The sequence below is a fragment of the Dromiciops gliroides genome, chromosome 5, assembly GCF_019393635.1.
Source record: "Dromiciops gliroides isolate mDroGli1 chromosome 5, mDroGli1.pri, whole genome shotgun sequence".
NCBI classification, from domain to species: Eukaryota; Metazoa; Chordata; class Mammalia; order Microbiotheria; family Microbiotheriidae; genus Dromiciops; species Dromiciops gliroides.
The window spans coordinates 288,525,295-288,597,094 of record NC_057865.1 but is presented as its reverse complement, the minus strand read 5'-3'; the positions used below and the strand labels follow the sequence as shown (position 1 = coordinate 288,597,094).

The following is a 71,800-nucleotide window of genomic DNA, read 5'->3' as shown; positions in this document are numbered from 1 at the left end:
GATCCCCGAGGCACTTCACTGGAGACCTGTCAAGGTGATATGGAATCATTAATGACTACTCTTGGGACACAGCTATTTAGATAATGATGATTCCATCAATGTATTGTCACCTAGTTTACATATCTCCATAATTTGTATAAGAATAGAATGAGATACTTTATAAAACTCTTTGCAGGAGCAGCTAGGTGGCACAGTAGATAAAGCACTGGCCCTGGATTCAGGAAGATCTGAGTTCAAATCCGGCCTCAGACACTTGACACTTACTAGCTGTGTGACCCTGGGAAAGTCACTTAACCCTCATTACCCTGCAAAAAAGGGAAAAAACTGTTTGCTAAAATAAAAACAAACTATATCTATAGCAGTTTCCTGATTTAATAGTTTAGAAACTGGCAAAAAAGGAGATAAAGTTCATCTGGTATGACTTTATCTTGCTGTAGTCATGTTGGTTCATTATAATCACCTCTTTCTTTTTCAGATGTTCACAGTCCACCTATTTAATGCTTAAGTCTAGAATTTTCCCAAGAATCCAGGTCAACTTCACTAACCCATAGTTGGAATTCTAATTTTTGGTCTTCCTCCTCCATGTAAACTCATCCTTACCCTTGACAGTACAAGCTCCCATTCTCTATGATCTTTCAAACATCACTGACAGTGATTCAGCCATCCCAATGAGCACATCTTTTCTCAATCCTCATCCTTCTTGAGTAATTGACAATGCCCGCCACTGTTGAACACTCTCTCCTTCCAGTCACTCTTTCCTCATTGGGTTTTTATAACATTAGTCTTTCCAGGTTCTCCTCCTGCTTGTCTGACCATCCCTCAGTCTTCTTTGTTGTCTCATCATCTATTTTGTACCCCATAACTGGGTATTCTACATGGTCCTGTCCTAGGCCTTCTCTCTTCACTCTTTCTCTTGATAACCTCATCAGTTTATAATGGGTTTAATTATCATATCTATTCAGATGACTAACATATTTGTATATCCAGTCCTAGGCAGTCTCTTTCCTGAGCTTTAGTTTCATATCACCAATCGCCTATTGGACATTTCAAAATGGATGTCAGAGAATGATCAAAAACTTATTAGATGGAAAACTGAATTTATTATCTCCCATCCCATCCCCCCCACTCCCCTCTTCCAAACTTCCCCATTTCTGCCAAAGAAGCATTATCCTTCCAGTTTCTTAGCTTTGCAACCTAGCCATTTTCTCCTCACTCTCACCCCATTTATCTAAACAACCTCCAAATCTTGCCAATTTTACCTCCACAACATCTTTCCCACTCAACTCCTTCTCTCCACTCACATAGCCACCACTTTAGTTCATGCCCTCATTGCTGATGCCCCAAATTATTGCAATATCCTCCTATTTGGTGTCCTGCCTCAATTTTCTTCCCATTCCACCCATCCTATTCACTGTAGCTAAAGTGATTTTCCTCTAAGTATAGATCTGACCATGTCACTCCCCTACTGGATCAACACCAGCAGGTCTCTATTACCTCTAGTACAAAACATAAATTCCTCTGTTTACCTTTTAAAGCCCTTCACAACCTGGCCCCAACCTCTATGTGCACTTTTGTTGGAAATGATTTTCCCCACCCCCACTCTTCAATCCAGCCAAATTGACTTTCTGTCTCTTCCTCACTCATGACACTCCATCTCCCATCTAGGTAATTTTTCTGAGCTATCCCTGATGCCTGCACAGCCCTCCCTCCCTCCACCTCATAGAATCCCTTTCTTCCTTCAAAATACATCTCAACCATCACCTTTCATCTACCTGAAACCTTCCCTGATCCCTGTGACTGCTAGTACTTTCCCCCAAACTAACTGGTATACTTTGTATTTATGTATACACCCATAAATGTGTGTATATGTTCATAACTTTAGTATATATCCATACACATAAAGTAGGTAAATACAAGATAGTTTGGGGGGGGGGAAGTACTAGAAGTCCCAGGGATCAGGAAAGATATGAGGTAGATAGAAGATGATGTTTGAACTGTGTATGTATTGCATTTATTCTCTTTATATTTATTCTATACCTGCTTACAACTATACTTGTCTCCCCTTTAGAATGTGAGCTCCTTCACAAGGAGACAAGTATAGTTGAATTATCTCCTTCTTTGTATTTATAGTCTCAGGACTTCGCACAAAACCTAGAATACACTAGGCACTTCATAAATGCTTGCTTGATTAATTGGTTGGTTTAACTTCTCAAGGTTGGACTTCATGTGGACCAGGAGTCTTGAATTCATCCAGGGCAACTAAGGGGATCATCTCCTTATCATAGGTACCCAATCTCTGTTAGCACTTTTTATACTGGACATCTAGGTAGTGCAGTGAATAGAGTATTAGTCCTAGAGTCAGGAAGATGAGTCTTCCTGAGTTTAAATCTGGCCTCAGACACTTACTTAACTGTGTGACCCTGGGTAGGTCATTTAACCCTGTTTACCTTAGTTTCCTCATCTGGAAAATGAGCTGGAGAAGGAAATGGCAAATCACTCCCAGTATCTTTGCCAAGCAAACCCCAAATGAGCTCATAAAGAGTCAGACACAACTCGACAACAATTTTTATTCAGTCCTTCCCAACACTAGTCATTCTCCTTGGAAGAGGACAAAATTAGCAAAATAAAAATTAAATTTCTATTTTTCTCTAATGATAGTTCTAGTCCCATCCACTCCAATCAGTTGTCATCCTCCTTTTTGGAATCAACTCTCTCCAAATAAAACTAAAACAAACAAAAAAAAATCCAAACCCAAACCTCCCTTTGTTGGCTTTAACTTTTTTTTCCCTGGCCAACCTCAGTCATTGTGAACTCTCAAATTCCTCTAACTGTTTTTACAGGGCTCTGTTATGTTCTTATATTCATCTTCTGTTGCCTGCCCTTGCTTTTATCTTCTGTACTTAGACTTAAAACATTTCAGGTGGTGAGTACCCTATGTATCTACATCAGTCTCGTTGGACAACACCTGATTTTCCTCATCGAAATTATTTCTCCTTGGGTCTTCAGGATTTCATTCTTGAAAGTTTTTCTAGTGAGGTAACAAACTCCAGATGCAGACTGAGAAATGGTAATTACCTATGGTAATGTGGTGACTTGCTTTCCTTGCTTATGCATATCTGATACGGAAGGTTTTGTTTTTCTTTCTTTCTGTTTGGTGGTGGAGGGAGAATTAAGGGAGAAAGGGTAGTAGATGACAGTGTTGTTAAAGGAAAAAAGGAAGGAGAGAGGGCACCAAAGCACTATAAAAACACACAGAAGGGAACCAGAGGAAGGTCATTAGGGAACAGATAATCAGAACCACTTTGAAATGATGTTGAATTTGTTGTATTTTTTGGAAACGGAAACAAGTTATATGAGAGACAGATGTGCAGTTGTGTCTTCACTCCTCTTTTTCCATTCTGCTTTCTACATGGAAATGCCCATCTCATTTGATGTTTGCTAAGTTTGAAATAAAAAAAAATTAAAAAGAAAGTTTCCCATCATTCCTGGCCTGACTTACTCTGTATATTTTTAGACCAAGATAGCCTATGTATCCTTTCTCTTTTAATTGTTTTTATTTAGTATTTTATTTTTCCCCAGTTAAAAGTCAAAAACAATTTTAATATCCATTAAAAAAAACTTTGAGTTTCAAATTCTTTCCCTTCTTTCCCTGCTTTTTTACATTTAGAATTTTATTGTATCCTTTCTCTTAATGGTTTGAAATTTGCTCTCCTCCTGTCTAGGGTGTATACCATCCTATGCTATCTTTCCTCTCCTCTATCACAATCTTTCAAGGGAGTGGTGACTTTCCTTTGAAGTTAGCATCATTTGGGGCAGCTAGGTGGTGCAGTGGATAGAGCACCAGCCTTGGAGTCAGGAGGACCTGAGTTTAAATTTGGCCTCAGACGCTTGACACTCACTAGCTGTGTGATCCTGGGCAAGTCACTTAGCCCCAATTGCTTCACCAAAAAGAAAAAGAAAAGAAAAGAAAAAAGAAAAAAAGAAAAAAAGAAGTTAGCATCATTTGCACCCCAGTAGAGTCAGATCCAGAATGGAATTTCCCATTAGTCCTTTCCGAAGACTCAAATGATCACTCAGGCAGATCACAAAGCAATTTGATGTTCTGTTTTGGGACAGGACTGCATTCTAGAAGTATGGAGAATCTAAAATCTCTCATCACTGTGATACCCTGCTTCTGTCCCTGGCTATTTCCCAAACTCCTCATCTAGTTTCTCTTTCTGTCCAGGTGATTTGTAGTGTACTATGATAATGAAACTGATTCTGTTTCTCCCTCTATTGATTTTTCTCCACATGTCCTTTGCCAGGGTTCTCTCCCCTGGTTCCTGGATGTACTTACATGAGTTGGCATGTTTTCCAAATTTGCAGATAAAGCAAAGCTGGGAGGAAGAATGAATACATCAGATGGCAGAATCGAGATCCAAAAATATCTTTACAGGATAGAACATTGAGTTGAATCTGATGAGATGAATGGGGATAAATATAAAATCTTATTCTTGGGGCCAAAAAATCAATGTCACAAGTTCAAGATGGGAGAGGCATGGTTAGACAGATGTATTTAAACAATTTTTTTTTAGTGAGGCAATTGGGGTTAAGTGACTTGCCCAGGGTCACACAGCTAGTAAGTGTTAAGTGTCTGAGGCTGGATTTGAACTCAGGTCCTGAATCCAGGGCCGGTGCTCTATCCACTGCGCCACCTAGCTGCTCCTTAAACAGATTAATTTTTACAGAACTTTAGTATTTTCTCATACCCATTATAAAATAAACATCTACTTATTCTATGTGTATATCAAACTGAAGAAGATAACCTGCCTATGGTAAGACTATCATTACATTACATCAATAATAAGATTAATGCTTTATAAACCTGAAAGTACCACATAAAAGAGAGTTATTGTGAATTGACGATGGTGCATTTGTTAAGAAACCGATCAGTTAACAAGGGCCACCTTTTCCTATTCCTCATTCTAACCTAAAGTAATAGAACATTAGAGTTGGGAGGGCCCTCAAGTGATCAACACCCCTCATTTGACAGGGAGGATGAACAGATCCAGAGAAGGGAAACGAATTTCCCAAGGTTCAATGAAGCGAATCTGGACCTTTATCCCAAGTCATTTGACTTTTTTTTTCTAGTGCTTTTATCATTCTATTACCAGCAAGCACCTGACAGTCACTTCTCCCAACCCTTGGTATCCTTTCAGATGTTTGATTTTGAGAACAGAAAAAGAAGGTGCAATTGAGAGAGTCCTTGGAGGGATCATTAATGTTTGCTTTCCTTCCTCTCCACTGATGCATAGAATCAGTTTCCATTCATTTGCTGCAGTGGGAAGGCATGAACTGCAAGTTGCAGGATCAGATCAGGTTGCAGCATATTTCTGTTAGACCACATGATGGCCCTGATTGGTGGTGGCTGCTCATTGATGACTCACACAGGGAGGGATGACCCTGGAACACTGTGGAATGGGCAGGCTAGCACCCCAGTCTGTGGCTCCCAAACAGAGAATGAACTAATGCTGTAGACTTCTCTCTGGGATAAGAGGAGAACTTCTTTCTGAGATTCTATGCCCTTGAGGGGCTACTCAGCCTCATCCAACCAGGTTACTCAATATGTAAAGATCCCACCTCTCCACCTTTACCTCTCCCTCTTTGAGTTGTTTCTCCCTTCTCTACTTTTTCTGTTCTTGTTGGTCTCAGTCCTCAAACCTTCACTTAGTCTCTTGGATTCAGGGCAGCATAGTTGAAAGAGCTGGGCCTGGAGTTAGGACTTGGGTTTCAGTCCTGTACTTAACTAGCCCTGTGTTCACTTCCCTTCTCTGGAACTCAGTTTCCTCATCTATAATATGGGTATAATAATCTTTGCACTCCCTGCCCCATAGGAATGTTACAAAGAAGGTGTTTAGCAAACCTTAAAGGCTAGATACAAAAATGAACTCTTTTCGTTAGCCTGCCTCTCCTTGCTCTTTTCTCTCTTTCCTATGAACTGTGGGTCTGCCTCTTGCTCCTTTTCTTTATCTCTGACTCCCTCTCTGTTTCTCAGTGTGTGTCACTATGATGATCTAGCCCTCTGCTTCCCAGGCTACTCCTTCCTAAAATGAATATGGGTCCTGCCCCCTCTCTCAGCTCCATCTCCCTCCATCACAATGGGTTTCTCAAAAGCCTTTCAAAATGGTTTATGCTCTCAAGGAGCAGCCTCAGAAGCTAGGGTGGAGAAGGGGAGGGGGTTTAGGGGAGGGGAAGGAGACAAAGGGAGGGGACAAAGGAAGGAAGGATGGGGAGAAGGAGAGGGGAAAGAAGGGGATGGAAGGGAAAGGGAAAAGAATGGCGAAAAGGGAGGGTAGGGAGGAAAGAATGGGGACAAGGCGAGGGGAAAGAAGGAGAGACTGGAGAAAGGGAGAAAGGATGGAAAGGAGAGAAAATGGAAGTAGGAAGAGGCGAAAGGGAGGGCACAAGGGAAGAAAGGATGAGAAGGAGGGTCGAGAAATAGGGCCTGAGCTCAAGGAGGGGCAGACAGAGGGGGAGAGGGAGCAAGGACGGGAATGGGGTTTAGAGAGGAGAGAGGGAAGGAGAGGGGAGGGGAGGGGAGGGGAGGGGAGGAGAGAGGAGGGGAGGGGAAGGCGGGCTGCGGCAGGGAGTGAGCGCTGCAGGTTTCCCGGGGCGGGCTGGCAGCAGCGGCTGCTCCCCCTGCCCTTTTTATGAAGATATATGGCTGTTTATTATGGAGATCAGTCCCCTGCGGTGCGCAGGAGTCCTTGATCGGGGGAGGGGTGGAGGGATGAAGTAAAGAGGCTCGTGAGCCTCCTCGGGTTGCTGGCCTGACTGCATGTGGGGCCTATGCTGCTGCTGCTGCTGCGTGTGTGTGTGTGTGTGTGTGTGTGTGTGTGTGTGTATGAGATGTGTGTGCGTGTGCGTGTGTGCGCGCCCGCTGTAGTGTGTGTGTGTCGGGGACGGTGCAGTGTTTGGGTGCAGGGGCGCACTGGCGCTCCGCCCGCCGCCGGCTCATCAGTCACGCCCGCGTTCTGAGTCTGGGCGCGTCTCCACTGCCGCGGAGCCCAGAGCTGGGAGGTAGCAGCTGGAAGAGTCAGACCGTCACCTCCTTCCCTCCGCGCCCCCTCCCCCCTCCACCTTCTTGGCCAAGAACCAGGAGCCCCGGGGAGAGAAGGGAACTGGGTGGGAGGCGGGGGCGGGGAGGGAGGCAGAGCAGGAGCCTAGGGGACGGAGAACAGCTGTTCCAGACAGGGACCTTGGGGTAGGGAGCTGCAGCCGGAAGGATTGGAGTTAGACTAAAGGGAGACTCTCAGGTGCAAGAGGGTGGGGGAGATGCTAGGATGGAATTCTATGGGGGTGCAAGGGGAGGATCATTCTCCACCATTCAGGATTTCAAGACAAAGCGTGGGCATCGGGGGGTGGGGGGTGGGGGGTGGGGGTGGGGGTGGGGAAAGAGCTCTGCCTGACCTGGGAGCTGGGAGACCTGACTTGGGCACTGATTTCTTATATATAGCCTTGGGCAAATGACTTCCTTTCTCCGGATCTCAGCGGGTTCGCTTGCATATTGGGAACGATAATCATGGGATCCTTGATTTTGCGCATGAAGGGACCTTGGAAGCCATCTCGTCCAACCTTCTCATTAACTAAGACTTTGGCCCAGGACACACAGGTAGTTCCAGAGACGAGACTGAAACTCAAGCATCCAGAGCCGAAAGGGACATTAGTGATGACGTAGCCAGAGCAGCCAAGCTGCCTGCAATTTATAAGGCGGGTCCCTTGAGTCTAAATCCAACACCCTCTCTTCCACTTACCTCACGAGGCTATGGTGAGACTCTAGTGAGATAATGGATGTGAAAGCCTCGTGTGACACAAATGTCAGCAGTCATCATCTTCTCCTGGTGAAGTGGAAAGAATGCTCTTGTTGGAGTCAGGGGACCTGGGCTCAAAACCTGACTCTGCCCACTTATGCGCTGGGTGATCTTGGGCCCTCATGGCACTCCCCAATTCCCAGCCTCAGGGTCTTCCTCAATAACAATAACAAGCTGACATTTGTGTGACACTGTGGATTACAAGGAACCTGACACATTTTATCCCATTTGATTTCCATAATGGTTTAACTTAGCTATAGATATAATTTGGGGGGGTAGCTTGGGAGGTAGGTACAGTGGATAGAGCACCCCACTGCCTGGAGTCAGGAAGACTCATCTTCCTGAGTTAAAATCTGGCCTCAGAAACTTACTAGCCACGTGACCTTGGGCAAGTTATTTTACTCTGCCTCAGTTTCCTTATCTGTAAAATGAGCTGGAGAACGAAATGGCAAACCACTCTATTATCTTGGCTAAGAAAACCCCAAATGGGGTCATGAAGAGTCAGACATGATAAAACAACAACAGGTATTATTTATCTCTATTTTACAGATAAGGAACCAGAGCCTTAGGGAAGTATGGCATGTCCCAAATCAGACCTTGAGTAAGTGATGGTGCCCAACATCAAACTTAGATCTTGTTACTCTAAATTCAGTGCAATTTCCACAGCACTACAGCTACCTAGGAAGAAAGGCCTCTGTTCTTTCAAGAGCAAGAACCAAGCTAAAAATCAAGGCCGTTTGACAACTCAGGATATAGCAGATCCCAAACCCCAGCTGATTCAAGGCCTAGTTTTGTTCCATGTCCTGAACTAGAAGGGACCTTTGGGATCACATTTTCTGAGGATCATGAGGTCACAGATTAGAGTGAGAAGAAACCTCAGAGGGTTCAACCATCTCATTTTAGAGAGGAGGATGTGGAATGGCTAAGGATCATCAGTTTAGGGAGGGACCTCAATGATCATTGAGTCCAACCCATAGCTGAAAAGGCATCCTCACTAGGATATGGTGGAGAAGTAATTATTCAGTTATGCTCGCTGAGGCCAAGCAAAGGTAAACTAATGTCTCTCCATGTGAAGGTTCTCCAACTATATTAAAGACAGCTAAGTCTTCTGTGCTTCAGGATAAAAATGGCCAGTTCTTGATCCTCCAAAGATATGCACTCAAAGCCCCCCACATCATCCTGGTTACTCACCCCGGCCCCCCCCCCGCCCCCGGGGGGACTCTTCAGTTAATTAACATCTTTTAAAAATTGTGGTTCCAAGAACTGAACACAATGCTCCAGATATGGCTTATTTAGGGCATATTTAGAGTACTGTCAGACCATCACCTTACTATTGCTGGAAGTTACGCCCCTCAAAGGCAGCCCAAGGCCCAATTAGTTCTCTCTCTGTCTCTCTATATCTCTCTGCTTCTGTCTGTCTCTGTCTCTGTCTCTCTCTGTGTCTCCTCTCTGTCTGTCTGTCTGTCTTTGTCTCTTTGCTTCTGTCTCTATCTCTCTGTCTGTCTGTCTGTCTGTCTCTTGCTGCCATACCAGATTGCTGAAATACTGAGCCTCCCATCTGTTAAAACCCCAAGATCTTTTGTTTTCCAGACAAACTATTGTCTAGTCATGTCTCCTCCCTCATTTTTACCTCTCTTTACCCTTCTAGTAAGGTTGACTTTTTGAATCCAAACTGAAGACTTTACATTTATCCGCATCGAGTTTCACTTTATTAGCTTTGTCCCAATGTTCTGCCTTGTTGAGATCTTTAAAAGTCCTGCCTGTCATTCATTCTGTGATAATCTCTCCCAGCTTTATGTCATCTTCATGTTTGATAAGAATGCTGTCTAGCCCTTTGTCCGAGCCAAAGATAAAAATATTGACAGTCCAGGGCTAAGCCCAGGTCCCTGGGGTGCTCTATTGGAAACCTCCTTTGAAGCAGACATCAAACCGTTGACAAGTACTCTGGGTCTAGCCAATTAACCAGGTCTGAATTCACTTGCGTATACATTCTTTTAGCCCAAATTTTTCTACTTTTTACAAAAAAAAATAGCACAGAGATGAAGGAATGGAAGCTAAGAAAGGGGAAGGAACATGCCAGCGGGCACATTTTGAATTAGTGCCTGAGCTGGGATTCAAACGTAGATCTCCTGACTCTTGAGTCCTATGTTCTAGGCCAAGTCAGTGACTAGGAATTTTTAATGAATTCAAGCAACAAGCAATTATTAAGTGCCTCCTATATAGCAGACATGGTGCTAGGTGCTGGGGATGTGGAGACAAAGATGAAACAGTCCCTGTCTTCAACTGAGGAGCTTACATTCCATGGGGGAGACAGCACACTCACACATAAACATCTGCATCTAGGCAAGCTAATTTGGAAGGTGGGTGCTATGGCTAGTATGGGAGGGTTTGGAGGTTCAGGAAAGGTGATGTTTGACCCGAGCTTTAAAAAGAACTAGGGATTCCAACAGGCAAAGGTCAGGAGGGTATCTTTGTTCTAGGAATGGAGAGCAAAGGGTAGGAGACTAGAGAGAGAGAGTTCTGTGTTGGAGGAACATCAAGGTCATGTTTGCTGGGTTGTAGAGTGTGAAAAGAGGAATAATATATAATGAGTGGAAAGGTTGGTTGGAATCAGGTTGTGAAGAGCTTTAAATGCCAAACAGAAGGGTCTGTATTTGATTGATCACTCTGCTTTACATCTTTTGCCCCACCTGATTTCGACTCTTCAGAAGAAGACACCCCTCCGGAAATAAGCTCATCACCTCTAAATTCACTGCCATGCGGCTAACTCATATCTCAATGTACCCCACCCCTCTCCTCGTCCCTCTGATTGGAGGGCTGGAGGGCAGAGGAGCAAACTCCTCCCAATGCCTTCCTTTATAGAGTGTAGCAACTGGCCTTCTCACTTCACTCTGCACTTCCTGCCCTGCTTGATTTCAATTCTCAAGAACAGGTAGCCCCTGGTGTCAGGTTCCCTGCCCCACCACCCTTTCTTGCCTGCTTTTGTATGCTGTCTCCCCCTTTAGGTTGTAAGCTTGGTGAGGGCAGGGACTGCCTTTCTTGTTCTTTTTTGTATCTCCAGAGCTTAGCAGAGTCCTTGACACATGGTAGGAACTTATTAAACATTTATTGGATTAGATTGGATTGAAAACAGAGGAGTCTGTATTTGATCCTAGAAATAATAGAGTACCTTTGGAGTTTATGGGGGAGGGGATGAGGCAAGACATGGTAAGATGTGTGCTTCAGGAAAATTTAGAAATTCAGATACTAGGACAAATACAGTTAAGGTGGGATAGTGGGGCAGAGTAGGGTTATCTAAAGTGTGACCATTCCTGTGCATGGCAGAGGCAGACTTGTGGCAGAAATCTTGGGAACTGGGGAGGTAGAAAAACTGGAAAGCCAAAAATTTTGAAGAGGGCACATGTTCAGGTGATGTAAAAGATTGAATCAGGTACTGAACTGATGAGAGATAGAGATGGAGAGAGAGACAGAGACAGACACCCATATAGACAAAAACAGATGGACACACGGAGACAGAAACAGACACAGATAGACACAAAACACAGACACATGCACACAGAGACAGAAATAGAGACACACACAGAAACAGAGAGACAGAGAGACACATACCCAGAGATATGTAGCAAAAAGATTTGGCTAGGATGTCCAAAATTCTACCCATTGCTTTCAAAACTGTCCAGCTTATCTGGGCTTCTTCTGAACATTTCTTTTGTTCTCTATGCATTAAAAAAGCTTACAATTGGCTAATCCTTTCTGGAGAAATGACTTATTCTGGGAGTGAGGGTGGGGAGGCATATGGACTTGCCTATGTCCTTTAGTAAGGGGTTAAAACACCTTTGCCTTCCACCACAGGGTCAAAACACCTCCTCCAGTGGATCATGTTGATTGCATTTACTTCAAAACTTCAGAGGTTTGTGGATTCGATTGACAAGGGGGTTTTCCCCACTGACACAGACAGCAGTGCATTCTCTATACATCCGGTTCCACCTCCCTACTCCTGTCCTTATGAGGAAGTCTGAATGAGTCATTGGACTCCAAAAAAACTCAAAAAATGAACCTCTGGACACTTAGCTTGTTTCAAGAAGAGCAAACCTTCATGCATGGTCTTCAGTACATAGGGAAGAACTAAGCAGTGGTCCTGAGATGGATCATTCCAGTTGAGGAAACATCTCATGAGTTCCAGAGGTCCTGGATCCCTCAGCTGGGGCCAACGTCAATTTAAGTGCTTCTCTCTGGCACCATTATAAGGCTTCTTGGAGGCAACAGCCACTAGCAGGATAATGAGCCCACACCATTCCCTGGCTTTTGAGGGAGCTTCATGGACAGACCAGAGCCAAGGTGAAGGTCAAATTGGCTGTGCAGCAGCCCAACAAAATATTTCTTCTTTTGATGTTTTAAGTATCAACTTCTTGGAAGGGGATAGTCAGTGTTATGGGTCACTGCTTCATGTTTTAATCTCTGTTGATGAATCTTTTGTGTTTTAATAATTTCTTTTGTGAGGAGGAAATAAATAGTTGCCCTATTACCTGATCTACATTGCACAATGGGTAGAGTGGAAAAAACACCAATGGATTTGGAGTAAGAGGACCTGGCTTCCAATTCTATCTGTGCCATACATTTGTGACTAAGGTCAAATCACTTTGCTTTTCTAGGCTTCAATTTCCTTGACTGTAACTATAGGGAGTGTGGACCTCCAGCTGTAAATCTACAATTTTATGATACTATTTGATACTACAATTTTATGATACATTTAGGGTGACCCTATACATGAACCAAGCCTAAGTTTATTTATATATATATATTTGATTTCTCCCCAAGTACATGTAAAAACAATTTTAACATCCACTTTCAAAACTTTGTGTTCCAGGGCAGTTAGGTGGTGCAGTGGATAGAGCACTGGCCCTGGATTCAGGAGGACCTGAGTTCAAATCCGACCTCAGACACTTAACACTTACTAGCTGTGTGACCCTGGGCAAGTCACTTAACCCCAATTGCCTCACTAAAAAACAAAAAACAAACAAAAAAACTTGACTTTGTGTTCCAAATTCTCTTCCTCCCTCCCTCCCCACCTCCTGCCTAAGAATGCAAGCAACTCAATATACATGCGTAGTCATGCAAAACATTTCCATATTAGTCAGGTTGTGAAAGAAAACAGACAAAAACAACTTAAGAAAAAGAAACTAAAAAAATATGCTTAAATCTGTATTCAGACACAATCAATTCTTTCTCTGGAAATGGATCGCATTTCTCAAAAATCCTTCAGAATTGTCTTGGATCATTGTATTGCTGATAATAGGCAAGCCATTCACAGCTGATCATTTTGCAATATTGCTGTTACTTTATATCTCACTTTACATCAGCTCATATAAGTCTTTCCAGGGTTTTCTGAGAGCATCTTGCTCATTATTTCTTATAGCACAATAGTGTTCCATCATAATCTCATCCCACAATTTGTTCAGCCATTCCCCAATTGATGAACATCTCAATTTTGAATTCGTTGCACCAGAAAAGGGCTGCCATAAATATTTTTTGTACATATAAGTCCTTTAACTTTTTGTTTTTTATATATTTTTTTGGATATTGACCAAATAGTGGTATTACTAGGTCACAGAGTATGCATGGTTTTATAGCCCTTTGGCCATTTCCAAATTGCTCTACAGAATTTTTGAATCAGTTTCTAACTTCATCAACAGTGCATTAATGTCTCATTTTGCCAATATCCCCTGCAACATTTGTCATTTTCTTCTGCTGTCCTATTATCCAATAGTACCCCAGAATTGTTTTGACTTGCATCTTTCTAATCAGTAATGAGTTAGAGCATTTTTTTTCATATGGCTATAGCTAGCTTTGATTATTTCATTTGAAAACTGTTCATATCTTTTGATAATTTATCAGTTGGGGAATGGCTCTTATTTTAACAACTTTGACTCAGTTCTTTATGTGTTTGAGAAATGAGGCCTTTATCAGACAAACTTGCTTTGAAATTTTTTCACAGTTACTATTGCTAACTTAATTTCCTTCCATCCTACTCCCTCCCCATGTCATTTATTCTATTCTCTATCTCCTTTCACTCTTTCCTTTCTCAAAGGTGTTTTGCTTTTGACTGCCCCCTCCCCCAATATGCTCTCCCTTCTATCATCTCCCCTCCCTTATTTCCTTCCCCTCCTACTTTCCTGAAGGGCAAGAGAATAACTATACCCAATTGAGTATGTATGTTATTCCCTCTTTGAGTCAATCCTTTTTCTTTTTTGACTTTTATTTAGAATTTTATTTTTCCCAAATTACATGTTCTTTGAGTCAATTCTAATGAGAGCAAGGTTCACTCACTCCCCAGCTCCTCCTCCATCTTTCCCTCTACTATATAAGCTTTTTCTTGCTTCTTTTAAAAGAGATACTTTACCCCATTCCACCTCTCCCTTTCCCTTTCTCCCAGTGCATTCCTCTATCATCCCTTAATTTTATTTTTTTAAAGATATCATCCCTTCATATTCAACTCACACCTGTGCCCTCTGTCTAAATATACTCCATCCAACTGCCCTAACAATGAGAAAGTTCTTATGAGTTACAAGTATCATCTTCCCATGTAGGAATGTACAGTTTGACCTTTTAATATCCCCTATGATTTATTTTTCCTGTTTACCTTTTTATGCTTCTGTAGAATCTTGTATTTGAAAGTAAAATTTTTTTGTTCAGCTCAGGTCTTTTCATCAAGAATGCCTGAAAGTCCTCTCTTTCATTGAATTCTCATTTTTCCCCTGAAGGACTTTACTCAGTTTTGCTGGTTAGGTGATTCTTGATTGTAATCCCAGTTCCTTTGTCCTCCAGAATATCATATTCCAAGTCCTTCAATCCTTTAATGTAGAAGCTGCTAAATCTTGTGTTATTCTGATTGTGGTGATGCAATACTTAAATTCTTTCTGCCTGCTTGCAATATTTTCTCCTTGACCCGGGAGCTCTGTAATTTGGCTATAATATCCTGGAAGTTTTCATTTTGAGAACTCTTTCAAGAGGTGATTGGTGGATCCCTTCAATTTCTATTTTACCTTCTGGTTCTAGAATATCAGGGCATCTTTCCCTGACAATTTCTTGGAAAATGATGTCTAGGCTCTTTTTTTTGAGCATGACTTTCAGGTAGTCCAATAATTTTCAAATGATCTCTCCTAGATCTATTTTCCAAGTCAGTTGTTTTTCCAATGAGATATTTCACATTGCCTTCTATTTTTTTATTCTTTTGGTTTTGTTTTATTGTTTCTCGATTTCTCATAAAGTCATTAGCTTCCATTTGCTCAATCCTAATTTTTAAGGAGTTATTTTCTTCATTTTGTACCTCCTTTTCCATTTGGCCAATTTAGTTGTTCAAGACATTATTTTCCTCTTTTGGCTTTTTGTACCTCTTTTACCATTTGGACCAGTCTGTTTTTAAGGTTTTATTTTCTTCAGTATTTTTTTGTGTTTACTTCACCAAGCTGTTGAATTTTTTGCATGTTTTTCTTGCATCACTCTCATTTCTCTTTCCATTTTTCCCTCTACCTCTCTTACTTTATTTTCAAAGTCCTTTTTGAGCCCTTCTATGGTCTGAGACCAATTCATATTTTTCTTGTAAGCTTTGGATGTAGGAGCTTTGACTTTGGTATCTTTTTCTGTGGATTGTGTTGCTCCAGGAATTGTCCTATGGCATTATTTGGATGTTTTTTGGGGCAATCAAGTCATGAGTTTGAGAGTTCACTGCCTTTGCTCCACCATCTTGGCTCCACAGGATCTTGGTATCTTTTTTCTGAGGGTGTATTTTGATCTTCCTTGTCACCAAAGAAACTTTCCAGGGTCAGAATTTTTTTTCTGTTTGTTCATTTTCCAAATCTATTTCTTGACCTTTAACTCTTTGTTAAAGTGGAGCACTGATTCCAGGGTGAAGGGCTTACTCTCCCAAACTTCAGGGGCTTTGTGCAGCTGTTTTCAGAGATACTTCTAGGAATTCATAACTTTTTAGTTCTTCCAAGGTGGGATGATTTAAGAAGAGGTATGTTTACTACTCTCCTGGTCTGTGCTCTTGTCTGCAGGCAACCATAGGCCTGATTTTCTGCCCTGGAACTATTAACAGAATCCTGCTCCACTGTGACTACCAGCTCTTATGTGCTTGTGCTTCTCCCCGACCTGGAACCACCACGCAAGACTGTGACCTGGATCTGAGTATGGCCAAAGCAACAGAGTCCTGCCCCAGTCCTAGCAAAAAGACCCCTGTAATCTCCTTCTGGCCAATTGTTCGACCCCCTTACCATCTGTGGGCTGAGTTCCAGAAGCAGCTGCTGCTTCTGCTGCTGATTCAGAGGCTCCCAGGGCCTGCTTCTGGTTTGCTGTGGCTGGTTCTGGGTCTATGCTTGGGCCTGCCAACTTTCTAAGTTGTCTTTGACTGGAAAATTATTTTACCCTGTCTTTTTGTGAGTTCTGATGCTCCAGGAATTGCCCTATGGCATTATTTGAAGGTATTTGGAGGGGTCTTAGAGAGAGCTCAGTCAAGTCACTGCCTTTCCTCCGACATCTTGGCTCCACCTCATTCTCCCCCGCCCCCAACCTAAGTTTTGTTTAAGTGATTTTCCTCATGCTTAGGGAGCAAAGAGCCAGGGACAATGAGAAAGAACTTGACTAGTTTCTAACAGGACTAAACCCAATCCCTGCATGATCCCAAAGATAAGGGACCCTCATAGTTGGAGAAGGCAGTCACAGCACCATGGGCCAGAATGTTTTTTTGATAAGTAATATGGTATCCTTAGCAGGATGAATTGGATCTAGAGAGAATGGAAACAGGAAACCTTTTAGACAACTATTTAAATAATCCTGGGCAAGGGGGAAGGGTTCCTCTCTAAATTGACTCTCCCGGGGCAGCTAGGTGGCGCAGTGGATAGAGTACCAGCCCTGGAGTCAGGAGTACCTGGGTTCAAATCCGGCCTCAGACACTTAACACTTACTAGCTGTGTGACCCTGGGCAAGTCACTTAAACCCCAATTGCCTCACTTAAAAAAAAAAAAAGCAAGTAAATAAATAAATAAATTTACTTTCCCAATGGGAATGTCAGTCCATTTACATGGTGGGATGGATAGTCATGGAATCAGAGTCAATATTTGAGTTTGAATCCTGGTTTTGAGATTTATAAGCAGTATGACTGTAGGCAAGTCACTTTGCCTCTCTGGGCCTCAGTTTCTCTATTTGTAAAGTGAAGGGGTCAAAATCAATGATCTCTAAAGTTCCTTCTGCTCCATAAGAATTTTCTGTAAGGTAACTCTTGGTCATTGGGGAGAAGGGAACCTTGGCCTCTCGATCCTCTCCTAGTTGGGATTATACTCAATTTCTTAGAAACAAGTGGGAAGCTAAGGAGGCCCCCAGCCATGGGCCTTTCTTCCATTTCTAGGAGAGAAAATTTCAGGCTCAACTTGAAAAGCTTAGAGCAAAGTGGTCTATCCATTTTCCCCATGTAGATTTACTCAGTGATCCCTGAGCCAAATCAGATGCATTTATCCCCCTAATAAATCAATTTCTCCAAGCCCTCCCTCATTCCTTTGATTTTTCCCTACAGTGAATCATCAGTCTTAAGAACAGTGGGTATAGAGGTTCCCTGTAACCCCAGGCTTGAGTCATGCAGGACTCAAGCCAGAGAAGGTCAGAAGTCCAGCCACCTCTGTTCTTCCACTTCTCTTGGCTGAGGTCTCTTAACTTCCTCCACTCCACCTCTCTCTACCCCTACTCCCAAAGGGCCATGTTTCAAAGTATCTATAGATGGTCTTCAGGGCCATTTCCTTTTCTTCTTTGTGGAAAAAGCACCATAGGACAAGTTAGGACACCTGAGTTCAAACCCTACTTCTGACAACTTCCCAAGTTAGGCAAATCACTAAACTTACTGGGCCACGTTTCTTCATCTGTAAAATGGAGATGATTTTTGGAGAGGGATTAAATCTATGACTTCACTGGTTTAGGGAACTCCACAGGAAAAAGCTCCTACAAAAGTAGGTGCACCTTATAATCTTGGACTAACATAGAGTTCAGAGGGGTTAGTGACTTGCCCAGGGTCACACAGTCAACAGTATTAGAAATGAAAATTAGACCAAAGTCTTCTTTTTTATTTTGCGGGGCAATGGGGGTTAAGTGACTTGCCCAGGGTCACACAGCTAGTAAGTGTCAAGTGTCTGAGGCCAGATTTGAACTCAGGTACTCCTGAATCCAGGGCCGGTGCTTAATCCACTGCGCCACCTAGCTGCCCCGACCAAAGTCTTCTTGATACCAAGGTGAGTTGGTTATTCCCTATGCCAAGTTGCCCCTTATAATATAGTACTATGAGGCTTCTAAAGCCCTCTAATACATTATCTAATTTGATCTTTACAACAACCTTGTGAGGTAGATGTGTGCTGCTCCCATCTTTTAATGTTCTTAGGCTGTCAGGGAAGAATTTATCTTCTGTTTCCAGCCACATTTAGTGACAAGTACATTTCTACCTTCTTCCCATGTCCCTTCTTCTCGTGACCCTGAAAAGGGTGATGCTTACTCAAAGGAATAAATCTCTAATGGTGGATTTTCAGACCATAGCACTGTCAGTGGGCTTTTCCATCCCTAGTGACATGATATGAAGTCCATCAATGTAGAAGGAGGTACACTAAGCATTTATTAAGAACTTCTCACATACAGGAGTGCATCACCCATTATTGTTAATTGATTTCCCCAAAAGGTAATCACAAATGAAAAAAATACATCATCAGTTACTGTGACTGGAACAAAGTTTATTCTCACTCAGTAAGAGGCAGAGTGGTGCAGTAGGATCCTTTGATTGGAAATTCTAGGATCCAACTGGTCCTGTGGAGGGCCAGTCCTCTATGGTCTAACCTTTAGCATCTATACCTGAAGCAGAAATCATCTGTCCAACATCCTTTAGAAGGGGTTGTCCACCTTTCACTTTAAGACCTCGATGGGGAGGGGGAGGCAGCACACCCCACTTTGCTATAGCCCTGGTTCCAGGAAATTTTTCTCGATATTGATTTAAACTAGGACTCCCTGCAATTCCCCACCCCCTTCTAATTCTTTCCTCCAGGCAGGCAGAATGAGTCTAATCCCTTTTCCACATGACAGATTGTAGTGGACCATCTGATTTGCTTCTCTGGGAATTGGATGAATTATTTTATAGCTAGGTTGGTGCTGGATTTGGTTATAATGTATTAATGACCAGATTGCAAAACAACGATGACCAGGGTCCACAGGGAGATGCAGCCCAGTCCTAGAAAGCCAGAGAGTCCAGAGAAATAGAACATGGTAGCCAAGCCTGGAGCAAAAAACAAATTGAAAATGGGGCTGGGACACTGAGTATCTGTGGTTTTAATACTTAGGAGAATTGTTGTACTCTAGAATGAGAATTTCCCTTAGAAGAAAGTGTCAGATCACAGGATGAGAGATCTAGAGAAAGAAGGGACATCAGAGGCTATCTAGTTTAACCCCTTCATTTTACAGAGGGGAAAACTGCATGTCAGAGACAGAGAGTGACATGCCATTGGTCACACAGCTAGTGTCAGGTAGGATTTGAAGCCAGGTCTCTGGGAAGCTATGGACAGCACTGTCCACTACACCCAACTGTCTGCTACACTCAAACATAGAATGTTTGAGCTGGAAGGAGACAGGGAATGAACAGAGAATGTCAGAGGTGGGTTCTAAATGCACTGTTAGAGTTTATTGAAAACCTTAAAAATAATCAAGTCCAGCCTCTTGATTGTAGGGATGGAAGATTCAGCCTCAAGAAGCTAAGTGACTTTTCTGAAAAGCTAGTAAGTGTTGGAATGGTGCCTCTCAGTTCCCTGCTGTTCAGGCCCAGTGCTTCTTCCATTATACCAAATGGCACCCCCTCCAACATCGTTTACAAGGTACTGCAATCCCAGGGGATCCCTGGGGAGATAACAAGAGTCTGGCCAGCAATGTCAATGAGTAAGCCCATCTCTGGGCCCCTAAAGATCATTTCACCTTTGGATCATTCTGTTGAAAGAATTTGATGGTGGGATTGCTGAACTTCTATTAGGAATCTCTGGTAAATCCTAGAGAACAGAAGGGAGGTGATGCTATCAATGAAAGGCCACTGAGTCTAATTTCTATCACTAGCAAATTTCTTGAATAGATAAGGAAATCAATAGATGGTCTGTGAGTACTTTGAAAAAGCAAATGGTGATCACCAGGTATCAACATGAAGTCATTATGAATAAGTCATTAATTAGAAAGCATTTGTTAAATGCCTTTCAGGGAAGCTGGGTGGCACAGTGGATAGAGCACTCTACTGCCTGAAGTCAGAAAGACTCATCTTCCTAAGTTCAAATCTTACTAGCTGCATGACCCTAGGTAAGTTGCTTCACCCTGTTTGCCTCAGTTTCCTCAATTGGAAAATGAGCTGGAGAAGGAAATGGCAAAGCACTCTGTGATCTTTGCCAAGAAAATCCCAAATGGGGTTATGAAGGGTCAGGCATGACTGAAATGACTAAACAACAACGGCAATTGCCTATTATGTTCCAGGAGCAGGAGATATAAGGATGAAAAAGAAAAAGAAGCACCTTAATGGCAGGACAGTTATGTCATAGAATCTTAGATTTACAGCTGGAAGGGACATTAGAAGCCATTTAGTCAAACACTGATCTCAAAGAGCTTACATTCTATCAGGGGAGACAGCATATATACATATGAGTATATTCAAAATAAATACACACAGAATAAACATACAATAAATACAAGGTAGTTTGGGAGGGAGAGTACTAGCAGTTGGGGGCCTTAGCCAAGGCTCAAGCTCTTTCCACTGTACCACCTAAGCTGCCCGGTTTCGAATCAGAACTGAGGGTGAATCCTGCTGCTGGTACTATGAGTTGTGGGACCTTGGACAAGTTTACTTAACCTCTCTGCGTCTTAGTTTCCTCATCTATAAAATGAAGGGCTGGGTTATAGGATTTCTAGAAGAATCTCTCCCACTTCCAAATGTTATGAAAATATGATCTGAAGTGGAAGTGTGCAAGCTCTCCTTGGACCTGTCCATGGTCCTGTTCTGTTCAATGTCTTTATCAAAGACTCGGATGCAGACTTAGTTATCAAATTTGCGGCTGACACAAAGCAGAGATGAGTTGACATGTTGGATGATGGGATCAGGATGCAGAAAGGTCTGGACAAGTTATAAAGACAGGCCAAGTCTAACAAGATCTAATTCAACAGGGAGAAACAAAGAGTCCTGCATCTTGTGGAGTTTGTGTGACTCCACAAAAATCACCATGGGAGAGGGGAGTGGAGGTGGACTGGACATCCCTTCATGTGCCAAAGACCTGAAGGGTTTAATGGACTTCAGGCTCATTGCTAATGTGATATTGGGTTAAATGAAGAGAATATGGAGGGTCCACTCCTGTCATCTTCTGCCCAGGTTAGACCGCCTCTAGATGAATGTGATATATTCTGGGAGCTGTATTGTAGCTAGAGATTTGACAGAATGGAAAGAGTTCAGAGGAAGCAACCAAGATGATGAAGGGAAGGGAAACCATGCTCTATGAGGACCATTTGAAGGAACCAGGGGCATTTGCAATAAAAAAAGAGAAAGAGGAGAGGCATAGAGCTCTCCTTAAGTACCAGAAGGGTTGCTACATAGAAGGGTAAGAAGGGACTAAACATTTATATAGCACATACTGTATGCCAGGCACTTTACAAATGCTATCTCAATTGATCTTCACAACGACCTTGTGAGGTAGATGCTGTTATTAACCTCATTTACAATTGAGAAAACTGAGGCAAAATAGAAGTTAGGGGATTTACTCAGTCACATGGATAGGAAGAGTCTGAAGCTGGATTTGAACCTGGGTATTCCTGACTTCAGGTCCAGTGCTCTACCCATTGTACCACCTAGCTGCCTTATTTAGCTGGTCCTTAGGAACAATGGGCAGGTGTTAGAATGAGGCAGATTTTGGCTGGATGAGCATTGTGAAACTCTGCTTTGGGTGTCAAATTGGCCTGGGTTCAAAGTGCCTCTGTCACATTTTATGTAACCTTGGGAGGGCTAATGAAAAAGAAATCCCTCCTAATGTTAGTGCTGTCCCAGAAACAGATAAGATAGTGAGCTCCCTGGCACTAATGGTATTCAAGTGAATTCTGGATCTATTCCCCAAACCCCATGTTACAGAGGCTATTCCTCTAGGTGAGTGGCTGGGGTGGATGACCTCCAACAGCCCATCCACACCAAGATTTGTAGCATTGTAAGTGTCTAGAGGTGTCGGAGACCATCACAGGTCATCTGGTACAACTCCTTCATTTTATACTGAAGGAAATTTAGGGCCAGGGAAGGGAAGAAACTTGTCCAATGTCCCACAAGCACCAAGTAGCAGGGCCAGGATTTGAACTTGGGTCTTCTGATCTTATATCTAGGTCTTTTCACTGTACTACCCTGCCTTTCTGGCATCTGTGCTGTGTTTATTTTTCTTAGGCATTTCATTGACTACTCTTCATGTGGGCAAGTTCTGTCTCCCCCATTACACTTAGACCTTCCAGAGCAGAGATCTAGTTAGTGAGAGTCCCCCTCTGGTGCCTAGGATTCACTAAACAGTCCTAAGTGCTTGGACAACTCTGATCCTTATATTTGCTTGTGGTTGGAGCCCCCTGCAGGCCATAGAGTGGAATATAGGGAAACAGGCATGGGTTGAGGGAGAGACTGCCTAAGAGAGGGAAGGTGATGGAGGGAGGTCAGAGGGAGCCAGGAAAGGAGTAAGACAGACAGAGGGAGGCACAAGATCAGGGAGGATTCAGGAGAGGTCCTGGGGGGTGGAGCTCCCTGGCTCCTGCTCCCTCTTAGTCTCAGCTGGGGCATTGGGGTCAGATTTCACTTTTCCAGGATTCCCAGATGGCAGTGACTCGAGCTTAATCCTGTAAACAAAGTCGGCCCTGGGTCCTTGGAGGACCACCCCCTCCAAACTCCCCCTTCCTCTCTGGGCACCAATTTCTTTGTTAATAAAATATACCAAACAGGATGTGTTTGCTGGTCCAGAACCTAGGCTTGTCACAGGGAAAGAGAGGGCAGACCTGGAAAGGCAGTGGGACATGGCAAAGGCAGGGTGTCAGGCCTTCACTGTCTGTCCTGGAGCAAGTCCCCTCTGGCTCAGAGTACAGACCACCCTCTGCAGCTCTCTGGAGGGCTAATGCTCAGAGCTGGAGATGTCACAGACACAGGAGCCGAACCCTGTAGTGGCCATGGTATAGCAGGTCAGAGGTTGACTTTGTCCCCAACAGGGAAGGGAACAAATACACAACAATACAGGCAGGTTTGGGAGTCAGGAAGTTCTGGGTGCAAATTTAGCTTCTGACATACACCTGCTCAGTGATTCTGGGCAAGTCACTTAAACCTCTTAGTGCCCCAGGCAATGTGAATAAGTCTCTGGGGGAGGGAGTTTTCTCACCTGAAACTCATTCCATAGATGGAATCACTAATCTAGTTAATCTGCTCTCACTCCTTCCTTGTCCCCAATAAATAAAACAGTTATGTGAGGTCATTTCCAACTTGGGGAGTCCATGGAAGGTCTCCTAGAGGAGGTGACATTTGGTTTGGGTTTAAGGTAATTTCTAGAAAATGAAACAAAGCTATAACAAAGTTATGGTGATTGGGGCGTTGTCCTAGGGTTTCAAATTTAGAGGGTGTTGATGACAATTTCTACAGTGTATTCCTTATGTGATCCATTTTGATTCCCACAAAATCCTCTACCCCATGAAATCTTCGACAACAGTCCAGTGTCTCTACTTCCTCTCTACAGGGTAGTGTACTGGCATTGCTAAGGTATCTTTCCTGCTGCTTTCCCATGGAGCAAAAATTCTAAACTGAAAAAAAAAAAGGGCAGCTAGATGGTGCAGGGATAGAGTACCAGTCCTAGATTCAGGAGTACCTGAGTTCAAATCCGGCCTCAGACACTTAACACTTACTAGCTGTGTGACCCTGGGCAAGTCACTTAACCCCAATTGCCTCACCAAAAAAAAAAAAATTCCAAGCTGAAGTTCTGGAATTCAAAAGGAAAAGAGTGGAAGAGAGGGTACCCTAGGACTAGGTGACAGCCTGAGCAAAAGTATGGTGGCAGTAATAAATTATAGTATGCATAGTAAGTTTTTTTTAATCACAGTGTGACCTTACTTGAGTCATTGCATCAAATGGATATCAATTTAATCATCTGTAAAATGGAAGAGATAATACTTTCCCTGCCCATTTCTTAATGGATCAAAGGAGATAATGTATGTAAAACAATTGACAAATAATATGTATTCTTAAAAAATAATATGTATTATTTCTTATAATAATTACTGTTATAAATAAATGGCAATGATAATCTCTTCCTCTCCCTATGGCTTCAAGTTTCCAAGTTTCCCTGCCATCTTTCCATCTTTCCCTTGCTTGCCTCACCCAGCCCAGCCGGCCTGTTAAGGAAGTTCCCTAACAAAAGGGAGTCCCAGTCTGTCTTCCTTCTTTCTTTCTTTCTTTCTTTCTTTCTTTCTTTCTTTCTTTCTTTCTTTCTTTCTTTCTTTCTTTCTTTCTTTCTTTCTTTCTTTCTTTCTTTCTTTTCCAGAGCAATGAGGGTTAAGTGACTTGCCCAGGGTCACACAGCTAGTAAATGTCAAGTGTCTGAGGCCAGATTTGAACTCAGGTCCTCCTGAATCTAGGGCAGGTGCTTTATCAACTTTGCTATCTAGCTGTGCCCCCCCACCCCCACCCCAGTCTCCTTTCCCACCCAGGAGCTGGCTTCATAGGGCCCCTAGGAGGGGAGTAAACATTCTTTTGATTAGCTTTTGGGGGATTTTTATTCTCTCAAACTTCCCTTCCTCATGCTTAGAAAGACTTCTCTGGACCCTGTTCCTCTGTGGAATTCCTCTTCATTCTTTTTTGCCATATCTCTAGGAAGCCTTTTTTGTCACCTTCCCATCTCCACCCCTCCCCTCCCCCAGGCCTCACCTTGGACCTAACATAGCATCTCATGAGGACACTTATATGATCATAGATTTAAAGCTGAAAGGGACCAGAGGCCATCTAGTCCAACTGCCTCATTTTACGCAGGGAAAAACTGAGGCTTGGAGTGGTTAGATGATTTGTTGACGGTCACAGTGGTAGTTAAGCAGCAGTTTTTTATGTACCTATATAGGTGTCTGGCATGTGCCCATATTGTCTTTCCCCTTAGAACATGGATTATTTGAGGGGAGAGAGGGTTTTTTATTTTGTCGTTGTCTCCTCCAGTGCCTGGCTTGAAGCCAATGTGACTAAATACTTGCTCTGATTTATTCAGTCTTCCCCAGTAGTATGGGATTTGGGGGAGAGCTCTGAGAAGTCACTGCCTGTCCTCCACCATCTTGGCTCCACCCAGGAAGTCCTTCTGCAATAGTATGAAAACACCTTGAGGGGAAGGAGAGTTCCATTTTGGTCTTTGCACCCATAGCCCCTTGTGTAGTGCCTGGCACATAGTAGGTGCTTACTAAATGCTTGTTGATTGATTTGAACCTGGGCACTTTGACTAAATCCATTGCTTCTCCAACTGTATCATGCATGCTGCCTTTTAAACTTCTTAATTTATTGATGGAATACTATATATTATGGATCCTTCTGCATGCATTTCCCTCTTGGCCCCACCCCACACTAGACTCTGGACTTCATGGGGGTAGGGCCATGTCTTATCTAAGTTCCACATTTCTCCCCAATAATTAGCCCACAGCTCTATATTTTAGCCCTTTAATCAATGTTAGTTGAACCACATTGTTAGTTTAGTTGACATTTCTTTAGTGATTTACAGTTTCCAAAGGGCTTTCCTTATCTGCCTCTGGGAGGCAGAGGGTGGAGTGTTATTATTCCTTTAAAAATATCCCCAATCTGCAAACATTGGGAGGTGGCATAGTTTGTCTTTGGTTATTGCTGGTGGCTGACACTTGGCTGTCCAATTCGATTGTTAGCTTCTGGAGGATGGGGTGCCCTGTCCTTCTTCCTTTTCTTGAATCTCAGACACACAGGGTGGGACACAAGAGTCTCTGTGACTACTTCTTGACCTTGACTGCAAGGCCCCTCACAATGCAGGGGAGCCAGCTAACTTGTATCCTCAGTCTTTCTGTGGCCCCTTTAGCTGGGGATGGGAAATCAGTATGGAGGTGCAGATACTGATGGGACTGTGAGGTCAAGCCCTGACTAAGTGAGGAGGTTGTGGTCATAGGCTCAGAGAGGACCTTAGATTATAGACCTTAATTTAGAAGGAACCTCAGAGGTTACTTGGTCATCTCCCTTGTACAGATGAGGACACTTCTACTCATAGAGATCGATTAACTTGTCCAACGTTAGAGAGTATATATCAGAAGTGGAGTTGGAGCCCTTCCAAGGGGACTCCCCACCCAATGGGGTGTCTTTCCCTGGTTGCTCTGCCCCAGTTGCTATAGCTTTTGGGCTCAGAGCCCTATGGCCATTCCTGAGGGTCCCCAAGAGCCCTGTCTGGGGCTTCCCAGCCCCCAGCTTGCCTAGTCCTACTCCCCTTTCTGCAGTCAACCCCCCAAAGAGAGGATGGACTAGACAATGGGGATTGGGGTCCAGAGTCTTTCCAACCTCTTCAGGCCAATGCGGATAAGTGCTGCTAGGCCAAGATTCTATTATGGCCTCCTTGGCCAATCTCAAAGAAGTTTCAAGGCCAAGGAAGGGAAGACCAGCTTCTACCACACGGTGGCTTCTTTCCTTGATCCCCCACTCATCTCTCCATTTCTACTTCTACTCCTTTCAGCTCCAGTGGAGCCTTTGGGAAAGTGGGATGGGGGAGGCTGAGGTAGGAGAGGATGAGGCAGGCGGTTGTCTCCAGGGCCTGCTGGTATCACAGGTCACCTCAGCCCTCAAAGGACAAAGTGGCAACCCAATGGTTGCTCATTGTTTGCTGGTGATCTTCTTTTTTCTAGCAGAGAGCAGATCATAGAATGGCACACGGGTGATGCTGGCCCTGGGGAGTGAAAAGAAGGAAAGTAAAGAGCAGTCAGGGTAGGGAGTGGCTTTATCAGAGGGATCCAAGATCAGCAAAGTCAGAGTATCCCATGTCTAGGGCTGGTGCCATCTGCCCAATACCCTCCTTTTATAAAGGAATAAAATGAGGCATAGAGAGTTTGTCCAAGGCCATAAGTGGAAAGTCGGGCTTCAAACCCAGGTCTTATCATTCCAAATTCAATGCTCTCTCTGTTGTACCAATGCTGTTGTTCAGTTTCAGTTGTGTCTGACTCTCTGTGACCCCATTTGGGGTTTTCTTGGCAAAGGTACTGGAGTGGTTTGTCATTTCCTTCTCCAGCTCATTTTCTAGATGAGGAAACTGAGGCAAACAGGGTTAAGTGACTTGCCCAGGTTCACACAGCTAGGACGTATCTGCTGTCAGATCTGTATTCAGGAAGATGGGTCTTCCTGACTTCAGGACCAGGGCTCTATCCACTGTACCACCTAGCTGCCCATTGTACCACACTGCCTCCCTAATTTTGTATTTAAGAAAGGGGAGAAGTTATTGCTGGTAAGATGCTGTTGCACTTGATGGTAGGAGGATGGCCCGAATGGTCCCATCTGATCTTCTCCTAACTTTGAAGAGGCTCTGTGAGCACTGGGAGAATGGAGAGAGGTCAGGCTCTGAAGAACCAAGTAGAGAGAAACCTGCTCTAGGACCATTCCTCCCATAACTTCAGCCCTTCCATCATCTGACCATACCTTATGGCTTTAATCCACTCATCCCTCTCCTCAGGGCTCGAGGCAGAGATCTTGTAGGATTGGTGCTTCCCTTCTACGACCTTCCCATCTCCATCTGTCTTGCATGCTTTGATCTTCTGGCCTTTGCAGTTGGGGTTATAGAGCTCCAGGCAAAACTGAAAGGAAAAGGGGAAAGGGTGAGGCCAAGAGGAACCATGTGGGGAGCTGTCCATCACTGGAGAGAATCAAGAGGAAGCTGGATGGCCAATTGACGTGGATGGGACTAGACTCCAATGGATTCAATTCATCAAGCATTGATTAACATTGCAGCTCTGGAGCTAGAAGGACCCACAGAGGCCATCTGCTACAACTCTCTCATTTTACAAAGAAGGAAACAGGGACCTGAAGTGGCTGCCCAAGGTCACACAGATACTTAAATATCAGAAAGCCAAGATTTGTTCCCCAGATCCTCTGATTCCCACAAACAGTGATTTTTCTACTTTACCATGATGCCTACTCTTTACCAAACTCTGGGAGCATAAAGATAGAAATGAAATAATTCCTGCCCTCAAACAATTTACATTTACTGGGGTGGGGAGAAAGGTTCAGGGGGACACTGTATACAGGGACAAGTATGAATATATGTTTATGTATAGAATGAATATATTCTGTAATATATATGGGAATATGTAATATATTTAATATGTATATACTGTGAATATATGAATATATGTATATGTGTGTATTGTGTATTATACAAGGTGGGCCAAAACTCATGAAAGGGTTCCAATACTTAATCACGCCTTTGTTTTTTATTTTTCATTTACAATGCTATAGCATCTTATACAGTGTATATATAGGAAATGAATTTACATTACGTGAGGGAAATCAAGTCTTGTAAATGGTGATAAAGAAAAATAAACATTTCCCAAAGTTATAAAAACATCGTGACTTTTGGCCCACCCTGTATATATGTATATGCATATATTGTGGATTATTCTATATAATGTGTATATATTATATATAGTGAATTTATAGGAATATATAGAGTGATTATATACAAATATATGTATATAGTGAATATATTATATGTAATATGTATATGTATATGTTGTGGACATATTAATATATGTATATATTACGACTATATGTAGTGAACATTTATTATATATTATATTATATATCATATGTATATAGTGAATATATGAATATATTGTAAAGACAAATTATATCTATGTTCATTTGTCTATGTATATATTGTCCTCTGAACCTCTACACCACCAGTATATGTGTGTATTCAAAAGCATACAAAGGGGTCAGCTAGGTGGCACAGTGGATAAAGCACTGGCCCTGGATTCAGGAGGACCTGAGTTCAAATCTAGCCTCAAACACTTGATACTTACTAGCTGTATGACCCTGGGAAAGTCATTTAACCCTCATTGCCCCACCATAAAGACAAAAACATAAAGACCAACCAACCAAACAACCCCCCCCCAAAAGTATACAAAGGTAGATCCAACGTAGATAGGGAAAGCAGTAATGACTAGGGGCTGTGGGTCAAGACAGGCCTCATATAAGAGGTGTTAACTGAGCTGGTATTAACTAATCTGTCCTTAAAGGAAGCCAAGGATCCTCAGTGTCTCAGGTACTGAAGGTAGGTTATACAAAGGCATGGAAAATGGAGATGAAAGGCAATAGTCTAGTTTGACTAGAACTGTTCAGGTTGTGTCATGCCCCCACCCCCTGCACTGGGGGCTATCATCCTGACCACAAGAATATCAAATCAGGCCGCAGAGAATGGCTTGTGAATGGTGTTTTATCTGAGTTCAATGTCATAGACCCTTTGGACAGTCAGGTTGGTGACACCTCCAGACCCCTCCCAGAATCATGTCCTTTAAATGCATAAAAGACAATACAGAAGACCATAAAAGAAACCAACTCTATGGAAATGCAGTTATCTTTTTTTTTTTTAAAGTTCATAAACCTCAGGTTAAGATCCTTTGGGCTAGATGACCTTTAATTTCAAGATCTTAAAGCAAGATTCTAGGAGGAAGTGGAGGCTTTAATTTTAAAGAACTTTTCTAAGATCTTTGGCAGTCAAGCTGGCTGGGGTGGATAGGAGGGACAGGAAAGCTTTGTTATTAATGGGTTAGCAATGTTTGTAGGCATATGAGAGTGAGAAAGAGAGAGGCAAAAAGATAGAGATGAGATGAAATGAGATAAATAGGAAGGAGGGGGTAGCAAGGTCTTGGAGAGGGCTGGAGGAAAGGTTTTGAAGATCAAATTTTAAAAAATAAAAATAAAATGAGAAAGTGAGCTTGGGAAAAATTTTGGATAACTAGAGAGGGATTTATTAAATTGTTCTCCTAAATAATCTCTGAGGCTCCTCTTTCAGCAACCCCAAACCTACCGGCTTCTTGGGGTCATCCACCTTTTGGACACAGAGATTCTCCAATGGGATGATGCCTCGGGGCTCCTTATCCTGGAAAAGAAGGCAAGAATATTCTTGCTCATGCTGTTTGTATCAACAATACCTGAGAGGGAAGGAAAGGTAGAGTAGACAAGAACCTTATCCTTGTCTGAGGTCAATGGTGAAACCCGTTTGCAAGGATAGAAGAAGAAATCTGAGTAAGGAGTTAGGAGATGCTGTTTTCCCCCAGTTTTCCTCCCTTTTTCCTTAGACAAGCTTCTTAATGCCATTGAGTCTTGGATGAGAGGCATAGTGGAGGAGTGCCTAGGATGCTGACCCTGAAATCAGTGAGACAGAGGTTCAAATCCCACCCTTGACATTTACTAGCTGTGTGATCTTGGGCAAATCATTTCTCCTCTGGTCCTCAGTTTAGTTATCTATAAAATGGGGATAATAGTAGCTAGCACTTACCTAGCAGGATTGTTGTGAGGATTAAATGTAGTTAAGGTACTTTGAAAGCCTAATATTTCAGTTAATTTGCATCCTCCCCAGCCACTCAACTGAGGTACTTCCTGGGTTCAACTGTGAGTCACTGTAAAGACTGATGCAAACGGTAGTCCCCCATGTCTTTGCCTATCTTCCCCCATCTTCTTGTGGCCCTCCAGTGTCTCCTCCCTTCTATCAGACAGCTCCTCCTCCATTTCCTTTGTCATATTCTCAGCTCTGCCACGCCTGCTATCTGTGGGTGTGCCCTTCAAGGTTCTGCTCCAACCTTCATTTTCTTTTCACTTCATACTTTGTTATTCAGTGATTTCATCAGTTCCTCCCGTGGATTAAATGATTATCATCTAATATAGATGATTCCCTAATCTCAGTATTCAGCCCTATCTGGCTCACCTCTGAACCCCTAATTACTTCTCTCCCCATTTCAATCCATCCTCCACTCAGCTGCCAAGGTGATTTTGACAAAAGAATTGAGTCTGACTCGATTTCCACTCCCTGCTCCCTCCCCAATGAACCCCTCTAGGATCCAGAATAATGTCTTTGATTTGACATTTAAAGCCTTTCTTCCCCTGACCCCTCCCTGCCTTTATTTCCCTCTATGGACTCTGTGCTCTAGCTATTTTTAGACCTCCTTGCAAGTTTTGGATTCCACTCCTCCATCTCCCATCTCTAGCTGTCTTCCGTATTTGGAATGATATGCCTCCTCCCCTCTGCCTCTGACTGGCACCATGATAAAATTGCTAGGAGCCAGGGTGAGCTGGGGGAGGAGCCCAGGGCTTGGTCTGGACTTGACCGTTAGGGAAGGGCTTACCGTGGTGAACTCAAAGTAGTAGAGGCAATTATCTGTCAGGATGAACCAACGGCGCTTCCAAGTCTTTACTCTTCCACCTGCAGAGGAAACAAAAGGCAGATGGTGGGGGGCGGGGATGGCAGTCCTGACACTGCCTGCTAGACCTGGGGAGGGGGGCACAAGGAAATAGCTTTTGAGAACCTTCACCCCCACCCAAAAAAAAGCCAAGACCAGGGTATTTGGAAGTTGTCTCTGGACTCTAGCCCCTGACCAGCTGAAGGTGATGGCTTCCCATGCCCTGCCAGCACTTCCTGAGAGCCCTTATCCACTCTATTCCAACACTGAGGGAGGAGAGACCTCTGACCAATTCTTTTCTTTTCTTTTTTTGTTTGGCGGGGCAATGAGGGTTAAGTGATTTGCCCAGGGTCACACAGCTAGAAAGTGTCAAGTGTCAAGTGTCAAGGGTCACACAGCTAGAAAGTGTCAAGGCTGGATTTGAACTCAGGTCTTCCTGAATCCAGGACCGGTGCTTTAATCCACTGTGCCACCTAACTGCCCCCCTGACCAATTCTTGCTACACACAACTCTTTCCCAGTCTGATAGAAGGGCCTGGAGAAGAGAGAGGAGAGAGCCTCAGAGCAGGAAGAGAAGCTGGAACTCCATGGGAAGAGAAGGGCAAATTTCAACAGAACACCAGGCATCAGCCTTAGCCTGTAGCAGCAGCAGCTAAAAGGAGCCTGTGCCCACCTCCAGTCTGAGATGGGAGTCTTCTGCACATCGGTCATCTCTCCATCTCTCTCCTTTCTCTTCCTTCTTGCTCATCCCCTTCCTTTTTTCTCAAAGAGCTCCTCTCTTCCTTTTTCTTTCCTTTCCCTTCTCTTTCTTCCTTCATCTCTTCTTTCTATCACTTCTTCCTTTCTTTCCTATCTGCCTACTCCCCCTCTCTTCCTCCCTTCTCAATTTCTCCTCTTCCTAGGTTTCTTCTCCTCAGCTTCCTTTCTCTAATTCTCCCTTCTCCTTCTTCCCTTCCCCCTTTTCACTCTTTATTCTCCCCCTGGTTTCTGCTTTCACTTCTCTCTCTCTGTCTGTCTCTCTCTCTCCCTTCCTCCCTTTACTCCTTTTTTCACTTCTCTCCCTCCCCTTCTCTTCCTTTTTCCTCTTTTTCCTTCTGCCTCCTCATCTTTATGTTTTTCCTTTTTATTCCTCCTCTTTCCATTTTCATTCTTTCCCTCATCTTTTTTCCTTTCTTCTCTTTCCTATTCTCCTTTTTCTCTACTTTGTTTTCTTTCCTCTTCTGCCCTTCCTTTGCCTCTCTCTCTTTTCCTTCCTTTTTCTTCTCTCTTTTCCCTCTTTCCTTTTCTTCTCTACTCCTCCCTCTGTTTCCTCTTCCCCTACTCTATTTCATTCCTCTTTTCTTTTCTCCTCTCTTTACTCTCCATCTTTTTTCTTCCTATCCCTCACTCTTTCTTCCTTCCCTCCCTCTTTCTTTATTCTTCCCTCCCTTCTCACTCCCCCTCTCTTTCTCCCACCTCTTCTCCTCTTTCTTCCTCTCACCTTCCTTCTTCTTTCTTTCCTTTCCCTCCCATTTCTTTTTCCTATATCACCCCACCACCACCTACAGAAGCAGCAGAAACAAAACCACATCACACCCTACACAAATACACAGACTGATACACACTGTGTGCTCAGCTGCACCATTGTGGATTAGTTTGAAGTTGGGCCCAGCTTTTCCTCTTTCCTCCAACCCCTCTTCACTCTTCTTTCCCAGACCCCAGGGCTCTTCTGCTCCGGCCTTCCTTCCTTCCCCACTTCCCTTCCCCCCTTCCTCTGAACCCAGAGTGTTGCCCAGGGGCTGCTTAGGAATGAGCATGAGGAGCCCACATTGAACTTCATATAGCTGCAGTCACCTCTCTGGTCACTGAGGCCAAGCAGGACAGCCTCTTCCCAGACCATGATGTGACAGCATTAATCTGCTACAAAGAGCACTTTTGATTTAATAAACAAGACCTCAAGTCAGCTTCTAAAGACAAATGTCAGTGGAAGAGAGACACCTTCCCCACACACCCAGGGAAACTCAGGTGTAGACCCTAGTACATCATAAAGCTGCTGCTAGGGCTGGGGACTGAAGTCAGGGTAGAAAAGGCTGGGGAAGAGCTCATCAGGGGGGCAGTGCTTTCTAAATTTCAGTGCCCTGGATCAAAACTCTAATAAACTTCTCCGTAGGTATGGCTCTGGCTATAGGGTCATAAGGAAACCTTACTTCTTAATCCAACCTTGGTCCTTAGGAAAGCCCTTTCAACCAGACATTCACACCTGGGTAAGAATTTAATAGGGCAGCTAGGTGGCACAATGGATAGAGCCCTGGACCTAGAGTCAGGAAGACCTGATTTCAAGTTTGGCCTCAGACACTAGCTGTGTGACACTGAGCAAGTCACTTAAACCTGTTTGCCTCAGTTCCTTATTGGTAAAATGAACTGGAGAAGAAAATGGCAAACCAGTCCAGTATCTTTGCCAAGAAACCCCCGATGGGGTCATGAAGAATTGAACACAACTGAAAAATTACTCAACAACAGGAAGAATCTAATATCCCACCCCATCTATACCTTATCTATATCCCCCTCCTTCAGGAGGCCTTGGCTGAATCCTGGGGGCAACAGTGACCTTCTTCAGACCACACAGAACATTCTGCTCCATCGTCCAATGTATTCATTAGGTGCTAATAGAGATATTTGCTTTGGCATTTTATCCCCTTCTTGGTCTCTAAACTCTAAGACCATCCATAGGGCCATAGGTTTATGGACGTTAGAGATCATTTAGTCTAATCTCTCGTTTTAGAGATAGGGAAGATTTTAGAAATCAGAGAAGTGACTTGTCCAGGGTCATACAGAGAGCAACAGGCAGAATAGGAACCTGGCTCCTATGATTCAGAGTAAGTGTTCTTTCTGATTTTAGCCTATCTCATCTAGGGGCTATGTCATGTTTCAATCTTGTACTTTCCCCAGGGTAGAACACAAGATTCTGTACACAGCAGACGAATTGAGAGCGGTTGGAAAATTCCTCCTGACTGTTCCTAGACCAGAAAAAATGTCTAGTCTCCTAGCTCTAGAGCTAGAAGGGACTTTGGGGGTCATCTAGGTCAACCCCTTCATTTTACAGGAGAGGAAACTGAGGCTCAGAGAAGGTGAATTGCCTAAGGTCACACAGAGGTGTCAAAAGCGGAATTTGAACTCGGGTCCTCAGACACCAGAGCCTCTTTCCTTTTTTCTTTTTTTAATTAAATTTTTTTTTCAGAGCCTCTTTTCATTGTACCACATTGCCTTCGAACCATGCTGAGGGGGATCTGCTTGCAGGTGTTTTAGGGTGGCGGAGGGAGGACATTGCTCTCACCCAGTTTGAGGAGCCAGCCTTCCCGGTCTGGATTGAAGAAGGTGTGAGTGAGGTCGTTCCCATCGTCCTCTGGGATGGAGAAGGGCTCACTCTTAATGCTGTCAAAGAGATTCTGCTCAGGGGAGAGAAGAGAGGGGTTGGGAGTATGACACAGTCAGTGTTTGGGCTCTCTGACTGGAGAAAACCCTAGAAATAGGACATGGGCTGCCCTGGGGGGGTATTCAGGGACTCCTGGGGGAATTTTGGTTCGCCTACACTTTTACATGGAGATAGAATCATGAAATGTCAGAGCTGGGAGGGACCTGAGAGATCATACATTTCACATCATTTCACACATGAAGAAACTGAGGCCCACAGACATGAACCTCGCCGAAGTGTTTAGTGGGAGATTTGAGTCTAGAGCCCATCTCCCACTCTCTACCCCTCTGCTTCCAAGCCCTCACCTGCCAGGGCTTGTGTGAGCTGCACTTTGTACACAGTAGAGCAAGAGATGAACGGTGTTATTACGCTGATCCCCTGGAGAGATAGATGAAGGTTTGCTGGCTGAGGTGGGTTTCAGGGCAGATGGGGCTCAGTGGAGGCTTAGGAAGGAGGGGGCTCTCAAAGACTGCTGGCTCCCTCATCTCAGCCCTGAGGGGGAGGCGCAGTGAAATCCGGCTAGTGTTTATAGGGCTTCAGTCCTGCTGTCACCCCCGCAGGCCAAGCAGCTCCGAGCTGCCCTCCCAGAAAGAAGCCGCTGACAATCCCACGTGGCCAGCTGCCTGTTTGTCCAGGGCTCTGCCTCGGGGAAGCAGTCTCAGCACCTCTAATGCTAGACAAATATTTGGAAGCTACCTGGGGCACGCAGGCTTTGAGGGTTTTTCCCAGAAAGCCACGGGAACACGCAGATGCTTCTGTGGTCAGTTTATCAGCCTTTCCCTCCTACTTTGGGGAACAAAACCTCATCAGGCTGAGCCCGATTTCCTGCATCCTTCAAGCATGCCCCCACGGGGAAACCCTCCTGCCTCACTGTTCCCCTTCCCCACCCACCCACCCACCCACCTGAGTTCTGTTCTGTGAGTCTGTCATTCAGAACCTAGATGGGTCTGTGCTGGAGGGGTTGGGGTGGGGCTAGGCAGTACCAAGGAGTGAAATGAGCCCTGGCTTGGCAGAACTGGCCCTGGGCACCAGCCTGGGCACAGAGCAAACTGTCTGGAGAATGTTGGGCTAGTTGGTCCCCTCTTTGACACTTGATTCCTAAGCTATACAATGAAGGGGCTGGACTCTCCTAACTGACATTCCCTGTTCTAAGGCCCCTCCCAGGTCTGACATTCCCTGTTCTAAGATCCCTCCCAGTCCTGACATTCCCTGTTCTGAGGCCCCTCCCAGGTCTCACATTCCCCGTTCTAAGATCTCTCCCAGTTCTGGCGTTCCCTGTTCCATCCTAGCTCTAGTATTCTATTTTCTAAGCTCCTTTCTAAACACTAGGTTGAAAATTCAATGATTCTGTGATGAGAAACAGACCTGAATGGAGATAGGCATTTGTGTGTCAGAAATCTCCTGGTTGCTCCCCCTCATCCCCACCTCCTTTTTTATCTAAGATAAAAGATAGCAGCCTGAAATATGTTCTTTAAGAACTACATGCAAATCCTTCTTGTGCCTTCCCTGCAAGTGGTAGAAAGGCCACGAGGAGGAGATGGGGAGGGTGCAGAGTCATAACCAGTTTCCTGACACCAACTTGCTTTCAGTTCCCCATGAAAATGGAAGTGGGTGGGGTGTCAGCAAAGGGAGGAGGCAAAAGAGTCCGTAGAATGGAAATTCACCAGTGAAGAAGTCAAGGAAGGTGGGAAGGAACTGGGTGTCCAGGGTTACTCCTGGTGGTCCTGGAATCTGGAGGACTGGGTTCTAGGCTTGGAGCTGCCACCAACTGGCCCTTTAACCTTGACATAGTCCCTTCCCTTTTAAAATGGATTAAATTAAAATGAAGGGAAATCATCTAGCTGGTCTCCAGAAGCCCTCCCACCTCTAACCTTTCCTGTTCTAAAGCCCCTCCCAGCCCTGACATTCCCCGTTTCAAGGCTCCTGTCAGATCTGGATCCTCTGTTCAGGGTCTGACATTCCTTGGTCTAAGCTCAAAATGCCAGCATTTTCTGAGCAGGTCCCTGTTGGAGGTTCTTTGCTAACACAAAGGGAGAGAGACATCATGACAATGGGGACGCTCTCCATTTCCCTTTTTTTTTTTTACTAATAATTGCCTATGTCCTACTGGATCCTCACAACAATCCCAAGACTCAGGCAAGGTGGAGAAACCACTGCCCAGAGAAGGCCAAGAACAGGCAGCTAATATCATATGGGGGCAGAGGTCGGGCAGGCATCCAGATTTTCTGATTCCAAGGCCTGGCACCTTCCACTGCTTTGCCTGGAGGGATCCTGAAAATCAGAAAATCATTTAATCCTTCACGGGGCATTGTGCACTAAGGAGAACAGGGACAAGAAGAACAATACTTGCTGCAATTACTCATGATATATATATATATATATTTTTGGTGGGGCAATGAGGGTTCAGTGACTTGCCCAGCATCACACAGCTAGTAAATGTCAAGTGTCTGAGCCCGAATTTGAACTCAGGTCCTCCTGAGTCCAGGGCCAGTGCTTTATCCATTGCGCCACCTAGCTGCCCCTAGATACTCATGATAATTAAGTCTAATGAAAGCCCCTTTTCTCAGCTCCCCAGGCCCTCGATTCTTATGTAGTCGTGTACAGCTCTTACTACTCTCACAGAATTATAGAATCTGTGACTTGGAGGGACCTTGAAAGCCATCCAGTCCCACCCTGTTCTGAAACATCAGTCCTCTTCCCACTCAAGTAGAAATCCAGCCTCTGCTCTGAGACTACTAAGGATGGAGAGCTCACTACCTCCCTCCCAAGGCAGCTCCTTCCCCTTTTGGAGGTTTTCTGTAAGGAGGTTTTCCATGCGAATAAGCCCAAGTCCATGACTCTGCAACATCTCCGCCTCCTCTCATTTCTGGCTGCGCAGAATAGGGCCAATTCCTCTTCTACTGGACAGGACAGGCTTTTAGATTATTGGAGACACTTATCATGCCCCTTCCTAAATTTTCTGTTCTCCAGGCTAAACACTCCCAATTACTCTAAGTGAATTTCATAGCGTCCCTTCTTCATTTTGGACATCATTTTATATACCAGGGGATCTGAATCTTTTTTGAGCTAAGAACCCCTTTGGCAGTCTGGTGAATTGTTTATTATTCTTCTCAGAATCATGTTTTTAAAGGCACAAAATGAAACACCCAGGATTACAAGGGAAGTCATTTCTGTTGAAACAGACTTATCAAAGTATTGTTTTTCAAAAGAAGGTCACAGATCCAGTGACTGAAGCCGGGGTTCCCTGGTACTTAGTGGTGGGGAGGGCTTGGGGTGAGGATAGGGTCGAAAAAGGTAGGAACAAGTGTGCTTATGGCCCTGAGCATAGTTAAGTGGAGGGGGCAGCTAGGTGGTGCAGTGGATAAAGCACCGGCTCTGGATTCAGGAGGACCTGAGTTCAAATCTGGCCTCAGACACTTGACACTAGCTGTGTGACCCTGGACAAGTCACTTAACCCTCATTGTCCTGCCCCCCCCCCAAAAAAAAAGATAGTTAAGTGGAAAAGGTGGTGCTAAATTTGAAGTCACAGGACCTGAGTTTGAATGCCACTTAATGCCTGTGTGACCTTAGATAAAAGTAATTTGATTTTCCCTAGTCTCAATTTCCTTATCTGTAAAAGGAGGAGGCTAGACTGGCTCTAAGATGATAAACTTCATCATTTTTATTTGAATATATATTCTTTCCCCTCATATATGTTAAAACAATTTAAAAACCTTTTTTTAAAAGTTTTGAGTTCCAAAGTCCCTGCCCCCTCCCTGAGACAGTAAACAATCAGATCTAGGTTATACATGTGTGGTGATAAGCCCCACACACATTGGGTTATTTGAATGGAGATTTACCCATAGAGCAGGTCCTTTTTTGGGGACCCTGGGAAAATGGACTTAAGCTAGGCTAAATGCTCTCTGGAGCCCTGGAATCTCTGTCCCAGGGACTTCACAGCCCACTGAGTCCAACCCACACCTGAACAAGAATCCTATCTCTGATATCCCTGAGAAATGATTCTCCAGCCTTTGCTAGAGGCACCTCATTCTACTGTTGCATTCCTCTGAATTAAGAACCTATTTCTTTCACTAAATTGAAATCTTCCTCCTGGAAACAAAACTCCGTCCATTTTCCTCTTCATTTAGCCCTTGCTGCCAAGCTGAAATTGGTGGGAGATGAGAAGGGGTCTAAGGGATGTAATCCTGACCCAGGCTTAAAGAATCTATAGAGATGTTGTAGCCCTTCCCAGATCTGTCCCCTACTGTCCCCCAGTGTCCCTTCGCCTCCCAGATACAGAAGCCCCCCCCAGGAGGTTGGAGTTGTATCAAAATTGAATTAAGGGGGGCAGCTAGGTGGTGAGGTTGATAGAGCATTGGCCCTGAATTCAGGAGGACCTGAGTTCAAATCTGGCCTTAGACACTTGACACTCACTAGCTGTGTGACCCTGGGCAAGTCACTTAACCCCAATTGCCTCACTAAAAAAAAAATGAATTAAATGAAAACTCTACATCCCCCCTCACACACACACACACACACACACACACACACACATTTCCCCCCTAGGACATAAGAGATACAGACCAAGATTTAATCAAGCAAAGAACTTAGATAGTCCTGGATGGAAAGAAGGCAAAACCCCACCTTTGGGGCTGCCCAGAGAGAAATCAGAAACATAAAATTAGAAAAAGCAGCAAGAAGAGGCTAGAACAATAAAAGCGGAGTCTGGTCCAGGGCAGTGCAGTCAACCCTGGTCCTAAAGTCAGGAGACGTAGGCTATTACTTCAGCTGAGCTGCCGTCTACTGTGTGGGCTTGATCCATTCCCATCCCTTCTCTGGGCTTTTGTTTGCTCATCTGTACAGTGGGGAGAGTGGGAGTTGCATTAGGTCCCTGCAGGGTCTTTGCAAGCATGAGGTGAGCTCACAGATGTCAGGCCCTTTGTAGACCTTCCAATGCTATACTAGCATCTGGGATTATTGCTGAATGTCAGCAAAATGGGTTGAAATCAGAGGCCAGGGATTCGGGCTCCAGCCCTGGCTCGGGGACCAGTTGGCTGTGTGACTTTGGACGAGTTATTTGGTTCTCTGAACCACCACGGGGGATTCCCTGGTGTGGAGGGAGGAACCCCAGCACTGGAGTCAGATGTCCTGAGCTCTGCCATTTCCTATCTGTGTGACTTTGGCCAAGTCACTTTCCTTCTGTGGCCTCACTTTTCTCACCTACAAAATGGTGGGAAGGGGGTAGGTAAAGAGGACAGATCATTGAAAAATTCCTTCCTGATACTGATGGAAAGTAGTGCAAGCTTCTCTATGGAGGCAAACGTAGTTTCATTCTTTACATCCACTCGGTCCAGTTTGGTGGCCGGCACGTAGTAGGTGTTTTATAAACGCTGTCGATGGACTGAGCAATTGCCTCATCCATAAAATGGAAGACCCCATCTAACTCTGGGCACTGTTTTGAATCTCAGTGAAGACAGTGGAGATGAACAAACACTACAGGTTCTCTAATAATGCAGCGTGCTGTTTATTATTCACAGAAGAGATGATTCTAGAGAAAGCCAAGAAGCAGAGGCTGAGTAAGGCCTTTGCAGGATGGATGCTGCCGTGAGCAGAAATAGGCTTCAGTGCCAGCTTTTGGGGGGCTCTCCAGATGACAAAGCACTTTCCTCTCAATGACTCCTCAAGGTCATTGGGCAGGGATGAGTGCCCCAATTGGCAGGTGAGGAGATTGGGATTGGTGGATCCACGGGGAGGCAGGGTTTAGTCCTTTTTCAATCATGTCTGACTCTTCCTGACCCCATTTGGGATTTTCTTGGTAGAAATATTGGAGTGGTTTGCTATTCCTTCTCCAGCTCATTTTACAGATGAGGAAACTGAGGCAAATAAGATTAAGTGACTTGTGCGGGGTCACACAGCTAAGAAGTATATGAAGCTGGATTTGAACTCAGGAACATGAGTCTTCCTGATTTCAGGCCAGTTCTTCTAGCCACATGGGGAGGCAGGGTTGTTGTTGTTCAATCATTTCAGTCATGTCTGACTCTCTGTGACCCCATTTGGGATTTTCTTGAAAAAGATAGTGGAGTGGTTTGCTATTTCCTTCTCTGGCTTATTTGACAGATGAAGAAACAGAGGCAAACATGGTTAAGTGATTTGTCCAGGGTCACACAGCTAGGAAGTGTCTGAGGTCGGATTTGAACTCAAGCCTTCCTGACTCCAGGCTCAACATTCTATCCACGTGGGGAGGCAGGGTAGTGCTTCTGCTCTGGAGTCACCTGGCCTTTAAATCCTACCTGTATGACCTTAAACAAATTACTTCCCTTCCCTGGGCCTCAGTTACCAGCTCTGTAAAAAGAAAGGGCTAGACTGCATGCTCCCTGAGGTTCCTTTTAGCTCTATACCTGGGATCCTGGGGCATCCCATCACTAGAAGGAGGCATGTGCTCCAGCCTCCTTGCCTGGATCCCCTTTATAGCATCCACAGCAAGTGGTCAGCCAGCCTCTGGCTCAGTATGGGCTTGGAATCTGGGGCACTGGGAAGATGGAGCATTGGACTTGCTTGAAGTCCGGGAGGCCATGGCCTTAGATTTAGAAATGGGAGGGTTTTTCACACATTCTGCCCAATCCTTCCACTTTAGATGGGGAAACTCAGGCCCAAAGAGTCTTGCCCAAGATCACACAGTAGAGAGTAGCAGAGGATACAATCAAGCTTAGACTGACTGACTTCAAATCCAGTGGTCTCTCTGGTACCAAACTGCCTTGAGCAGAATGTTAGAGCCAAACCATTGCCTGTCCTGAAGCCCCTCCCAGCTCTGACATCCCCTGTTCTAAGGCCCCTCCCAGCTCTGACATCCCCTGTTCTAAGGTTCCTCCCAGCTCCAACAATGTATATCAGAAAGCAATTAGCAAACTTTACAATATTATACAAGTCTGAGTTATTATTGAATTAAATAGAAGGAAGGTTTGCCTTTGGAACACAGACCAGTGACTTAAGTAACTACTCGCTTCTCCCTGAAGCCAAGGTTCAAGGACACACAGGTTGTCAGTATTAGGGTCTTTGACTCCCATTCCCCTAGGGAAGAGGTGGTCCACAAAACTCCCTGGTGAAGTCTGAACCATATTTAGATGTGGTCGGGAAATGTTTCATAAAATAAATAAAAATACAATGCTACATAGCTAATGTTAACTTGTGGTTTTCTAAGTCAATACACATTTGAGTTTGACAGCATGGTCCTGGGGACCAGGTGAGTACAGATTCCTCAGTGACCCCAGAAATGATGGGGCTGGGGCTGGGGTTTGGGGGGTAGCCAGTACCTTCAAAAGCTCTTCAGGCAGGTCTCCACCTTCATTGATCCCTCGGTTCATGGACACAAATCGTTCAAAGGGGGGCTTGTCCCGGACATTGGGGTTGTGCAGACTGGTGTTGAGCATGATGACAGAGAAAGACAGGACATAGCAAGTGTCTGAACATGAAGGATGGAAGAGAAGAAGGGTCACAATCCCTGGAGTATGTAGGGTTCCACATCTACCCTTCGGGGCATCAGATGTCACTCTCTTCAAGAAGTCCTTGCCAAGGGCTACACCTGGCCTGAGCTAGAAAGGATAACTACTCCCTTTTCTATTCCAACATTTGATTTATGAACAATGTGGTAAGGTAGCTGTGTGATCCTGGGCAAGTCATTTCCCCAGCACTGCCTATCTTGAGGAGCTGTTTGGGAGAAAATTGCTTTGAAAACTTAGACCATTTCTTTTGCAGGGCAATAAGGGTTAAGTGACTTGCCCAAGGTCACACAGCTAGCAAATGTCAAGTGTCTGAGGCCGGGTTTGAACTCAAGTCCTCCTGAATCCAGGGCCAGTGCTTTATCCACTGCACCACATAGCTGCTCACAAATTTAGAGCATTTTAGAAATGATTGCTAACATCACTTGGGTGGGAAAGGAATTTTACACAAATGATCTCCTTTGAGTCTCACAACAAATGGAAGGGGTTTCCACAGTGGGAATCCTACACACCGAAGAATAATAACAGCTAATATTTATGTAATATTTTAAAGTCTGCAAAGCTCTTTATAAATATTACTCATTGAATAAAACCAGCTACCATTTCTACAGCACCTACTATGTGCCACACACTGTGCTAAGTGCTTTACAATAATGATCTCATTTGATACAACAACCATGGTGTGGTTATTATCCCCACTTTACAGATGAGGAAACTGAGGCAAACAAAGGTGAAGTGGCTTGCCCAGGGTCACCAGATGGTAAGTGTCTGAGTTCAGATTTGAACTCAGGTCTTCCTGACTCTAGGTCCAGCTTTCTACCCCCTGCACCACTTCAGACTGCAGCTGACTGCATCTGTCCCTTCCCCCCACTTGTAAAGGTGAAAATTCTCTTACCTGTGGACTGGAAGACATCTGGGTTGCAGAGGCAGTAACGTGCTGCAAAGGCCTCCATCATCCGATCGATCTTCTGGGCTTCCCCAGGAAGCCTGAAGCTCCACAAAAACTGTCTGGTAGGAGCAGAAGGGGTCAGGGGCTGCTGGAACCTTGGCCCCGTCCCCTCCCTCCTCCCACCTCCCACTTGGCCCTCAAGGCCAACTTCAAAATCCATCCCCTCCATAAGCTCATTTGGGCCTCAGTTTCCTCTCCTGTGAAATGGGGAACTTGGACTTGTGGGCTTCTAAAGTTCTGACATTCCCTGTTCTAAGGTTCCTCTCCCAGCTCTGACATTCTGTGTTTTCTAAAGGCCCTCTCAGGTCTCACAATGATTTATGATTTCAATTCTTTCCTAACTAACCCTCGCCCCACCCCAATAATTCTTCTCTTCTCTAGAATACCTCCAGCCTTTATAGTATGTCACTCACATAACTGTGCCAGACTGCACAGAGTGCTGCGCCTGGGAGTCAGGAAGACCTGAATTCAAATCCTGCCTCAGATACTTACTATCTGTGTGACCCTGGGAAAGTCATTTAACTTCTGCCTACTACAGTTACCTCATCTATAAAATATAAGCAGCAAACCACAGCACCTACACCCAAAGGTTGTTGCGGAGCTTAAATGAGATATTTGTAAAGTGCTTAGCACAGTGCCCCAAACATAGTAGGTCTTTAATGAATGTTTCCCTCCTTCCTTCCTCCTTCCTGCAGTTGTTGTGAGGATAAAATGAGATGATGTTTGTAAAATGCTTTGCAAACATTAAAGCAAGATATGATATGGTATGGTATGGTATGGTATGGTATGGTATGGTATAATATAATATGATGATTTGATATAATGTAATAAAATACAATGTGATAAAACATAATGTAACATAACATAATAGAATACAATACCATACAATATAACATAATATACTACAATGTAATATAATATACAAGCTAGTATTACTGTTATTAAGTATAAAATTTCTCTCCTGAATAGCATATATATGGATATATATTACTATTATTAAGTATACATTTTATCTGCTGAATAAATGAAATTCAGAGCAGGGAGGCAGTGGAAAGAATCTCTGGATTCAGAGGTTCTAGGTTAAAATCCTGTTTCTAACACTCCCTGTATAACCATTCTTAGTCACTTGACCTCTCTTAGCCTCAGTTTCCTCATCTGTAAAATGAAGGCAAATGAACTCGGTGACCTCCAAGGTCCCTTCCAGCTCTGGATCTATGAAGCCTTGTTCCTTCTTCCTCGATTCTTCCTTGAAGCACTTCTCTGCTGTGGGAGGCACTTCATGATCTTGCTTTCTTTGCTGATGGTGGTTGGATTTATGATGTTCCTTCTTTGAAAGACCCTTATTTGTGATCCTGGGTCATCTGCTACCCTCTGGATCACACAGGGAGCTCTGAGCCCTCTAAACTGTTCTGTGACATTGATAGCCATTCTCTCCTACATTCCTGTTCAAACAAACACAAAGGTCTGACTTCCGCTCCCCTCTATGTGGGGGTCTTTCCCTATTAGAATGCAATCCCATTTGGGATAGAGATGGTTTGCTGCTTATATTCATATCCCCGGTGCTTAGTGTAGTTCTTGTTCCAGAGTAAGCCATTAATCAATGTTTTCTATTCGTTCATTCATTCCTCCATTCTCACTGTCATGGCACTCACCTCAGCGCCTGAACTAGGTTGAGGTTGGCAAACTCATGTAAGTCCACAAAGGCCTGAAGGATCTTGAGGTTGAATGGATCCCTAGGAAAGGGATGGAGGAAGAGAGAAGAGGGATCAGACTCTGCTCTCATTATTCACTCTTTCTGGCAATTTCTCATGTGTCTTCAACTTGGTATCTTTTCTGAATTCCCTGCACATAGTAGGTCCTTAATAAAGAAATGCTTGGTCAGTGAAATTGAATTGCACATCTCCTCAGAGGTGGAGTAGTGACTGGGGTACTGTATTTGGAGTCAGGTAGACCTGAGTTCAAATCCTGACTTAGATGCTTACTAGCTGTGTGCCCCTAGGCAAGTCACTTAATCACGCTTTGCCTCAGTTTCCCTATCTATAATGTAAGAGGTTTGAAAGTCACTTCTGGCTCCAAATCTGTGCTTCTATGATCTATATTCCAATAGGACGTATATTTCTCAAGGATAGGGACTGTTCCATTTCATGTCCTCAGCACCTAAAATAGCACTTGACACATTTAAGTGCATTAAGTAATAAATCCTTGTTGAATGAAGCACGTGGTCATTTCCTTTGCTGGGAGACCTGTGATGATGGGGAGATCACTACCTCCAGAGGAAGCTCATTACACCCTGGGACAGCTCTGAGTATTTGGAAGTTTCTTTCTCATCCTACCTTGTACCTTTGTCCTCAGAAAGGTTCTGATTCTTGGGGGCTAAGAGGCCCTGATGTGAAATTAAAAAGAAAAGAGCCCAATGTGTCCTTGAGATCACTACAGACTTACCACGTGATCTTTGTCAAGTCATGCCATCTCTATCTCAGTTTCCCTATCTATGAAATGAACCCCCCATCCCCACCCCGGGATCACACATGCAAAGTTCTCCAATGGTTTAAAGGGCTGGTTGGCTGCTACTTTTCCCACTAAGCCTAGGGCTGGCCAGGGGAGAAAAGGGACCTGCTTACCTCTCCCCCAGGTAGTCCCCGATGGCCGTCTTATTGAGCCCCTCCCCTTTATATAGAAACTGGGCGATTTCTTCTATATTGGAGGAGAGAAGCTTGTGTTCAGTAAGATACTGGATCCCCTGGGGGTAGCAAAGAGAAGACACAGTGAGGAAGAGGTAGTGACTATCCATCTGTCCAACAGTCCCTGGCATGGACCAGGAACCCTGCTGGAGGGGAGGGTATATACAAAAGACGCCATCCCCAATCTTTCATAGCTCCTGATCTGAAGAGGAGGATATCATGTTTTACCAGAGTGCAAGCTTCCTGAAAGCAGACTCTGTCATGTTTCATCTTTGTAACCCTAGCGACTAGCACAGAATGTCCAACAGAGCTGACTTAGTTTTGGAGAGAGAAGAGTTCTAGACTGGAAGTTAGGAGACTTGGGCTTGAGCCTCAGCTCTGATGCTCAGTAGCCATTAGACAGCTGAACAAGTCAATTCACTTTTCTGTGATTCCCTTTTCCCCTCTACAAAATGGGAATAATAATGATAGCACCGTATACTTCACCCGTTGGGATTGTTATGCAGGCAATATTTGGTAAGAGATGAAAGCTATTATTTATTAATGATTACTGAATTACAAACAGAGTTACCTAGCAGTCACTCGACAATAATTTATCAAATGCCTGTGTTATGTGCCCAGTACTGGACTAGGTGCTGGGGATTCAAGTACAAAGGGTAAAATGATCCCTCCTGACAAGGGGTTTCCATCTCTAGGGGAGAAGAGTTTATATAAAATTCTATAGAGTCTATAAAAGTCTATAAAATTATAGACGTTGTAAAGGTAATGAGTTAGATTATAAAATTATGAACAGGGTAAATGTCAATATGAACAATGTAGTTAAATACAAGGTGGTTATAGGAGGGAGGGCATTCTGGCATCAGGGATGGCCAATGCAAAGGCCAAAGATGGGAAATGGAGTATCATGAGTGAGGAAGAGAGAGGAAGCCAGTTTGACTGGATCATAGAGTGTAGAAGGGTTGGTAATGTCCACTAAGGCTGAAAATAGGCTGGGGTCAGGGTGTATAGAGCCTTAAAGCCAATCAGAAGAGCATTTGTTTCATCTTAGACTCATTAGGACACCACTGGAGTGGTCCAGTAAGGGAGTCACATGATTAATTAAGGAAAATTACTATGTGAGGGATGTATTGGAATGGGGATAAACTTAAGCCAGAGAGACCAATTAGGAGGCTGTCATATCAATCTATCAAGAAGTGATGGGGGTGAGGGGCAGCTAGGTGGCGCAGTGGATAAAGCACCAGCCCTGGATTCAGGAGGACCTGAGTTCAAATTCGGCCTCAGACACTTGATACTGTGTGACCCTAGGCAAGTCACTTAACCCCCATTGCCCCGCAAAAAAAAAAAAAGCGATGGGGGGGTCACAGAAAGGGGGCCAGTCTCAGAGTCAGAAAGACCTGGGTTCTATTTCTGCCTCTGACTCGAACTGGATGTCTGAGTCTGGGCCAAAAAATCTCCTGGGCCCTGGGCATTTCTCTAAAGTTGTAGGTTATAGGGAAAGTGAGGACCTGCCCAGATCGAAGAAGTTTCCTCTCTAGGGGGCTCATTGTACGAACAGGTCGCAAGCCTAGACCAACAGTTTTTTTTAAGCCAGTGATCATAAAAATAATAGGATTTTATGGTCTTTGAGGATTGCTCAGGCTGAAAAAAATTATCATCCTGTGGTCCAACCAAGCTTCTGCCACCTCTTGGTCCTCAGAAAATGTTTTACTACTCAGTCCATACTGAAAAAGGCTTGCTTGGATGCTTCAGTGGATAGAGCATGAAGCCAAGAGTCAGGAAGACCTGAGTTCAAATTCTACTTCAGACACTTATTAGCTGCTTGACATAAATCATTTGACTGATGTCTACCTCAGTTTCCTCATCTGTAAAATGAGGATAATAATAGCACCTACCTCACAGGATTGTTGTGAGGACCAAATGAGGTATTTGTGAAGTGCTTAGCATAGTGCCTGACATGCAGTAGGCGATAAATAAATGTTAGCTATTGGGGCAGCTAGGTGGCACATAAAATACCAGCCCTGGATTCAGGAGTACATGAATTCAAATCCAGCCTCAGACACTTGACACTTACTAGCTGTGTGACCCTGGGCAAGTCACTTAACTCTCATTGCCCCGCCCCCAATAAATAAATAAAAAGGAATAAATGTTAGTTATTATTATCATTATAAACTTTCCAAGGCAGAAGGATCGACCAGACTTGTGCTCTGCTGGCAGAGCCACCAAGAAACCAGGCTCACATTTATTCCAGGACGAACCATCAGAGGAGGAGGACAAAGGCAAAGGAAGGGGAAGAGGAGAGGGAGAGGAAAGCATGTTTGGTTTGCTGGATTGTCTTTATCCCTAGAAGCTGCAGATCTGATTGGAAGGACACAGACCTGCCTGGGCAGGCTCCTGGTCTTCTGGAAGCCTCAAGGAAAGTATGAAGCATGCTCAATCAAAAGCAAACACATTTAATAATAAAAAAAAGGAGTTTATATACACATATGTAAGTACCTATATGTGCATGTATGTTTGTATATATACAGGCATGTGTGTAAATATGCATGTACACTTATATTTGGGTATCTATATACGTGTATATACACACTATATAGATGTGGGTATATATGTGTGCACATACATATATTTAGGTATACATATAAGTATAGAAATATGACATAGGTAAATATGTATATGTGTATACACACATATTTAGGTACCTCTGTATAGATGCATACATAGGTACATGTGTGTATATATGTACACACATATTTGGGTATACACATATATGTATATGTACACATATATAGGTAAGTATGCATTTACATTTACATATACACATCTATCTATCTATCTATCTATCTATCTATCTATCTGTCTGTCTGTCTGTCTGTCTGTCTGTCTGTCTATCTATCTATCTATCTCCAAGCCAGCAGAAAGCATTGGCATAAGACCAATATTGAAGTTCCTGTCCTTGCTGAGGGGAAATTGAGGCAGGGAAGCCTCCAAGAGGGAATTAAAGAGTGAGTGGTTGGGAATTGGGAGGGTCAGAGTGCATCAGGTTTTCCATTTGCTCTGCTCCCACATCCCCAGCTGAGGCAGGATTTGAACTCAGGTCTTCCTGACCCCAAGTCAAGTCACTCTGCTATCCCATTGCCTAAGTACTTGAACTCCACTCCCGCAGTGCTCTCTTGGCTGCCATGTTTTTGAGCTGGCTTAGAGGAGCTCACCAAGTATAACCCTTTCATTTTACAGATGGTGGAACTGAGGTCTAAAGAGGTGACATAATTTGCTTGAGGTCAAACAGGCAGAAAGTGCCAGCCCAGGGATTCAAACCCTTGATCTCAGGTCATTCTCAGGCAGGGGATGTAAACAGACACAGCTGAGGACCAAGGCAGAGCATCTCCTCACTGGGCTGCCCTTAGCAGGGGCAGGGTGAGCTGTCCTCTGACTTCAGCTGTTGCTGTCTTCTCAGAGACCTGTGGCTGGAGCTTTGTAGACTAACTTCATTCTGAGGGGCTGCCCAACCACCTCTCACTAATCTCACAGAATCTGCCCAGAATTTCCTTCTCCATTCCTCTTTCTGGGCATCTTCCCAGCCTGGCTACCAGATAGAGAGGGCTGTGGTCAGCAGAGCAGCCTGTCTGCAAGACTGGACCTGGGCCAGGCATAAACTAGGGATGCAGAGAAGGCTGGACAGCATGAGGCCCTTGGGGCAGGGGGACAGAGGGAGGTGAGGGCAACCACCAAGTCTAGATCACGGCAGGACATTTCCAGGATTCTGGGCCGGCCACCTTCAGGCTTCAAGGAGCTGGTTTGTGCTTTCTTCCTTCTCTGCTTGCCTGGCAGGGCTGGGGGCAGAGGGGCCAGAGATAGGGTATCGACTTGCCCCAGGGAGAGAGAAGGTATGTTTCCATCAGGCTCTGTGTGTGTGTATGTGTGGGGAAACATCTGCACCATTGGTGCCGTTGGTGTGTGAGAGAGGGGAGGGGGAAGGGCAGAGCAGCTGGATCATACCACTGGGTTCTGCCACTTGCTGCCCTTTTGGTCTCAGGCCTCAGTTTCCCCATCTGTCAAATGGGGAAGTTGTACTAAATGACCTCTCAAGTCCCTTCCAGCTCTAAATCTAGGATTTTATGATCTGTAAAATGGAGATCGGAACCCTTCAGCTTCCTGCCATACAGGGCTACTCTGAGGAAAGCCCATGGCAGGCTTTAGAAAGTTCCGAGGAGGGGCCGCTAGGTGGCGCAGTGGATAAAGCACCAGCCCTGGATTCAGGAGGACCTGAGTTCAAATCAGGCCTCAGACACTTGACACTTACTAGCTGTGTGACCCTGGGCAAGTCACTTAACTCTCATTGCCCCACAAAAAAAAAAAAGTTCCGAGGAATGGCGATTGGCTTCCTTACCCAGATTATTTGGGGGAATCTATGATTTCATCAATGGGGCACAGACTACAACCCTCCAGAGCCTTAGTGGTTGGTTTGGGGGAGTTGTTGTGGCCAAAAAAACTCATCCCTCTGCCCCAAGTGGGGTCAACGTTGGGGATGAGTGGTGCTGACCTTGGCCTGGTTACCCAGACATGGGGACCATCACCTGCCTCTCCTTGAAGTCTCTCCTACCTCTCAGAAGGCCAGGGGTCTTGATGAGGTCATCAAGAGAGGACTTTGATGGAGGAATAGAAAAAATTATTGTTGTTGTGAGGCACAGTAAATAGGAGGCTAGTCTTGGATGCCCCTGGGAATTCTCTAAGACTGGACATTGCAGATGATTTATTTAGGGCTTACTATGTGCCCAACACTGTGCCAAGCATTTACAATGAGCTCATTTGATCCTCCCAACCACTCTGGGAGGTCAGTGCTATTATTATTACCATTTTTCAGATGACAAAATTGAGGCCAAAAAAATAAATTAAGAGACTTACCCAGGGTCACACAGCTACTACGTGTCTGAGGATAGATTTGAACTCAGATCTTCAGACTCCAGACCCAGCAGGCACTCCATCCACTTTGAGACCTAGCCACCCCCATATCTACATCCCCATACTAATGAAATCAAGGGTCAACCCACATTCCCTCCACACACACGACCAGAAAAAACAATGTTTGCTCTTGGCCTATCTTTCGGAGAATATCCGATTGTGGAGCACCTTCCCCACTTTCTGTACTTGTCCAATCTGGAAACTGATCCACGGCCCTCTGGATGGTGGAGTCTGAATTCTCCCAGGCTTATCTGGGCACTGCCCAGAGATAGAACTCCCGGTTCATCCCTTTTGATGCTTACCTTGCTGGGGTCCATGTTGAATTTCTTCTTGCCAATGCATAGTTCTTTTTCTTTCTGGGCCTGGCGACTGGAAGCAGAGCGGGGAATACTGAGACTCTCATCCCAGCCCAGGCCACCCCCTCATCTGCTGCAGAATCCCTGCTCCAGGCCTTTGCCTACAGGAATGCCCCTCTCTGGCTCGATCTGACTTTTCTGCCGCATATGTTGGCTTCCTCATTCCTTCCTTCCTTGTCTCCACTTGGAGGGACAGTCGAGCATTTCCCCCTGCCGAGGTGTGTTTCCTTCCTTGTTCTGGTGTCAAGGTTCTCTGCTGGCCTGCTCTGGCTCCTGAGATTCTAGTGCTGGTATGCCCCAACCCTGGACTTGTGGTTCCCTTAGAACCTCATGGGAAGGTGAGGCCATACCTTTTTCTCTTTGTCCTCTGCGCTGTCACCAGCCCCTACTCCAAACTGTTCCCCCCTCCCGAGGGAAATAAAAACAAACCTAGTTCCTAATCTATGTGTGAACTATTATTAAAACACCCCAACCTCAAAGTTGTGCACTCCCCTACCCACATCCCTCCCCCCTCACCTCTCCTCTGCATTCTCGAAGCAGTCGATCTGGGCAAATACTTCTGCAATTTCATCTTTTAGCTTCTGCAGGGGTAGGGACAGGCCACCCAGGAGAGGTAGAGGCAAAGAGCAAAGAATGGAGTTAGGTAGTGGCCAGGGAGGAAGCTGTGTCTCTATCTGGGAGGGCCAAGGGGTCAGGCTCGAATTGAATTAGTGCCTCCCAGAATCCCCAGTGGAACTTTGCCCTTTCTGCTTCTTCAATCTGATTAGGTATTACTGCCCTCCACACATACTCAGACATAGCCATACTATTCTACTTTGAACACGATGCCCAATTTCCCAACTCCATGCCTTTGCACTGACTCTCCCTCATGCCTGGAGGGCCTTCCCTTTTCATCTCTGCCTTTTGGAATGTTTCCTTGAAAACTCAGTTATGGCACCACCTTCTGGTGGCTAAATTCCCCTGCTGCTCCTGTCTTCTATGCTGTACTGTATTCATTTGTGTATATTCTGCATATACTTCCACATGTTCGCGTTCTTGACCTTCCTCTCCCCCTTAGGATATAAACTCCTTGAGGGCAGGGACCATTTTGCTTTTATCTTTGAATCCTCAGCACCTAATACTATGTTTGGCATACTTAATAAATGCTTGCTGATAGGCTTAATCCAAGCTCATCCAGGACCAAGACTGAAAGGGAGAGCCTGAGGGATGCCAATGTACCAGATAATAAGGATTTTCCAGGTTATGTCATTTACAATCTTTATAGCATCCCTGAGTGCATGAGGAACAGTCTGGGCAAAGGTGGGGAGTTGTGAGAGTGGGCTAGTATGGCTGGACTGAGATGTGTGATAATGCATAATCAAGGAAGACCCCTCTGTCATCAGTCCATCAAAGGCTGGAGTACTGGACCTTCAGGAGAAACTCAGTGGCAAAGAGGATTCTCTCCCATTGGGCAGAGATGTGGATTAGGGACCCAAGAGAAGAGATGTGCTCCAAGCTATCCTCAGAGGCACTGGAAAATAAGTCAATGGGTTTCCAGAGGGGGATCAGGATCCCTAGCTCATTCAGAAATACAGCTACTGCCTGGGAAATAGGCTTCAGCTACAAGGTGCTGACTCTAAACCATTTTGGATCTAAGAGTTGGAAAAGTGAGGTCTTTTCCAGCTCTTAAATCCAAGATCTAAGACCATATAGTCCAATCCATACTTAAATTGGAATACCCACTGCCACACCCCTGTCAAAGGGTCATTCAAATTCTGCTTGAAATCCTCCAGTGATGGGGAGCTCATTACTAACCCAGGCAATCCATTACACTGGGCCAGTTTGAATTAGTAGGAGGATTTTTACTGACGATGAGCTGAAATTTGTCTCTGTGATGTTATGGGATGCTTCTCTCTTTCCTAAACCATGAAGCGGGAAGTCTTGGCTAAAGCCACTGCCTCTAAGGCAACAGGTCACATGTGGTTGGGTACCAGGTGCTTGGGTAGGGGCAGGGGAACATACCTGGATGTCCTCCAGAAGCTGTTTCCGATGCCACTGGATCTTCTGGAGCTCCTCAGCTTCAATCTGACTCAGCTCTGGTGGGTCTGAAAATGGAGAAATAATGGTGGGGTATAGCAGGGGGAGACTAGAGAGGGCTCCCACCCTGGGGATCTGATTGTTAAATTTTGGTGAGATCGTTTACCTCATAAATCAGCAGATGCTACAAATCAGGGCTTGATTTATTTATTGTTTGGCTGATTATCTCTAGACTTAAGAAAGTGATGGAGAGAAAATGATAATGTAGGTTAAATCTAAGCATGATGTGCAAAGGAGAGGTGGTTGTTAAACATTTACTCACACTGCCCTGGGTGTATGGATCATAGAATCATAGTTCTAGACCTGGAAGGAAGGCCATTTAATCCCTCATTTGCAAATGAGGAAACTGAGACAGGGAAGTGACCTGCCCACAGTAAAATAGACAGTAAGAATCGGAGGTTGGATTTGAACCTATGCTCTCTCAATCCAGACAAATTCCTAAACTTGGAATCAGGAAGACCTGGGTTTAAATCCCATCTCAGGGGGCAGCTAGGTGGCTCAGTGGATAAAGCACTGGCCCTGGATTCAGGAGGATCTGAGTTCAAATCCGGCCTCAGACACTTGACACTTACTAGCTGCGTGACTCCAAGCAAGTCACTTGTCCCTCATTGCCCTGCAAAAAAAAAAAAAAAAAAATCCCACCTTAGATACTTACTGACCATGCAACCATGGGCAAGTCCATCTCAGTTTTCCCATCTGTATAATGGGAGTAATAGCACCTAACAGGGTTGTTGTGAGGACCAAACGAGCTAGTGTCCACAAATCACGTTGCAGACTTAGAAAGCTAGAAAAATGCCTAATATCAGTGATCATAGATCATTAGAACCCCCACGGGCCTTAAAATGGACTTAGTCCAATCAGCTGTTGTACTAAATTTGGGCAAACTGAGATCCAGAGAGAAGTAAATCATCTGGGGTCACATAGAGTTGAATTTTGACCTTAAATCTTTGCCTCTCAGTCTAGGGCTCTCTCTGCCTTTCCTCTGTGTCTGAGAAAATGACCCCCACCAGAAGCTGGGGCTTCAATCTCCCCCCTTTTCCCTATCAGTAGCCCCGTTGGTAGATCTGTGGAGTGGCAGCCTTTGTGAAGAGTGGACTATCTTCTTGGGCTCTAGATAGCATGACCACCACTAAAGCTCCTCTCAAACATCTCATCATGCCTGGGAGGTCCCTTAAGATCCTTGAAATCTATTCTCAAAACCTATTCTGGCAGATCTTCTGAGGCGAGCTAGGCTTGGAGCATGGACCTGTGTCTGCAGGCTGTGTTTTGGTCTCTCAAGGATCTGCTTGACCGAGTTTAGTCATGCTCATTACAGGAAAGCTGACCACTGGCAGAGGCACTTTGGCCTTAAGACCTAATGAACACAGCTAACTGCCAGGTCGTGGTCTATGGCAAGTAGAGGGAGGACCCACATTAAGGAAGTCATGCAACCTTTGAAATGTTGAAGAAAAGATCACAAATCCTCTGCATGATAATAATGATGATTAATAATGCCAGAGAGACAGCACAACTTAGTGAATAGAGAGCTAGCATCAGAATCAGAAAGACCTGAGTTCAAGTCCTGTCCCTGATGCAGGCTGGTTGTGTGACCCTGGGCAAATCACTTGACCTCTTAGTGCTACAGACACCTCTCAAAGGCTATGAGTTTCAAAGAAGGTGCCAACTTGTATTGGTGGAAGGGATTTTCTCATCAGGGATTTCTCCCCTATGTGATTGAAATCATAGACACGGTGCCTATCCCTATTTTAATAATTATGATAATAATAATCACAGTGATAACAAACACTCATACAGACCTCAGAACAATCTATTCATTCAATCAATGAATTATTGAACTCAATCAAACTTCAACTCAACCAAAACTAGACCATCGTCACAGATCAAACTATTGCCCACAATAGCAAAACCCCCCCTCAAACAACCTTAATTATTCAAATTTAAGAACAATGTTTTTCATAGATATTACTCTGTAAAATACCATCTCCAAGCTAAATGGAATGAAAAGTTTTCAAAATAGAGGGATCTAGGGGAGTAGATCAAAATTACATGGGAGGGTGATGAAATGCACATTAGCCCTGTTATTCACTCTACTCTTGAGGGTGCTCTTGGAGCATCTACCTACCCAAGATCAACTGACATCCTAATACCTTAATTCAACTACAAAAAGAAGTTTTTATTCACTTGTGCCTATGGTACATTATAAATAAATAAATAATAACAGTGCAGCAACTTGTCCCAGGATTGTTTCTATTTGAGTTGTATTACAAAAAGATCTCAGGATTATAGAATCACAGTTCATGAACTGGAAATGTCCTCAATGGCTGAACAGCTAGGCCAATCCCCTCATTGACCCAGATGACTCTGGAGGAGAGAGTGAGGCTGGTGACCTTGCATAGCCCTCTCTCACTTAAATCCAATTCACTGCAAGTTGTGATATCACCTCCCGATGTCATGGTCCTCTTTGAGAATGAAGGACCAACAACAACAACAACAAATGATTAAACTGAGGCAGTGGTGGTTAAGTGACATGCCCAAGGTTTTTCAGGTGGTAAATTTGAACTCAGGCCCTCTAACTCCAAAGTCAGTGATTCTTTCATCAGAACAAGAAAATAAAATTGATAACAACAATAAACTGACATTTATGAAGTTCTTTAAGATTTGCAAAATGCTTCCCATGTTTTATTTTATTTAAACCTCACAACACCCCTCTGTGATAAGAGTTAAGAGAAACATAAGACAGACAAAGGAACTGACTTGTTCCGGATTGCACAATTGCTAGTAGATTTTTTTCCTGAGGGTTTCATCTCCCCTATTCATGCACACTGAGCTAGGGCTGATGTAAAGGGGAGAATCATGGTAAGGAGCTGAGGTGCTAACCACAGGTCCTTACCCAGAAGAGAGGAAGCTGTTTGTCTTCTTGCTGGTGACAATGAATAGACCCCGTGCACAAAATAAACTGGTTGCTAGTGCCAGCTATGACAAAGACTGGCCACGTGACCCTGGGTAAGTTACATTATCCCTCACTGCCCTAGGCAGTGGGGGATGAGTTTCTGGGGCAGCTAGGTGGTGCAGTCGTTAAAGCACCAGCCCTAGATTCAGGAGTACCTGAGTTCAAATCTGGCCTCAGACACTTACTAGCTGTGTGACCCTGAGCACAAGTCACTTAATCCACATTGCACTGCAAAACAAACAAAAACCCCCCAAAGACTGTAAGTTTCCGAGAAGGTGTTCCCCCCCCCCTACATTGGTAGAGTTTTCTCAAAAGGGAATTACCTACATCAAAGAAATCACAAAGCCAGACTTTAAGACTAATTATCACGAAGACTTAGTGGAATATGGCTCATGATAGTCCATAGAAAGTGGTCTCTTCAAAGGGAGGCAGATTAGATAAAAGGAGGAACAAGAAGATATAATCATGGGGAAATACATTATCCAAGGGTGGAAACACCAGAATCATAGGGCCTGGATTCAGGATTTGGAGTTAGACAATTTGGGTTTGAATCCTGACTCTGCTACTTGATATCTGAGGGACCTTGAAGAGGTTACTTCTCTGGGCCTTAGTTTCTCCATCTGTAAAATGAGGTGGTTAGATTGTATAACCTCTAGGGTCCCTTCCAGCTCTGGATCTAGGGTCTAATGATTAATCCCATGAGATGGGAGTGAAGCTCCACTTGGGAGGACCATAACCCATATTGTGATAGGAGAGTGCTATAGACCACCTGATCAAAAGGAGGAAATGAATGATGAGTCTGAGAAGTATATCAGCTTGGCATGGTAGGCATGATATAGGGTTGATGGGGACTTCAACTCTCCAGGCATTTGCTATATCTCTCTCACTATGAACGTTGAAATTGCTTGGTTGACCTTGATGATAATTTCATTCTTTAGAAGGTAAAGGAAATAACCAGTTGAATTACTTTTATGGGCCTTATTGTGACCACAAAATAGGAACTGGTTGCCAGGGTAGAAATAACAGGAAGTTTGCAAGGGAGTGACTTCTCTATTTTAGAGACTGGGCAGGTAACAAAGGGGAATCTTGGTATAGGGTGACACTCAACTTTAGGAAAACAGATTTCCAAGAGTTCGGAGAATGACATGGTCTAAAATTTGAGGAAGTTGACTCAAGAGGCATGGGAGGCATGGGAGGCATGGGATGTTCTCAAGGAACAAAATCCTGATGATACAAACAGAACTGATCCCAAGGAAGGGAAGAAGGAGCTGTCCAATGAAGTGGATGTGGATGTGGCTGCAAAGGGAACTCATTGATCTACTAACATAAACACACACGCACACATAAGTAGATAGAAGTTAGAATATAGAAAATTGAGGAAGAATACAAAGAGTGACATTATCTTTCTGGAGTGCTAATGCTCAGTGCAACCTTAGGCTACTGATGATACACTCTCCGTGGAATGTAAGTCTCTTGAAGGAAGGCACTCCCTCATTTTGCATTCCCAGTGCCTTGCACAGAGTAAGTGGTTGGTGAATTGAACAGAATTGATGAATGGTAAGGCAAGAGAAAAGGCATTTTTAAAGCTCTGTGGAGCATAAATGGAAGATCAAAGAAGAAATAGGACTTCTGCTTATGGGTGTACTAAATAATGACAATGTACAGTGATGGGGAGAAGCTAGAATTACTCAATTCTCAATGCTTCTATTTTCTCTACCAAGGGGAATGATTTTCTAGCTGGTAAAGAGAGAACAAACATAGGTAATAAGGAATTGAAATGCAAGATAAGTGAGCAGGCAGTAAGAGATCTAGCTACACTTAGGGAATTTAGATGAGTGATTTAGGAAACCATAAATGGCCATTATCTATGTTGTATTTTATACAAAATTCTCATTTGTAAATTACCAAGTTGTTCTTGGTGACCTTAAAAAGTAAGTGGTAACAACATGACTAATGCAGAAATATGTTTGATGTGATAATATATATATAACCTATATCAGATTGCTTGCTGTCTTGGGGAGGGAAGAAAGGGAGGAAGAAAAATTTGGAACTAGACATCTTATAAAAAACAAATGTTGAAAACAATCTTTACATGTAACTACAAAATAATAAAATACTTTTATGATTTAAAAAAAGTAAATGGTAAATAATACAGGTGGCCTAGGGCCACAAGCAAATGTCAGAGTCCTTATCTTAAAGGATTAACTATGATAAAGGCAAGTGATCTTGACTCTAATTCCTGAAAAAAAATTAGACATATAATGAAAAGCCCAATGGTGCTGGTGATCATTGAGAGCCAGCATGGGTTCAGGATGACCAGATCATGGAGGATTAACCTCATTTCCTTTAGTGGCAGGCTTAACTTACTAGGTAAGACAGATGGTGCAGCTGTATGCCAACATGACCCTTAACTAAGCTTCTGACACTTTCCTTATGGACAAGATAGAGAGACGTGGGCTAGCTGTGGAGGTAGCAAGGTGCAGCAGGAAAAAATGCTGATCCTAATGTCAGGGGACCCAGATTCAAATCCCAGTTCCAACATCTCCTAGTTGTGTGAACATCGACATGTTTCAGAACCTCAGTTTTCTTATCTGCAATCCTATTGGATGTTCTCAAAGTGAGGTAGGTGATATTATTTCCCCCCCCCTTTGTTTTTCTTTGACCAGTCTTATCATTTCATCCATCTAGGGAGCCCTTGGTTGGGAACTTTATCAACAATGAAGATTAGCATCTCCCCTGAAACTTAGAATCTTAGAGGTTTTGTGGGGGCTTGAGGAAGTTAAGGGACTTGACCAGGGTCACACAGGCAGCATGATCCATTGGTGGGACTTGAACCCAAGTCTTCTGCAGAAATGTCAAATGCCCCCCTGCAAAATGACCTGAGGGAGATTAAAATGGAATTGGGAAACATTTAACAAAATAAATAAAAATACAAGGCAATGTGGATAATGTTAATTTATGGTTTTCTAAGACAATATGCCCCACAAAGATGTGTTTTAGTTGAGTTTGCTACCACTGCTTCTAGAATCCAAGGCCAGGTCCATCTGCACTATGACACCCTTCTACCTTGGATGAAGAAATTGAGACTTAGAGGTTCAGTGTTTTACCCAGCATCACACAGATTGGGATTTAAACCCAGTTCTTCCTGACTCCAGGTCCAGTGATCTATCCACTGTACTACCTCTATTCTTGAACAATAGAGGGCTATACAAATTTGGATGTATTTATAGCTTTATCTTGTCTGCTTTGAAGGAGCTTGACATGCTAAAAAGAGCACTGAACTTGGTGTGGGGAAGGATGTGGGTTTTAATCCTGCCTATGACATTTAATAAAGATGTAGCCCTGGACAGGCTACTTAACCTCAGTTTTCTCCTCTGCAAAATGAGGAGAATAATTCTTGTGGGACAGGCCTCAGTGGGTATGCCTAGAAAGTGCTTTGTACACCATACACCCTGAAGGACTCTATAAACGGCAGCTGTTCTTATTCCATGCAAGACACCCTCACTCAAAAAACAAACAACAAACCAAAAAACAAACCCCAGGCTTCCCTTAGCAATGAGAAAGGGGAAAAGAGAGGCAAATTGTCAGAGAAGGTGCAATCAGAATCACTCGAGTTTATCTAGGGCTTTACCAAGTATTTGTCCCCAGACAACCTTGGAAGGCCATGAGTTATTTCCCCTACTTCGCAGATAGGAATCTGAGGCTCCGAGAAAGGTGTCCATTCAGAGGGCTCTTTCAGTGTTACCAGGTAAGTAGCACTATTAGAGTGGGAGCTCCTTTGTCTGTCCCCCATGCTTGGCACACAGTAGGGGTTTAAAGCAATGTCTGGTGACTTGAATGTGACAAAGTGGATAGATTTCTGGACATGGCATTGGTGAGATGTAGGCTTCAAATCCAGCTTCTGATACTTATCAGCTGAGTGACCATGGTAAAGTCATTTCCCCTCTCTGAGCCTCCCTTTCCTCATCTGGAAATGGGGATGATAGCTGTTGTTCTTAGCTCATTTGCGTACATTAAAGTCTTAATCATTTAGTCTCTCCAGCCTCTGCTGTCACTGATCTTCAGTCAGTCCCACCCCAGTGATCCTGGCGCTCCAGGCGTCCAGTCCCTGAACTGCTTCCGTTTTTTCCTTCCTCTTTCCCATCAGTAATTTTAGAAATCATTTAGTGTGCAAGACCAGCTTTCAGGACAGCTGGAGTCACTTCCCCTTTCCCAGACAGAGATGCCCACAGCCCAGTGGGCAATGGCCCTGAGAGGGGACAGATGCCTCCAGAGGGGTTGGAGGGGCAGGACCCTCCTGGGGAGACTCTCAGTAAGCAGAAGCAGATGCTCACTGAGCAAAGCCTGCCTGGTTTGTGGGTATACACCACTCGGCTCACGCCAGCCAGTGGCTTCCTCTGCTCCCGGGTCTGGGCTGCTCCATGAAGCTGCTTGTGTTTTAACCACAACACTGGCCCCTTCCCGCCAAGCGCCAGGCTCCTTTTAGGTCATTTGTAAACAATTCTCTGTGGTTGAGCTGTCTATCTCACCCAGCAGGTCCCCTCACCTTCCTGTTAGTGGGGGAGGGGAGGCTGAGCCCCATAAATCTTTTGAGAGACTATAAAAGGGCAGTCAGCTGAGAAGAATGAAAACAATGATGGATCTGGAATCTAGAGACCCAAATATGAATTCCTTGTCTGGGACTCCCTAGCTGTGTGACCTTGGGCAAATCAAATAACCTCTCTGTGTCTCAGTTTTCTTGCTGTAAAGTGAAGAAATCAGTGTCTCCTGAAGACAGGAGGATGAAGTGGGTCTTAAAGGCATCCATAGACCCTGACTTTAAAGATTATTATAGGATCATAGATTTAGAACTGGGAGAGATTTTAGAGATCATATGGTCCACTCCTGGCATTTGACAGATGAGAAAACAGTCCCAGAGTAACTTTCCATGGCCACATATCTATCAAATGACAGAAGTGGGACTTGGAGTCAGAAGACCTGGGTTCAAATCTTAATTCTACCACATACTAGTTGTGCAACTCTGGGCTGTCATTGGACCTCTCTGAACCTGAGTTTGTTCATGCAAATAAGAATGACCATTGATCGTGGGGCTAGTGTAATAAAAACACTCTTGAAATCTTGAAGTCCTGGTGAAAATGAGAATTCTTAATTACAATGTAGAAATTCAGTTTCTTTCTAAAATCTCCTTCCATTCAATGGGTCTGTGGTGTGGAGGTGACCCTGGCCTCTCAGTGGACCCCTACCTCTAACAGGTCTCACCTAGCTATCAAAGGCCTACAGTTGGGCCATGAGCCCAAACCATTGGCTCATGCCAATGGGGAGGCTCATTTCCATCAGGCATCCCAAGTTTAACTGGCATAATGAAGTTTCTTATCAGGAAGATGGGGTAAGGGGTTGGATGACCTAGGTAAGTGGCCCAATTTTAAGTTATGGGCCCTGAACTGACCTTGGGCTATAGAGAGTTGTCCATGAGCTGGCCCTGAGAGAGCCTTCAGACTGGACTTCCTATGTATTGGGGGGATTTCAGGGACAACCTACTCCCTTCTCTCCCAGTTGAGCTATTTGTTCATATAAGACATACCTTTTGTGGATGGGGCTAAATTATTGTCATAAGATTTCAAGTTGAGAGAGCCCTAGGAACAAATATGATCCAATCCCTTGTGAGACCCATAAGGGAAAACTGAGGCCCAGAAGCAGAGGGACTAGCCTATAGGTTACAGGAATAGAGGCAACTGTGAGTCAAACCTAGGTCAAAGGTCATGGATGTAGAGATGGAAGAAGACCTCAGAAGCCATCAAATAATTATCAGTCAAGTGCTTACTATGAACCAGATACTGAACTAGTTTCTGGGGATACTAAGACAAAAAAGGAAATAGTCCTGCCCACAGCAGCTATATTCAAATAGGGGGAAACAATATGTTAATATTGAAATATATACAGGGGCACTAGGTGGTGCAGTGGATAGAGCACCGGCCCAGGATTCAGGAGGACCTGAGTTCAAATCCATCCTCAGACACTTAACACTTACTAGCTGTGTGACCCTAGGCAAGTCACTTAACCCCAATGGCCCCTCCAAAAAAAGAAAGGAAGAAAGGAAGAAAGGAAGAAAGGAAGAAAGGAAGAAAGGAAGAAAGAAAGAAAGAAAGAAAGAAAGAAAGAAAGAAAGAAAGAAAGAAAGAAAGAAAGAAAGAAAGAAAGAAAGAAAGAAAGAAAGAAAGAAAGAAAGAAAGAAAGGAAGAAAGGAAGAAAGGAAGAAAGGAAGAAAGGAAGAAAGGAAGAAAGGAAGAAAGGAAGAAAGGAAGAAAGGAAGAAAGAAAGAAAGAAAGAAAGAAAGAAAGAAAGAAAGAAAGAAAGAAAGAAAGAAAGAAAGAAAGAAAGAAAGAAAGAAAGATATACATAAAATAATTATAAGATACTCTGGGGGCAGGGAAGATACTAGTGGTCTAGGTCAACATTTTCGTTTCATCAATGAGGATAAATCTATAAAATGAAGACCAAGATGTAAGTGAAATCCAGGATTAAGAAGGGAATAAGTGACAGGTTGATCTTTTCTGACTCCTTATCCAATGCCCTTTACACTGAGCCAGACTTCTTCTTTGCATCTCCAGTGGAGCATAAGGCTGATCCTACCAGGGGGGAAAGGAACACAGTGATTTGTGGACTGCATTAAATGAAGCAATATCAGAGAATTTGCTAAAAGCAAGGTGATAAGAGTGGGTGAAAAATAGTTTCTGGAGTAGGGATCAGTATATTTTTTATAGGTTGGCTCAGTGGAGAGAGTGCTGGCCTGAGGCAGAAGACCTGAGTTCAATATCCTCAGACACTTACTGTGTGACCCCTGGTCAAGGCACTTAACTCCAGTTGCCTTAAACATTGGGGCCATCCTCCAGTTGTCTTGATATATGACTCACCACTGGACCCCAGATGGGCTCTGGAGGAGAGAGTGAGGCTGGTGACTTTGCACAGCCCTCCCTAACTTAAATCCAATTCAGTACAAGTTATGACATCACCCTGATATCATGTCCTCTTTAGGAATGAAGGACAAACAACAACGACCCTGGTTAAGACACTTAACCTCTATCTGCTTTAATCCACTGGAGAAGGAAGTGGCAAACCCCTCCAGTATTTTGGCAAGAAACCCCCATAACAGAGTCATGAAGTCGGACACAACTGAACAGATAGACAACAATACATATGTCTATGTATGTATATAGAGGTATGTACACACACACACACACACACACACACACACAAACATTGTCTCCTCAGAAAGAATATAAACTCTTTGAGGGCAGGGACTGTTTCATTTTCATCAGTGTTGTCTTAGAACAGTGCCTAGTACATATTAGGCACTTAATAAATGCTTGTTGATTGGTTGGTTTGGGAACCAACAAGCATTTATTAAGTGCCTTCTATGTGCCAATCACTGTACAAGGCTCTGGGGATACAAAGAAAGGGCAAAACACAGTTTCTGCTCTCAGTAAGCTCATATTTCATTTTTTTTCCTTGGAGACCCGCTTGCTTTATTCACCTTATTTAATACACAACAACACAACTGTGGCCCCAAAGTGTGCAAAGTTAAAGCCTTCAGCCATGACTGGGGATGTAGAAGGGGCTATGGGTTGGAGCAGCAAGAGAATGAGACTGAACAGGTTGCCTTCCCTCTCAGCAGTCTCTGCTCCTCATCGCCTCCGGGGAGGGCAGACTTAAGACCAAGTCCCTGTGGGCAGCTGGAGGGACCAGGGGAAGGGAACAGAGACCTCCCTCTGGCTTGTGGGGTGAGGATAGGGCATAGAGGAAGCTCATATTTTATTGAGAATCTATGGCTGTTATCTCCCATTTTACATTTTACTCAAGAGATTCAGTCAACAAGCATTTATTAATCACTTATTATGTGCCAGACAATGTGCTAAGCCCTGGGATAAAAAGGTCAAAAATATAGTCCTGCCCTGAAGGAGCTCATATTCTAATGGGAGAGACAACATGCAAACAACTAGGTACATACAACACACACACACACACACACACACACACACACACACACACACACACACACACACACCACTCTTCTGCAGACCATAGGAAGTAGCTTTTTTCTATACTCCAAATCTCAGAAAAACCTGGTCAGTGTAGTTGGCTGGAGGAGGATTTAGATGGGCAAACCTGGGCATTTATTCCATCCCATTGGTTTAGGGTGGGTTCGGTGCCTTAAGCCCTGCCAAAGCATTCTTTTGTTAAGATCAGAGGATCCCAGGGCTGGAAGTCCAGGCGGTTACTGAGTCACAGAAACACAATTCATACCTTGCCTCCTGAAAGTGAAAAGATGATTTCTAGATTCCCCTGTCTTCTAACCCCCTACCAGCTCCCTCTATAGGACAAGGACATTCTGGAAAATCCTCAAGAAGAAAAAGAGAGAACCTCTGTGATTTGGACCATTCACTGATTTTTTCTTCTGAGCCTGGATTAAATGATGCCTCCCGACTCTGCCATTCCTCCCAGTTCTGACATTCTCTGTCCTGGGCTTCCCCTTTCAGCTCTGTTCTAAGGCTCTTTCCACCTCTGATATTCCAAATTCTAAGGCTCTTACCACTTCTGATATTCCAGGTTCTAAGATCCTACCCAGCTCTGACATTCCCTGTCCTAAAGGGCCCTCCCAGCTCTCGATAGTCCAGGTTCTAAGGTTCTACCCAACTCTGATATTCCATGTTCTAAAATTCACTCCCAGCTCTGACATTCCCTGTTCTAAGGGTCCCTCCCAGCTCTGACATCCCCTATTCTAAGGGCCCTCCCAGCTCTGATATTTCTACGGTTCTAAGGGTTCTACCCATCTCTGATATTCCAGGTACTAAAGTCACTCCCAGCTCTGATATCCCCTGTTCTAAGGCCGTCCCAACCCTGAATTCTCTGTTCTAAAGGCTCTTCCTTCCTCTGATATTCCAGGGTTCTAAGGCCCATCTCAGCTCTGACATTCTCTGTCCTATGGTTCCCCCTCCTGCTCTGACATTCCCCTGTTCCAAGGCTCTTCCTGGTTCTGATATTCCAAGGTTCTGAGGTCCCAGGCTAGTTCTGATGTTTCCCTGTTCTAAGTTTTTCCTAACTCTCAGTTCTATTCTATTATGCTCAAAGTGAACTGTGACAAGTACCTTTCACATCTTAAGAGCTTAATAAGTTTTAAAAAATACATAAATGATGGAATGAATCCATGGTCCCCCTTTTCCCTCTTTCCTGCTCTCACTGAGCTGACCCCTAATCACAGAAGCTCTGAGGTAGAAGGGACCTCTTGGAGAAATCTAGTCCAATATGGACTTAACCGGGAATCTCATCTACAATATCCCTCACAAGGAGTACTTCTGTCTCCCTGGAAGACCCTCCAGGGCTGAGGAGGAGCTCACTCCATTCCCCTTTGGCACAGCTCTGAAATTTAGGAAGGGCTTTCTTACATCAGGCTGCAATCTGCCTCTCTCCTCATTGCTCCTGATTCTTCCTCCTGGGGCTAAGCTGGCCATGAAGTGCTCATGGGTAAAGGAAAGAAAAGTAAGATGGACCATTTCTCAAAAGGAAATGCTCTCCCGTCCACCCAGCTCCAGGTTGGAGTGGGACATTCTTCTGTCTTTTATAGGATCACAATCTTTAGGTATTTTTAGCAATGAGGAAACTGAGTCTCAAAGGAAGGGGAGGGATTTGCCCAAGGCCACAGAGCTCATCTCTCCTTTGCCTTCTTCCCTCCCCTCAATTTTTCTGTTCAGTTCTCCTTCTAGGAGTGACAATGCTCACTCTTTAGAACCTGCCCCAGCCCAGGAGACTTACCTGGACGACACAAATTCATACTGAACCTCCAGAGAGGAGGGCAAATGCCAGGTCCTCCCGTGCGTCTGGCTTCTCCTGACCGGGCCCTATCCCTGTAATGGGTAGCCTCTATCTGCTACTGACACAGGGGATGTGTCCTCCCCTGGGTGGAGCATCTTAGTCTCCTTGGGGCTCTAAGCCCCTCCCCTCAGCATAGTCAGAGAGGAAGTCCTCAGACGCTGGGGGTTTTGCTGTGTGTAGTTTCCTAACTCTGACACTTCCTAAAAACTGCCCCCAAGAAGCCCCCAAGAGCCTCATCTGCTTTGCATTTTTGGCCAGTACACAGTAGAGAGAAAGAATACAGGAAGGGAGTGAGACACACCCAGAAGGAGAAAACTGGTTTTGGCCAAGTGACCCAGAGGCTGCTGATCTGCCCATTAAGGATGAGAGTAAAGAATTCTAAGAGTTTAAGACATTCTGCATTCTAAACTCTCTCCTGGCTCTGATATTCCCTGTTCTGAGGCCCCACCCGGTTTCTACGTTCACGTTCCAAGGCTTTTCCCAGCTCTGACTTTCTAAGCTCCAACGTTCTACATTGCAAGTTCCCTCCCCGTCACAATGTTTAATCCTTTTATTGTTTGCTTTAAGGTCCTTTGAGTTCTGACAATTTCTGGGACATTTCTTAGGGACATAAAGGAAGAGAAGAATGGAAGACAATTGGGGAAGGTGGGGAAAGTGAAGGTGTTGAGGGATGAGCAGAAGGACAGGGAACCAAGGAACTACATATTGGAGGGGAAGACAGTATCGAAGGCTGGTTGGGGAGAAAAGTGGAAAAGAATGGAACCAACATAATTGGAGAACAGAGGTAGGGGCAGGGGACCAGTGCTTATGATGAACATGAAGTATAAGTTCCACTTATGGGAGGTTGTGAGAGGGGAAGGAAAGGACAACATGTAATTAGAGAGGAGAAGGGTCTCCTAGTCCTGTAGCTGCCAAGACAATTTTTTTTAAAGCCCAGGTCTGATCATGCCCCTGAAGTACTCTTTCTGGGTTTCTCCACCAACTTGGATTTGCACTTATTGGTTGGGTCCCCAGAGAGTGGCTTCTACTTTTAGGGCTCTAGAATTACTCTGAGTGGGTGGCTACTTCTAGCTCTATAACTCACAAGACCCCACTGGTGTGTTCCCCATTAATAATCAGCCAGTAAATACAATTATCTCTGAGAGCAAAGGCATTGACTAAGATGATGCAAAAACAGTAGCTATAAAACATTCTCTCCGTAAACCTGGGATACACTTTTCTAGAAATACAGAGTCCATAGGAAGAGAGGGTTCAAACTTTGAGTACAATGATAGTGAGGTACAACAAAAATAGGATATGTGTGTGGCAAATGCAACTCACAACCTTTGGTACTGTGGAGTTTGGAAGTTCTTTCTCTCTTGTAGATGTCCTCATACAGCCCTGCTTGGATGCAGTGGTCTCTTCTAGTTTCCCTGTTCAGCTGTGTTACCAAGTCTCCTCTCCATAGCTGGCTTTCTTTTCTGCTCTCAGCAGAGACAGTCCCTGTCTTTGAAAGTTGCTTTCTCTCGCTAGTCTAGCCTTTCTGTACCTGTATGTTTAGAGTTCGTGCTTCTTTGCTCCTTCAACTATGTCTTGCATTCCCTCAAGTCACCAACTCTCCAATCACTGGATGGAGTTTTTCCTGATCTATTGTTAAACCCTTTTACTGATGGGGGAAAAGGATATCAAAATTTCCTCATCCTTCCTCCCTCTATCTTTAGCCAAAGGACAGAGGCACTGGACTTGAAATTAGGAAGATGTGAGTTGCAAATCCAGCTTCAGATACTTACTAGCTATGTGATCCTGGGCAATTCATTTAAGCTCTCAGTTTCCTTGTCTGTAAAATTGGGACAATAACAACCTACCTCCCAGGCTTGTTATGAGGATCAAGTGAGATCATATTTATAAAGTGCTTAGCATAGTGCCTAAAATATAGTAGGCACTCAATAAATGTGTGTTGCCCCAACAGAAGAATACTCTGCAAAGCACTCTGTAGCCTAAGTTGTCTCCTGATCTACTTCTGTCCCTAGGGCTTAGCCATGTACAAATTTGCAAAGGTATTTGTTAATCAAATCCCATTCCTATTAATTCCATGAGGAAAATGTGTTCATACATCCCACAAGGATCAGAGTCTAAACACGTATTTACAGTTAGTTTAATGCCTTGCCATTAAATTCTGGGCTTTCTGAGTTGGGAGCTAGTCAAAGATTATTCCCTTAGTTTGGTGGTTTTCCATTGCCTCTAAGACCAAGCCCCAACTCCTCACCCTGATATCTAGGGCCATTTGCAATCTGTATCCAAGCCAGCTTCCACCTTGAGCTCACAGTAGTCCTGTTGGGGCTGCTCTAATCTCCAGTCAAACTAGAACACTGGCTCTTCTCGAGTCGTGCCCTGCCCTCCTTCATTTCTGTGCTTGTACACAGAGTCATTTTTCATTCTCAGAAGCTTCTTCCTCTTTGTGGACATCCCTCTGACTCACATGCTGCCCCAAGTTGGGTGTCAGCAGTTGGGCAAAGGCAGAGCAGACAGTCTCCTTAACAGCCTGAGATGCAAAACAGATATCCCATCCTCACTCCAAAGGCCCACACTCTGGCTGGCCCTGTCACTCATGGCATGCTGAATTCTGTCACAGAGGTTCCTCATCTTTTCCATGCTAAATGGAACCTTGGGAGAGAGGAAGGCTAAGGGGCCTCTCTTTGGGGAATAGGATCAGGGTAGAGGGAAGCTGTAAGATGGGGGGGCTTCAGCAGAGAAGGATCATAGATTTAGAGGTGAGAGAGAGCTCAAAGGTTGTCTGGTCTGACCCCATCATTTTGTTTGTTTGTTTGTTTTTTTTTTGTTTTTGCGGGGCAATGGGGGGTTAAGTGACTTGCCCAGGGTTACACAGCCAGTAAAGTGAGCATTTTTTTTTAGTGAGGCAATTGGGGTTAAGTGACTTGCCAGGGGTCACACAGCTAGTTAAAAACCCATCATTTTACACATGAATACCCTAAATGTCAGAGAGGTCAAATGACTTGCCCAAAGTCATACAGCTAGTAAGTGACAGTCAGGATTTGAAGCCAGGTCCTCTGATTCCAAATATACACAAATACACAACCTGGCCTCCAGCCTGTTAACTTCTCACTATCACCTGGTTCAATGTTGCCCAGTTCCCCTTTGTGTTCTGAATTTCCTCTTTCTGCCCCTAAATCTCAATATGCTTATTCTCTGGTAGAAAGACAGTAGTCAGGGGTGGGGCACACATATTCCTACTCCCTCAGGGGTCCAGAAGGAAAAAGAGCTCTTTGGTGAAACTACTGAGGTCAGAAAGAGGGAACAGATGGGCCTTTTAGCCTAGACCAGAGGCAAGAGGAGAAGGGGGAAATCAGAAAGAGAAAGGGAGAAGAGGGGATTTAGCCATCTAGGGGAAATGGAGAAAGAGTAAACTGGATTCACTCCAATCCAATCAGCATCATCACACATCTGTATAGGAGCAAGATACTATGGTAAGTACTGAGATACAAAGACCACGGGGGGGGGGGGGGGTGGGGGGGGGGTGGTGGGGGGGGGAAGGCCTTGCCCTCAAGGGGGCTTACACTTTTTTTTTGTGGGGCAATGGGGGTTAATGACTTGCCAGGGTCACACAGCTAGTAAGTTGTCAGTGTCTGAGGCCGGATTTGAACTCAGGTAACTCTGAATCAGGGCCAGTGCTTTATCCACTTGCACCACCTAGCCGCCCCAAGGGGCTTATACTTTAGTGCTGAACAATTTTGTTAAACAATGTATTAAGTGCCTGTTATGTGCCCCCCATCTTACAGCTTTGTTGACCTGGTTGGAGGAGGGATTGTTGAGAAAATACCAAGAAGGAAAATTATACAGTTCCCTGCCTTCAAGGAATTATCCAGCTTAGTAATGTTGGAGAGACATAGAGACAAATATGGATGATATAAGGCCACAGGAAGTGCTTTCCATTTTTAATTTCTGGAAAGTTAAATATAGGGCCTTTAGGAGATCCTCTATCCAAATCCCTCGGGGGGGGGGGCAGCTTATGTCCAGTGTGTTTCCCCCACTTGCCAAATGTGGAAATAATACTTATAGACCTCGTACCCCATAGTTTGTTGTGAAGAAAGTGCTTTAACCTGCAAAGCTCTTTATTGAGGGGAACCCCAATTGACGGACCCTTGAACTCAAAAGGGACTGGTTCTTCAGAGGAGCAGCTGCTATTTCCAGGGTCTAAGGGTGATTCAGCTGCTCTGTACTCCTACCATTATACCTTCAAGACTTAACCTTTCTGGTAGGGCAGCTAGGTGGTGCAGTGGAGTAAAGCACCAGGCCTGGGAGTCAGGAGGACCTGAGTTCAAATCTGACCTCAGACACTTACTAGCTGTAAGAACCCTGGGCAAGTCACTTAAAACCCTTGATTGCTTCCAAAAATAAAGATACTCTCTGGGTCTGTTTTTTTCATCTGTAAAATAAATGAGATTAGACGTGATGAGCTCTAAGGTTCCTTTCAGTTCTAATCTTATGATCTTATGATTACACAGAAATACTTCCCATTAACAATGACCCAGTGCACAGGAGTAATTCTTAGGCCAAAGGCAAGTACTAAGATGGACATAGTGAAAACTCGTAGCCTGTAAAGTCACCCCCGCTCTCACAAAAAAAAAAATCTGGGGCATATGTTCCACAAATACACACAGTGACTTCTGGGGGGAAAATCATATCTTGCCTACATTTTGTTTAACCATTCCATTCATGATCAGTCTATTTTATTTCCAGTAGCCTTTGCTACCAACACCAAAGTACTGCTGGATATAATCTTTTTGGGACTGTTCTTTTATCAATGAACTCCTTGGGGGATATGCTTTGTAGGGGAATCTTGGAGTTAAGGCATATGGATTTTAAAAAATAACTTTACTCACAAAGTTTCAAATTGTTTTCCAAAATGGTCTAAAAACAATGCACTGGTGGACTTATATTCCCATAACCCCTCCAACACTGACTATTGCCATCTTTGGTCATCTTTTTTTTTTTTTTTTTGGTGAGGCAATTGGGGTTAAGTGACCTGCCCAGGGTCACACAGCTAGCAAGTGTCAAGTGTCTGAGGCTGGATTTGAACTCAGGTCCTCCTGAATCCAGGTCCAGTGCTCCATCCACTGTGCCACCTAGCTGCCCCTTTGGTCATCTTTACCAGTTTTCTGGTAGTAGGTATAACCTCATGGTTGTTTTGATTTGCTTTTCTCTTATCATTATTGATTGCAGGCTTTCCTATGGTTGCTAGTAGTTGGCAATTTTTCTTTTGAGAACCAGTTGTTTGCATCATTTGATCACTTATCTACTGGGGAATGGCTTTTACTTTTACATATTTCTGAGAATTATCTATCTTGGATACCAAACCCTTACCCAAGAAATTTGATACATAGATTCCCCCCCTGCCAATTGACCACTTCCCTTCTTAATCTAGGTAGCGTTAATTTTGTTTATGCAGAACCTTTACAGTTTTATGTGATCAGAATTATCTATTTTATCTTTTGTGATTGCCTCAACACCTTGTTTGGTTAGGAATACATCTACCCAGAGATGTAAGAGTTACAAAATCTGTTTCTCTCCTGATTTTTTTTTTTTTATGCAAAGATCTTTTCTATTCAGGTCATGTATCCATTTTGAATTTAATTGTGGAATATGGTGTAAGATGTTGGGTCTAAGACTGATTTTTTGCCAGATTGATTTTCATTTTCCCTAGCAGAACTTATCAAA

At 44.2% G+C, this 71,800-nt stretch overlaps 1 protein-coding gene across 2 annotated transcripts; it reads right to left on the bottom strand.

Annotated features, from left to right (window-relative positions):
- Positions 1-24,920: 24,920 nt before the first annotated feature.
- Positions 24,921-66,120, bottom strand: CYTH4 (cytohesin 4). 2 transcript variants are annotated; one of them, XM_043965075.1, is made up of 13 exons: positions 66,026-66,120; positions 53,194-53,276; positions 51,709-51,773; positions 51,139-51,205; positions 45,818-45,936; positions 44,849-44,929; positions 43,143-43,255; positions 42,062-42,210; positions 34,635-34,746; positions 31,269-31,345; positions 29,954-30,025; positions 27,565-27,719; positions 24,921-26,821 (listed from the first exon to the last, which is right to left on the bottom strand). In XM_043965075.1, exons 1-13 carry the CDS (start codon positions 66,042-66,044, stop codon positions 26,749-26,751), a joined length of 1,185 nt encoding a protein of 394 aa, XP_043821010.1. In that variant the 5' UTR covers positions 66,045-66,120; the 3' UTR covers positions 24,921-26,748. The 2 variants fall into 2 exon arrangements, with proteins under 2 accessions (XP_043821010.1, XP_043821012.1); XM_043965077.1 differs by lacking the exon at positions 51,709-51,773 and having other exon boundaries at positions 66,026-66,062.
- Between the last annotated feature and the right edge of the window lie 5,680 nt (positions 66,121-71,800).

Excerpts from the sequence above, each read along its gene's own strand:
- CYTH4 (XM_043965075.1), bottom strand. Across the intron at positions 45,937-51,138 it reads TCAACATGGACCCCAGCAAG|GGGATCCAGTATCTTACTGA; the intron begins GTAAGCATCAAA and ends TGCTACCCCCAG. Across the intron at positions 26,822-27,564 it reads GAGTGGATTAAAGCCATAAG|GGCCAGCATCACCCGTGTGC; the intron begins GTATGGTCAGAT and ends TTCACTCCCCAG.